Source organism: Vitis vinifera, chromosome 12, assembly GCF_030704535.1.
Source record: "Vitis vinifera cultivar Pinot Noir 40024 chromosome 12, ASM3070453v1".
NCBI lineage: Eukaryota > Viridiplantae > Streptophyta > Magnoliopsida > Vitales > Vitaceae > Vitis > Vitis vinifera.
The window spans coordinates 17,269,388-17,341,476 of NC_081816.1; the positions used below are offsets into that span (position 1 = coordinate 17,269,388).

A 72,089-nucleotide genomic window follows, 5' to 3' on the forward strand; every position below is an offset into this window, starting at 1 on the left:
AACTCGCCGATGCTCTTACCAAACCTCTTGCTCGTCCTCAGTTTGACTCACTCAAGGCCAAGATTGGACTTGCTCCACGGCCGTCCATCTTACGGGGACATGATAAGGATATACAATCAAGTTGAGAAAGTCAAGGGAGAAAATCAAGGGATTTCCACGTTTGAATATATGTAGTTATACCATTTATTTGTATAGTTACTCAATTTGTTTTGTTTCCTATTTCTTTGTAATCAGTTTCCTATTTTCATGCTCATACAATCTGTATATATGCTAACCACATCAATGAGAATCAGAATGCAATAATTCTTCAATCTCTCTTCCAAAAATCCTTTATTACCCGGAACTGAGTTAGCAAAACTCGGAACCTCCAACTCAGCACCCGAGTCCTTGAACTCATTGAAATCCAAGCCCTCATAATCATGGAGGAACTGAAGATGCAACAGGAAGCCAAGAAAAGCAGCGCTGGAAGAGAAGAAGAGATAGGAAGGCACCCCAAACACATCGGCCACATCAATCATGTGGGTGCAGAACATATCAATAACGAACCCAGCGAGCCGAACCGAGTTGGAGCGAGTGAGCTCGTGGACGGCGTCTCTAACGAGTGGTATGTGAGCATTGAGGAATTCAGAGAGGAAGAGACCAGATGGCGCCGTTCTGGAGCTGACCTCTAGACGAGGAAGTGTGACAAAACGTATGGAATCAGAGTCCGTGTCCATACCATCAATGGACTCAAACGGAAACTTCATGATGATGATCGTGATTGAGAATCGGGGGTCTCGCTGAGTAATTAGCTTTGCAATCTCCAGTGCAGACGCAAGGTGGCCGATGATAGGAAATGGGATGAAGACCAGTTCAGTTTGCTCCATCACTAACTAGCAGTTACTGCAAAGAGAGGAAAAATGGGATGTTTTGAGGGCTTTGCAGTGGTGTGACACTCTTATACTTGTGGCTGGATAGTATTGGAGGACAAAGGAAATGATGTCAGGGCTTTGCTGGTTCAATCAATTTTCCTTATCGTTTTTATATGATTGGTGGGTGGTCTTGGTTGAATATTGAGGCAAAAGTGGGTGGTTCTCGATGTATCCCATGTAATTTAATATAAAACCAGCAACGAAATTATGATTCATGTTCCCTGGACGAAGGGTTCGAATATGCTACACCTTTCAAATAAAGTTCTTGGGGATCTTTGGGCCAAAATTTGTAAAGCCATCTTCTATTGGTTTAAAGTTCTAAATAAAAATTATAAATGAATAAAAATATCTTAATATTTAAAAAAAAAAATTGATTTAACATAAATGAATGATATTTTTATTAATAAAAATTTTAAATGAATAAAAATATCTTAATATTTATTAAAAAAAAATGCTTTGACATAAATGAATGATATTTTTATTAATAAAAAATATAAATGAATAAAAATATCATTTTTTTAAAATTGCTTTAACATAAATGAATGATATTTTTATTAAAAAATATTATCATTTTCGATATATATTTTTTTTTAAAAAAAAGAGCATTGTTTGAATTAGAGACTATTTTAATCATTTTAATCAAATATCTATATATTTTTTTTCTAATGGTTTTTCATTAGCCAAAAAAAATGAGAAAGAAATGTTATGTTGATATTAGAAACATATTTCGGGGCAATACTCGCAATTTTTTGTACATAAATAGGATATATTAAATTAGTAACTTTTAAACCTATTTAAACTGATTCCGTTATCATATAGGTTGATTATTGGGATTTAATTATTGCTTTTGATTAGCCTTGTGAGAATATATAAGTCATAATCCAAAATATATTCAATCACATAAGAATATAAAAAATATTCAGAAAAACACTTATGAAGATTGTCTCAACCAATGTAGATACAAAAACTATGAGTCTATCGAGCACAATAAGAATCCACTAGATATAAAAGAATCATACACATTTTACCTAACCCAAATACTTCTTTCTATAAATGGTATATCAATCAATACCTACATGTATTCTTCAATCTACAATGCAATACTTTTCTATGCTCCTTAGTAGATCAGCTCAAAACCATATTATGGCTTAAGAGCTCAAATTTTCGACCTCTGCTTTTCATCGACTAGCAACATTTAATTTTCAGACTTGGTCTTGATTTTTTGAAGTATAGGAACTAAGAAACATAGTGGTTATCTTGTAGATTTTTTTAGTTTTTTATTTTAAACCCAAAATGAAATTTTCAAATCTTTTTCATACCTAAACCTTGGGCATTTTAGTTTTATCATATTTTGAAAACTTAATCTAGAAAATAAGAATTTTAAATCATTAATTTTCAAAAAAAATGCTAAACAAAAATACACCGAATACTTACGTTACTGCTAAAATATTCATTTTACAACACCATTGTACCATTTTTAATTTCAAACTCGAAACATAATTATATTTGAGCTTCAAATTTTGTGTCTTCAACTTGAATATTTTAGTATAATAAATTATAGTGAATTAGTCTTGATCTATTAATCTTAGTAAAATTTTCAATATTATAATACACTAACAAAGTTAACACCATATAAAAAGTAATTATAAAAACATAATTTATATCAAAAATAGTTAGAATTTTGGAAAAGTCTATTGCACTTAATCAATACGTCTTAAAATTCAAATTCAAATTTTCTTATTAAAGGAAGGTACAAATATATGAAACTAGATTACAAACAAAGGAGTATGAGGTATTAAATAATGGGACCAAAGTATAAAGCAATAAGATTAAGGTACAATGCAATGGGACCACATATGAGATACAAAGTAATGAGATCAAAGCTTAGGTTGAAGATTGACACAAAAGGTGGGTGATTATAGATTTCTCTCATTTTAACTTAAAACAAAGAATAAAAATATGATTTATGTTATGAAAGTTTAGATCTTGCTTATGATACCTAGAGGCAAATAGGCAATTCGTTCTTTTTAACTCAAATTTTTATTTCTAAATTTTTCTCTTATTAGTTCATTTAACTTAATTGTTGAATCATGTTCTTGAAAGATTTAGAATTAGTTTCTTGATAATTTAATAATTCTTGTCTTATTTCAAATATTTCTGTTGAATATAATGTATTTATAGTGTACAATCTTTCTTTCCTTTCTTAATATAGGTTACATATATGATAGTTAGTTCAACCTAACCTTCTATATATATATTTCTCTATTGTAAGAAGTTAATTATATGAATGAGAATTAAGGTTTTCTCTCTCTCTCTTTCAACATGGTATCAAAGCCAAGGGAGAAAACTTTATTCTTTTTTATTTACCCATGTAATTAATTATGGGAATCCGTCCAGTGACCGTGTTTCATTCCGGTCACCTTTTCCATCTCCTAAAGCTTTCTGGTCAGCCATATCGTGGTCAAAAAACCCTCATCACCGTCAACATTTTTTCGGCGATATTTTCCGGAGATTTTTTTTCGATGATATTTTCTGACACCGACCACATTATTAAGAGCGCAAAGAGATATCTGCAACTTTTCTCAAAGCACCGGAGCCAAAAACCGATCGACGAGTCATTTTTCTCCAACGGCCTGAATCCCACGGGCCAACTTGTGAGGGCGCGTGGCCCACTTTCTGGTGCCGAGCTTCTACCAACAAGCTCGTCCGGCACCGTCTTGCACTTCTAAGCCTCCATTAGTCCTCTCCAAACCTTGCTTCTCCATTTTTTTTGGCATTTTAGCCTCCGCGGGTCTTCTTTCAGCCTCCGACGGCAGCTCCCTTCCTTGGCCTAGACCTGTGTGTGCCTTGTGAAGGCCTTTTCTTCATCTCCAGTCACTTTTTCTCCTTTGTTTGGGTCCCGACATACCAAGTTCTTCTTCCACAGCTGTGATCCGACCTCCCTTTAGGGCTCTCTTCGATCCAAACGTGATTCAATCTCAGGTGAAGTGGATATGGCAACTAAAAATCCTATTTTTACATCCGTCATCTCTGGATCTCCTACTATCATATCGGAAAAATTGATTGGTAGTGAGAATTATCTCTCCTGGTCAACGTTCGTGGAACTCTGGTTTATGGGACAAGGTTATGAGGATCATCTTGTTACACCTGAGGATGTTATACCTGATGTTGACAAAGTGCAATGGAAGAAAATCGATGCACAATTATGCAGCGTATTATGGCAATCTGTTGATCCCAAAATTTTACATCATCTTCGTGCCTACAAAACTTGCTTTAAATTTTGGACTCAGGCTAAAGGATTATACACGAATGATATTCAACGATTTTATAAGGTGGTTTCTGATATTGTTCATGTGAGACAACAGGACATGGATCTGTCTGCTTATATTGGCTGGATTGCGTCTCTTAAGGAGGAGTTCTTAACTCTGATGCCCTTCATTAATGGTGTGAAGCTCAACAAATACAAACTGACAAGTTCTTTATGGTGTTAATCCTCATTGGCCTCCGTCCAGATCTTGAGTCTATTCGATATCAGATTCTTGCTAGTTCATCAGTACCATCATTGGATGATGTGTTCGCTCATCTCTTACGCCTCTCCTCTACTCAGATCTTGTCGACTAATGGTCCTTCATGTTCATCTGTGTTAGCCTCTTAGACTAACTCTCAAGGAGGACGTAGTGGCAATCAGGGTCGAGGACAACGTCCTCAGTGCACCTATTGTAATAAGCTTGGTCACACTCGAGATCTTTGCTATCAGTTACATGGACGGCCTTCTCGCACTGCCCACATTGCTCAATCATCTGATCCTCTGATATCTCGACCTGACTCCACTACGAGCTTCACATCTCAAAGTATCACCTTTACTAGTAGTGATTATGATGCCTATCTCCAATATTAGGCAGTCACATCAGCTTTTATTGCTTCTGTTGCCCAGACCGATAATGTCTCTATTTGCTTTACTCAGTCTCCTTCTCTTGGCCCGTGGATTCTAGATTCTGGAGCATCTGATCATATCTCTAGTAATAAACATCTTTTCTCCTCTATTACTACTACCTCTGCCTTACCTACTGTTGTTTTAGCTAATGGTTCCCAAACTATGGCTAAAGGTATTGGTTTGGCTCATCCTCTCCCTTTCCTACCTCTCCATTCTGTCATTTATGCCCCTAAGTGTCCTTTTAATCTTATTTCCATCAGCAAAATAACTCACACTCTTAACTGTTCTATCACTTTTTCTAATAAATTTATGATCTTGCAGGACCGGAGTACGGGGAAGACGATTGGCATAGGGCATAAGTCTCAAGGCCTCTATCACTTCACATCACCTTCATCTCCTACAGCTTGTATTTCGACCGATGCTCCTCTTCTCATTCATAATCGGCTGGGTCATCCTAGTCTCTCCAAGTTCCAGGAGATGGTCCCTCGTTTTTCCACTTTGTCGTCACTTGTGTGTGAGTCGTGTCAACTTAGGAAACATATTCTTGTCTCGTTCCCAAAGCGTTTGAATAATCGGGCAAAGTCTCCTTTTGAACTTGTCCACACTAATGTTTGGGGTCCGTGTCAAACTGCGTCTACTTTAGGATTTTAATATTTTGTCACTTTCATTGATGACTATTCAAGATGTACTTGGTTATTTTTAATGAAAAATCGAGCTGAGCTATTCTCTATTTTCCAGAAATTTTATGTTGAAATCCAAACACAATTCAATGTTTCTATTCGAGTGTTACGTAATGACAATGCTCAGGAATATTTTTCTACACCCTTTACTTCTTTTATGTCCTAACATGGGATCCTCCATCAGTCATCTTGTGCTCATACTCCTCAACAAAATGGGGTTGCTGAATGTAAAAATCGACATCTTGTTGAGACAGCTCGTACCCTCCTTCTCCATAGTCATGTTCCTTTTCATTTTTGGGGGGATGCTGTTCTTACAGCCCGTTACTTGATTAATCGTATGCCCTCATCTATATTACATGACCAAATCCCTCATTCCCTCCTTTTTCCTACCTAACCTCTTTATTTCCTTCCTCCTCATGTCTTTGGTTGTACTTGTTTTGTTCATACTCTCACACTTGGACAGGACAAGCTCTCCACTAAGGCTACAAAATGCATCTTCTTAGGATACTCTCGACTTTAGAAGGGCTATCGTTGTTATTCCCCTGACACTCATCGTTATTTTCTCTCCACTAATGTCACCTTCTTTGAGGACTCTCCATTCTTCTCATCTTCTGAATCTCTTCCCATTTCTGAAGTATTGCCACTTCCCTATATATCCCCCCATTTAGATGCGCTCTCTTATCCTTTTTAGGTTTATCATCGTCAACATTGTGTTGTTGCTTCTCCTCTCTCTTCCGTTGAGGTACTTGATGACTCACCTCCTGTCCCACCGATTTCTCCTACCCCAGCCTTGTCATCTATTGACTATTTACCTATTGCTCTTCGGAAAGGTAATCAATCTACTCGTAGTCCTCATCCTATTTATAATTTTTTGAGCTACCATCAATTATCTTCATCCTATTCTGCCTTTGTCTCTACTTTATCCTCTATTTCTCTTCCTAAGAGCACTAGTATGGCACTATCTCATCCTGGGTGGCGACAGGCAATGGTTGATGAAATGGCTGCTCTGCACTCCAATGGCACATGGGATCTTGTTTCTTTACCTCCTGGTAAATCTACAATTGGATGTTGTTGGGTCTACACTATTAAAGTTGGTCTTGATGGTCAAGTTGATCGCCTTAAGGCCCGCTTGGTTGTTAAAGGTTATACTCATATTTATGGTTGTGACTATGGTGACACCTTCTCTCCTGTTGCCAAGATTGATTCTGTTTGCTTATTTCTCTCCATGGCAGCTATGTGTCATTGGCTTCTTTATCAGTTGGATATTAAGAATGCTTTCCTTCATGGTGAACTTCTCGAGGAAGTGTATATGGAGCAACCACCTGGTTTTGTTGCTCAGAGGGAGTTTGGTTTAGTGTGCAAGTTACGCCGCTCTCTATATGGCTTGAAGCAGTCTCCTCGGGCATGGTTTGGGCGTTTTAGTTCAGTTGTTCAAGAGTTTGGAATGCTTCGGAGTGAAGCAAATCATTCAGTTTTCTATCATCATAACTCTCCGAGCCAGTGCATCTATTTGGTAGTTTATGTGGATGACATTGTCATTACAAGCAGTGATCAAGAGGGTATCCAAAGATTAAAGCAACACCTTTTCAACCACTTTTAAACCAAAGATTTGAGCAAACTCAAGTACTTTCTAGGACTTGAAATAGCTCAATCCAATTCAGGTGTGGTTATGTCACAAAGGAAGTATGCCTTAGACATCTTAGAAGAAATAGGTATGTTAGAATGTAAACCTGTTGACACTCCTATGGATCCAAATGTCAAACTTGTACTAAGACAAGGAGAGCCTCTAAGAAATCCTAGGATATATCGATGACTTGTAGGCAAACTGAACTACCTCACCATCACTCGGCCAGACATCTCTTTTCCTGTGAGTGTGGTCAGTCAATTTCTACAGTTACCATGTGACAACCATTGGGATGTTGTGATCCGCATTCTTCGATATATTAAAGGAACATCAGGGCAAGGTATGTTGTATGAAGACAAGGGTCATACCCAAATTGTTGGTTACACAGATGCAGACTGGGCTAGTTCACCCTCAGATAGGTGTTCCACCTCAGGGTATTGTGTTTTTATTGGAGGTAACTTAATATCCTGGAAGAGTAAGAAACAAATTGTAGTGGCCAGATCAAGCGCTGAAGTTGAGTATCGAGCTATGACTTTGGCAACATGTGAACTCATATGGTTGAGGCAACTCCTTCAGGAATTGAGATTTGGAAAATATGAACATATAAAGCTAGTCTGTGACAATCAGGTCGTTTTACATATTGCATCCAATCCAGTCTTTCATGAAAGGACCAAGCATATTGAAGTTGACTATCACTTCATTAAAGAGAAGATCGCATCAGGGTGTGTTGCTACAAGTTTTGTTAATTCAAATGATCAACTAGCAGACATCTTCACTAAATCTCTCAGAGATCCTAGGATTAAATACATTTGTAACAAGCTTGGTGCATATGACATATATGCTCCAGTTTGAGGGAGAGTGTTGAATATAATGTATTTATAGTATACAATCTTTCTTTCCTTTCTTAATATAGGTCACATATATGGTAGTTAGTTCAACCTAGCCTTGTATATATATTTCTCTATTGTAAGAAGTTAATTATATGAATGAGAATTAAAGTTTTTTCTCTCTCTCTTTCAACAATTTCGTTTAATTAGTTCATTTAATTTAATTATCGATTCATTCTTTTAAATAATTTACAATTAGTCTCTTAATGATTTAATAATTCTTGTCTTGTTTTAGATATTTTGTTTTAGGATTAGTCTCTTAATGATTTAATAATTCTTGTCTTGTTTTAGATATTTTGTTTTAGGATTAGTCTCTTAATGATTTAATAATTCTTGTCTTGTTTTAGATATTTTGTTTTAGGATTAGTCTCTTGATAATTTAATAATTCTTGTCTTGTTTTAGATATTTTGTTTGAGGATTAGTTTCTTGATGATTTAATAATTCTTGTCTTGTTTTACATATTTTTTTTTTAAGGATTAGTCTCTCAATGATTTAATATTTTTTGTCTTGTTTTAGATATTTTGTCTTATTAGTTCATTTAGCTTAATTGTTGATTCATGTTCTTGAAAGATTTAGGATTAGCTTCTTGATAATTTAATAATTCTTGTCTTGTTTTAAATAATTTTTTTATTAATTCATTTAACTTAGTTGTTGATTCATGCTCTTGAAAGATTTAGGACTAGTTTCTTGATAATTTAATAATTCTTATCTTGTTTTAAATAATTTTTTTTATTAATTCGTTTAACTTAGTTGTTGATTCATGCTCTTGAAAGATTTAGGATTAGTTTCTTGATAATTTAATAATTCTTATCTTGTTTTAAATAATTTTTTTATTAATTCATTTAACTTAGTTGTTGATTCATTCTCTTGAAAGATTTAGGATTAGTTTCTTGATAATTTAATAATTCTTGTCTTGTTTTAAATATTTTGTGTTATTAATTAATTCATTTAACTTAATTTTTGACTCGTGCTTTTGAAAGATTTAAATTAGCTTCTTGATAATTAATTATTCTTATCTTGTTTTAAAATTTTCGTTTTGTTATTTCATTTGATTTAATTACTAACTTATGTTCTTGAAAGTTTTAGGGTTATTTTTTTTATCCTTTGATAATTCTTGTTTTATCTTTAATACCTCATCTTGCTAGTTCTTCAATTTGAATGTTAGTTGGAGCTCTTGAAGGCTCTAGGATTGATTTATATTGGCTACAAGGTAACTCTTGTTTTATTTTCTCATTTTGTTGGTTTATCCATTTGATTGTTGGTTTACATCCTTAAAATCAATAAAGTTAACTTTCATTGATCTCTTGCTAATTCATGTCTTTAGAATCTCTTGGATATTGATTTGGTTTTTTGATTGGCTTGTTTTAATGGTAATGATCATAAGTTGGGATTTCTCTCAAAAGCATTTAGATGTCAATTATGTCAAACCCCAACTATTGGTCAAGATACTTTGCAAAAATAACTCATTTGCTATCAATTATGAATTAGATTTTACCAAAAAAATAATTTAGAAACTTAAGAATCTTAGAAGATTTGTAAAGATGTTACCAAAGGAAAAAAACATAATAATTTAGGAAATTTAACGATCTTGAAAGGATTTTAAAAGGATTTTTTTATGTTTTTTAATTAAAAAAGATTTAGAGATATTTTTTTTTTTGAATTCTCAATTTAAATTTCTTTTAATATTAGTTTTATTCCCAATTTCCATGCATATAAGTCCACTCTATGCCCTTTTTGTCACTATTCTCAATCAACTCAACCGTACCTACTTGTTTGATCTTGGGTTGATTTTGTAGCAAAATTAAATTTTCAAAATGAGCGTAAATCATATGAAGGTATGCCCTTTTGTCACTATTCCCAATCAACTCAACTGTACCTACTTGTTTGATCTTGGGTTGATTTTGTAGCAAACTTAAATTTTCAAAATGAGTGTAAATCATAGGAAGGTATGCAAGGTCCTAAAAAGTATGACGAATGAAATAAAATTATCAACTTAATCTAATAGATTAATTTACTAAAAATCTCCCCCCTCTGGCAATTTTATGACAAAATAATGATCACATAAATCCCCTAATATTCTCAAACAAAGTTTATAAATTATTCAATGTCATTTGTCTTAACCAAACATTCTATAAACTGATTTTCAATGTCTACAATTCATCTAAAAAATTCTTGAAATTTGGAACATGTGCTCTACATACACTATATCAATAAAACTCATGAAAAACAACGTGTGGGAAAAAACCAATAAAACAATATAATATGATCATAGTCCATCTTGTTTGAAAAAATAGATAGATCTAATTCATCTAGAAAAACTATTAAATATCTTCACAAATAAATATTAATCCCAAATTATCAATCAAATATAAAAACAATCATATGAAGTTCTCTTCCTTTTTGCTGTAAAAATGAAAAAGAGGTAAAAAACCATGGAGGATGTTAATTCACATACTTATAGCCTTTAAAATAACATTGAAATTTAATATATTAAAATAATAATAAATAATCCAAATAATCTAACAAAAAAGAATTCAAATCATGCAAATTTTGTTTTGAATACCTAGATTGCTCCATTCCCATCCTTGAACCATTAGGGTGCATGCATAGTTATCCTAAGAGCTCTCTAAATCTAATAGGCGAAAGCGTACTGGATTTTAACAATATAGATATAGAGAAAATGGTGTTTTACCTAAGATTTGAATGTTCTCAAATCGATTCTAGTCAATGAAGAGATATCGCAAATCTTGAAAACTAAGAGTCTCCTCCAAATGTCTATCTTTCTTAGATCTAAGAACTTGAGAAATGGAATCCTATAAGAGGGTTGGTGGCTATGGTTCTTTTCTTTGGAAAAGTGAATGGAAAGATTGCAAACCCTAAACCTTTAAGAAGGTTTACATAAGCTTACCTATAAGCTTAAGTGACTTAGACCATTTTGAGCTTAGGTCACTTAATCCATCCCACTTAGGTTTTAATTAATTAATTAGCACTATTATGCTCAAATTAATTAATTAGACTTAACATCCATCTGGTGTACCTCTAAATCCATATGAGCTACTATAACTAGAATGAGGCAAATTGAGGCAAACCTAACTACAATGCAAATATAAGAAAAAATATCATCAGTTACGGCATACAATTTGTAACCATGAAATGCATAAAAAAAAAAATATTGTCTATTGCATAAGGGTATACAATTCTTTCACATACCACATAGATATGAACATTCAAGAAAAATGATTAAATATGCTCTTACACTCTGGCCTTGTGACTTAATGCTTGCTCAATCTCTCCAAACCTAGCTTCCTTTATAATTATGTTAGCAAGTAAAAAATAAAATAATGTGACCCAAAGAGTTTGTTCAATGTTAATTTTCTACAAGATTAAACTGATATTTGACTACATTTTTTATTTTTGAAAATAAAAATAGTAAGCATTTGATAGATTTATTTTCAAAATAATCTCTAATTTGAAAGAGTGCCCTTCACTTTATAAAAATAAAATAAAATTACAATCTTTTTGAATAAAAATATTATTCATGAAACTTTTTATATTCATTCACATTAATACACATTTTTCAAAAATTAGGATATTTTTATTCATTTAAAATTTTGTTTACAACTTTAAACCAATAGAGATTAGCTTTACAAATTTTGGCCTAAACATGGGAAAAGTGTAACCTATTCTATCTCTTTTTGAAGGGAATATAAATAATATTTTTATTGCTTGTTGTATGTTAAAATTAAAGAATGTAGAGCCACTCACCTTTTGCATCAACCTTCAACCTAGACTTTGATATAATACTTTGTATCTTATGTGGTCCTATTGCATTATACCTTGATCTTATTGCTTTCTACTTTAGTGTTATTGTTTTATCTATTTATTTATAATCTGGTTTCATATATTTGTACCTTTATTCAATAATTTTATTAGACATTTTAAATGATCTAGATTTGAATTTTATTAGGCATTGATTCAGTAATATAGAAATTTCCAAAATTCTTACTATTTTCTAGTATAAATGATCTTTTTATATGGTATTAATTTTGTTAGTGTATTACAATGGGTTGACAATTTTGTTCCTAAGATTATTAATTCAAGACTACTTTATTGCAATAAGTCTTATACTAACATATTTGAGTTGAAAACACAAAAATTGAAGCTTTGGCATAAGAGTTTGAAATTAAAAACATTAAATTGGTGTTATAATATGAGTAATTTAATTGTAGCTTAAGTGCCTTGGTAATTTTGTCCATTTTTCTTTGAAAATTAATTATCTAACTTCTTATTTTTCTAAATTAAATTTTCATAATATGGTACAACTAAAATACCCAAGGTTTAGATATGAAAAGGATTTTAAAATTTCATTTTAGGGTGTGAAACAAAAAAACTGTAATAAAATCTACAAGACAATCATTGTTTTCCTCGTTTCGATACTCTAGAAAATCAACATCAAGTGTGAAAAAAATCTTAAAAGTCCTTTCAAAGATGAAAGGAAAATGTTGAAAATTTGAGTTTTTAAACCTTGAGATGGAAGGAAAAGTGCTTATTCATATAAGACTTGTAGAAAAAGGTAAATGGGCTAGGTAACTCTGTACAATTCTTTTATATATAGTGAATTTTTATAATAGTCCATAGACTTAGTTGTTTTTGCATCTACAGAAATTGAGACAATCTTTGTAATTGTTTTTCTTTTTAGATATATCTTGTATTTTTCTATGATTAAAAATATTTTTGAGTACTATGACTCACATAATTTCTCTCAGGGCTAATCCAAATCAATAACCTTAATAATTAACCAAGATAATAATTGAATCAATTTGAATGGACCTAAAAGTTATTACTTTACTATATGCATAAAAAATTGTGAGCACAACCCAGGAATATGTTTTTGTCATCAATATAACACTTCCTACATATTTAGTTTTGTAATTGAAAAGACATAAAAAAAAAAAAAAAAAAAAAAATAGACATATTTGATTAAAATAATCTCTATTTTCAATAATGCTTTTCATTTTTTTTAAATAATGAAAATGAAAAACTTTTGGAATAAAAGTATCATTCGTCAAAACCTTTTTTTCATCCATTTATGTTAAAACAAATTTTTAAGAAAAATTATGATATTTTTACTCTTGTAAGTTTTTTATTTACAACTTTAAACCAATAAAGGTTTACCTTCACAAAATTTGGCCCCAATATTAGGAATTAAGGACTTAGCCTTACCTATTTGGATCCTTCCTCAAGTCGGAATGAATCATACATTTAATTGTTTGTTTTACAATAAAGTGACGGAAATCCAGAACAACCGACAGTTGCCTTGAACTTCGATAATGGGCAACCACAAATCATACATTTAATTGTTTGTTTTACACTAAACTGACGGAAATCCAGAACCACCGACAGTTGCCTCGAACTTCGATAATGGGCAACCCCAAATCATAGAAAAACGAGAAGTAGAATAAAATAGACTGAACCAGCAAAGCCATGACATCGGTTCCTCGCCCGCCAAGACTATTGAAAGGTCGTTTATAACCCGTTCAGCAACAAGTATGTGTCACCGCACCACAAAGCCCTCAAAACATCCAATATTTTTCTCTCTTTGCAGTAATCGCCGGTTAGTGATGAAGCAAACTGAGCTTGTCTTCATCCCATCTCCTGGGATCGGCCACCTTGCGGCCACAGTGGAGATTGCAAAGCTGATGACTCACCGAGACCGCCGATTGTCAATCACAATCTTGATTATGAAGTTTCCGTTTGGGTCCAATGATAGTATGACCTCCGACTCTGATTCCATACGTTTCCTCACACTTCCTCCTGTAGAGGTCAGCCCTGGAACTACAGGGATCACTGAATTCCTCAAACCTCAGATACCACTCGTCAGAGACGCCGTCCACGAGATCACTCGCTCCAACTCCGTTCGGCTCGGTGGGTTCGTTATTGATATGTTCTGCACCTCCATGATTGATGTGGCCGATGAGTTTGAGGTGCCTTCATATCTCTTCTTCACTTCCAGCGCCGCTTTTCTTGGCTTCATGTTCCATCTTCAGTTCCTCCATGATAATGAGGGCTTGGATTTCAATGAGTTCAAGGACTCGGATGCTGAGCTGGAGGTTCCGAGTTATGCCAACCCGGTTCCAGGTAAGGTCTTTCCTTCTTTGATGTTTGGCAAGGAAGGCGGTGGGGCTGAGAAGTTTCTGTATCACACAAGGAGGTTCAGACAAGTCAAGGGTATTATGGTAAATACACTTGTTGAGCTCGAGTCACATGCTATTCAATCATTTTCTGGCAGTACAATACCCCCGGTCTACCCCGTTGGACCAGTACTTAAGACGCAAGGGGGATCTGTTGGGGGTCAACAAGATGCTAGTGCCGTCATGAGCTGGCTTGATGATCAGCCTCCATCATCAGTGGTATTCCTGTGCTTCGGGAGCATGGGAGGCTTTGGTGGGGATCAGGTCAAAGAGATAGCACATGGGCTAGAACGCAGCGGGCATCGCTTCCTGTGGTCCCTTCGTCAACCCTCGTCAAAGGGTAAAATAGAATCTCGAAGCAATTATGCAAATGAGGAGGAAGTTCTACCAGAAGGGTTCTTACACCGGACAGCCAGGATTGGAAAGGTGATCGGATGGGCTCCACAAGTAGCTATTTTGGCCCACTCAGCGGTTGGAGGATTTGTATCTCATTGCGGATGGAATTCTACGTTAGAAAGCATATATTATGGTGTTCCTGTAGCCACGTGGCCGATGTTTGCAGAACAACGAATCAATGCGTTTCAAATGGTGAAAGATTTGGGATTAGCCGTAAAGATTAAAATGAATTATAATAAGGATATTAGTTATGTTGTAAGTGCTCGGGAGATTGAAATTGGATTAAAGAATCTAATGAATATTGACAATGAAGTGAGGAAGAAGAGGGAAGAAATGAAAAAAATAAGTAGAAAAGTGACGATAGAGGGTGGATCGTCGCACTTTTCCTTGGGCCATTTTATTGAAGACATGATGGCCAACATTCCATGTAATTAACCAATAAGGTGATATTTAATGTACCAATTGTAGGCCCTAGATACTTCATCATATGTTGTATTTCAATTCTCAAATAACTTCTTTGATGAAACCAAAAAATTTGAGCTTTCAAAAATCACGAGGAAGTTTGTTCTCGATCTTTATATTATTTAATGAAAAAGTTTAAAAAGGCACAAATTTAATTACATACAAATCTCATTAGTCAATAAATACACAATTAAATATCTTTTTGAAAGGAGCTAAACTAACAAACAATATCAACCATGTAATTAACAATCCACAATTAAAACTATTGAATTTGTTTTACCAAAGTGAATAAAACTATTGAGAATTTGACCTTGAATCATTAAAACTCTATTTTCTTATACATAATGAATATGGGAATATGTTCAATTTGATTGTTATTAAAATTGGATAGAGAACTATTCATTTGAGATAGTCATTGATAGAAATTTATCCTATTTTTAAGTAATGTGTATCTTTTTTTTTCTACAAGTATGTTGTTATATTAGCAAATAATATTGTTTGTGAAAATATTTGAGGAGTTACACGTAGACTTAATTAAAGGTGGAAAAAAGTCATATCTAGTCAATTCAAATCAAGGCATGTAAGAGAATAGAGTCGAAAATTCTATTATAGTCTCTTAGAAATAGGAGGAAGTTGTCTTGAGTCCATTGGGAAAGAAAATAAAGATGAAGATGCTGAATGGAATGGATAGAGGATTTAAAATTACAAGTTTTTCTAACTTTGATTGTGGAAAAAGTTGAGATGATAGGAGTGAATTTTTATATCATTTTATAATTGAAAATATTTTTTTTAAAAAAAACATATTTTAAGTGAATATAATCAAGACTTTCAAAGGGAAAATGATTTTGTATTTAGGGGTGTTTGGTGAAGTTTAATACTTATTACTTATTGACTTAAGTTGACTTTAAATTAAATTATACTTAAATTATTGACTTAATATTTATTACTTAATTTTTACTTTAAGTATTAAGATTGTTTGATAAAAATTAACTTAAAACTTAATCTAAATCATCAAATTGACATATTTATCCTTATAAATTATAATTAGGGTAAAAGAGGTCAAGTAAATGTGGAGATCGTAGTGTAGCAAAGGAGTTTGTGGAGGTAATTAAGACAAATGAGGGTTATTACTTAAGCATATAGGTTTTTTGAATAGGATCATACCTATTTCGGCTCAATGCACTCACAAGTACAGTGACCCTTGTTGCCATAGTTGTAGCATTTCAACTTGCTCTTATCTCTCTTAGCACACTTGAACTTCTTACATGCCCCAATCTTTCCTTTCTTTAAAGCATCATCAGATTTCTTATTTTTCTTAAAGAATTTTCTATTATGTTTAAAGTCAAAAGTTTTGCAAGAATTAGATTCAACTACATAAGATTGTTCATTAGGCTTAGCAACCTTAAGTCACTCGGCTTCCAATTTAAGATGGCGAACTATATTGTCAAGGTATTGACTCTCTCATTATGTGTTATGTTCACCATCATGTGTTCCCAACTTTTTGGTAGAGATTTGATGACAGTCTTAACTTGTTGCTCATCAATGAAGACATGTCCAGATGTCTTAAGCTCTCTTATTATTCTTTTTATCTCCTTGAGATGTTGTTTCATTATATGGTTCGGTTGCATCTTGTAATTTCAAATTTTATTACAAATTCTCTCAACTTTGTAGCTGAAAGTCCATTATACTTTTCCTTTAAAGCTTCCCACATTTCATGAGTAGTTTGGTAGACCTCATACTCAATCAAGAGATCATCTTGCATATAGCTTAACAACGTAATGTGGGTGTAGACCCCCCGAGGAGCGGGATTTTTCTGCTGTTTTTCAGAGGGCCTCTCAAGTGGGCTGCTTTCAGGCGGCTGAGGACTGATGAGGGAGGCTTTTGGGCGACAGATGGGACAGGTTAGCAGGATGGCTTGCTAAGAAGGATTGAAAACAGAGGAAAAGAGAGGAAGAGACGGGGGGAACTAGGGCTGAGATTTTTTCTGGGGAGAGAATAGTGAGCGGCATCCCAAGACACCGAGTCGAGAGGAGGTTTTCAGGTGCGGTTATTGCGGTTTTCCTGTATGTTTTCATTTTTGACATCTCTTATATCTCATTCTCCGTGATTTCCGCTCTGTTTCATTTTTGATATCTCTTATATCCCATTCTCTGTGATTTTCTGCTCTGCTTGTTGGGTTGCCATACTTTAAGGTTTTTTTTAGTTTAATATTTGAAGAACTGGTTGTTTTTTTTTAATATCCTAGCCCAGCACACTCTTGCCAAATGTGCAGGGTATTCCCCCACATGCATGCATGTATGGCTATTTTAAACCTTCAAATCTCACCACCCTCTCAAGAATCTATGCAAACCCGTCACCATGCCATTAAACCCATTGCCTTCCATCATCTCCATGCGTTCATGGCTATCATGGACACTGCGGCCATGGCGGAGGACCTCACAACCACCATGCACACGACGGAAAGTGGCCTCATGGACGCAACATCTGTTATGGTGAGGGACGTCATGGACTTGGGGGAGCAGCTCTCGGCGGCGCCGGTGATGGCAGTTGTGGTCATCCAGGTCTTGGAGGGGCACGGCAAAGGACACACCGGCGGGGTAAAAGAAAATGCAAATGGGGGGGAAGGGCAGTGTATTCACGAAGATGGGTATTAGTTGGGCCTAAGTTGGATGGTGCAGCTCAAGCCCATGAGTAACCTTTAAGAGCCTCTTTTCATTTTAGGCCCAGCCCGATGGTGAATTCTCTTTGACTTTTGGGCTTGTTTATGCACCTGGGCTTGGCCACTTTGGCATGCAATGGTCAGCCTTTAAGAGCCCCTTTCCATTTTGGGCCCAACCCAATAGTGTAATCTCAATGCCCTTAGGCCTGTTTACGCACCTGTGCATGGCCCCTTATCCCACATGGCAAATTTAAAAGTCTCAAAATTTCAGTTTTCAGATAATTAATCATTGTTATTTTATTTACTTAATTATTTGTTTATTTAAAAATTCAACCTTTAAATAACTCTTTAAAATTCCGATTTTTAAATTTAAAATGCCAAATTCCTAAATTTTAATTCTCACATTAATTTATTTAATCATTGTTATTTATTCATTTGCTCATTTTTAAAAAAATTCAATCTTTAAAATAATCTTTCAAAATTCTAATTTCTAAATTTAAATTCCATTTTCCGAAATTTAAATTCTCACATCAATTTATTTAAATCATCATTATTTTATTTATTTATTTGAAATTCTATCATCAAGCAATTCCTCAAAATCCCGATTTCCAAACTCAATTTCCTAATTTCCGGAATTCTAATTTCCATATTTATTTATTCAATCATTATTCTTGTTATTTATTTATTTATTTAAAATTCTATCATCAAGCAATTCCTCAAAATCCCGATTTCCAAACTCAATTTCCTAATTTCCGGAATTCTAATTTCCATATTTATTTATTCAATCATTATTCTTGTTATTTATTTATTTATTTAAAATTCTATCATCAAGCAATTCCTCAAAATCCCGATTTCCAAACTCAATTTCCTAATTTCCGGAATTCTAATTTCCATATTTATTTATTCAATCATTATTCTTGTTATTTATTTATTTATTTATTTAAAATTCTATCATCAAGCAATTCCTCAAAATCCCGATTTCCAAACTCAATTTCCTAATTTCCGGAATTCTAGTTTCCATATGTATTTATTCAATCATTATTTTTGTTATTATTATTATTATTACTATTTATTTATTTATTTAAAATTCTATCATCAAGCAATTCCTCAAAATCCCGTTTTCCGAACTCAATTTCCTAATTTCTGGAATTCCAATTTCCATATTCATTTATTCAATCATTATTTTTGTTATTATTATTATTATTATTATTGTTTATTTATTTATTTAAAATTCCATCATTAAGTAATTCTTCAAAATCCCGATTTCTAAATTCAATTTCTAATTTTCGGAATTCCAATTTCCATATTTATTTATTTAATCCTTATTATTTTCATTATTATTATTATTTAATTTTTTTATTCTAAAATTCAATTTTAAACAATTCCTTAAAATTTCCAACTTCCGATTTTAATTTCTAATTCCGAAAATTCCGATATTCACATTAATCTATTTAATTATTATTATTTTAGTTATTTATTTTGAAATTCCATTTTAAACAATTCTTCAAAATTCCAATTTCTGAACTTAATTTCCGTTTTCCAAAATTCTAATTTCTTTCAAATTTAATATCCAAAATTCCAATTCTTAAATTTAATTCTCAAGACTCTAGTCTTCAAATAATTTTCGAGACTTCAATTTCCAAATAAATCTCAAAAATCCAATTTTCTCTCGAACAGTTTTAATTCCACTTCGTTTTTTAAATAATGTTCTATTTCTTTTAATTTTTACACAAGTAAGAATGATGAATCTTCATAATTCCGAAATAATGGGATTCGTGAGATTAATTCGTGCAATATAAATCGGGCTTTGGTGGGGGTCCAACATATGTAATTTCCTTATGATTGATTGATTGTTTGTTTGATTTAATTGCCATGCATGATCGATTTTATTTTACTATATGACATGCTCGAAATTATTCCTTAATTGTGCGCTAACCTCACTTCTTGATAGCGTTTTATGGATCACTGCCCAGGTACGCATCCACACCCGCTCGGGTCATTTTCTGTATGCATGTTTAGATTCCCACATGTGCATGATCACTCTGAGTATTCATTGATTCCCTCATTAATTGCCATTGATTGCTTCATTTTATTAGTAGAGACCCGACTTTAGGGACTTAGAGGGGTGCTACGGTCTTTACCGTACCTTCCCAATAAGTAACCTAACCCCCGAACCCGATCCGGTTTTTCATAGACCACCTTTTCCAAAGTAAGGAGTCACACTTAGGGTTTTTCTTTCTTATTTTGTTTACCCTTTTTAAAAATAAAACAAAAATAAGTGGCGACTCCAAGTCATTTTCAAATAATCAATATAAAATCATTTTTCGAAATCAAAATCGAGCTCGCCTTTGAATGGGAAACGCATGAGCCGAAATACGGGGTCCACAGTGGGCCAAAGAGTTCTTTTTCTTCCAGGCCACATAAGCCTCTTAGAAATTCTATTATAGCCCATTAGAAATAGGAGAACCTTGTCTTGAGTCCATAGGGAAAATAAAGATAATGAAATGGACATGAGGATTTAGAATTAAAAGTTTTTCTAGGTTTGATTGTGGAAAAAGTTGAGATGATAGGAGTGAATTTTTATATCATTTTATACTTGAAAATAATTAAAAAGATTTTAAAAAAATATATATTCCAAGGCTATGTTTGGTTCTCGAAAAATTTGAGAAAAAGTATGAGGGAAAGAAAAAAAAAAAAGGAGAAAGAAAAGAAAAATCGAAGAAAAATAAAAAATAAATTCAAAATTAATAAATTATTTTTATATATTTCTTCAAATTCATTTTACTTAATTTCCTCATTGATATAAAGATTATACAATTTTAAAATGTATAAATTTTCAACTAATTATTTTAATTTTATTTAATTTTCTTTTGTATTTTCCATTGTGAAATCAAACATAAGAAAATCATTTTCTTTAACGTTTTATTTTTCTTTTTTTAATACTTTTCAAGAACCAGACATAATTTAAAGGAATATTATAACTAAAACTTTGAAAGGGAAAATGATTGTGTATTTAGTGTTGAATTATTAACTTTTTTTTCCGGCTAATGAAAAAAAATGCAAATGGTTATAAATACTAAAAAATCTGCCTTTCCCATATTAATGGTTGAGATTGTTTCTCGATCATCTAAAAATTAGACTGGATGGGAGTATATTCCCTGGGATTAATTCAAATTGGAAGTGTAGAGGAAAAATGCATAGATGATAATATGTATTAATAGACTGCCTGGCTCTTGTTGCAAGGATATTTCTTCATATACAATATTTTTCATTTAATGAACCTTGAATAATTAATTTTGTTACTTATATAATTAATTAATAATTAAAAGAAAATAAATTTCTGCCTTAAAATTACTCATTCAATATAAATTAAATTAAAATAAAAAATAAACTTGCTAAAAACTTAAGTGGATAAATAAAATATAAAAACTTTTATAGAGAAAAAAATGAGGACTTACCTTATATGCTTTTGAATATGAAATTCGAGGTGATAAAAATATTTTAACTTCAATTTTTAAACTATTTTTAATAATTAAATAACTAAAATCCCTTTTTCTTTTTTCGTGTTTAATTTTTTTCATTAGTAGAAAGAACATGTAAGAAGGATTTTTCGGTTACCAAAAAAAAATGTGTAAGAAGTATCATGTTGATTATAAAAATACTTTATATGAAGGGAAATGTTTGTCTCCTTATAAAAATAAAATAAAATAAAATAAAATTCTTTAATTTTTTTTTAAGAGCACTCTTATATGGTGTTTGTTTGTTTGTCTTTATAAATTGTATTTAATAGTGTTAAGTGATAGGTTATTTTTTTTATAATATTTTATTTCTATTAAATATGAAATAAAAAAAACTAATATATTACTTTTTCTATTTAGAAAAAGTCAAATATTTTTACTTTTTCTATTCAACAAAAAATTTATAATAAGTTATGAAAAAGTATAAAAATAAATAACTTTGAAAACAAATTACTTTAAACAAAAAACTAAAAAACCAAACATTCTTTTACTCTTGTCAATTGTCATCTCTCCCTCTCTCTTTAATTTTGTTAATAATTTTATTTTCATAATTAATTTTATCTAAAAATTTAAGTTCTTACAATATATATAACCAATTGGGATCAAGCCATGACATCTTGTTCAGGGGTAACCCGGTTGGTTATTGAATTTTAATTATTGATTTAGATAAGCATGGTAAGAAATGGTATGAGCCATGATAATTTAAAAAATATTCAATCACGCAAAAATACCACATGTATTTGGAAAATAAGCTACAAAAATCCATAATCCACATGTATCAATAATAACAAAAATCCATTTATACATGACTTTACTTAGCCTATATGCTTCTTCTGTAAAGTTTTATACTGATCAACACATATACGTCTTCTTCATGACTACTCCATCATATTCCTTAGTACATCACCTCAAAACTATATTGACGCTTAACAACTTAATTTTTTTACCTTCTTTCTTGAAAGTACTTTTAAGATTTTTCAAATTTGATGTTGATTTTTTAGAATAGTGGAACTAAGATAAAAAAAATAGATCTTGCAAATTTTCTTTAAAGTTTTTTATGTTTCACTCTAAAATGAATATTTCAAATCTTTTTCATATCAAAGTCTTAGGTATTTTAGTTGAATTAAATTAATAAAACTGAATTTAGAAAAACTTGAATTTTAAATAATTTTAAAAAATTTTATGGACAAAAATGTGAGCACCTCAAGCAATGTCTCTTCTAGATAGGCATCCTGTTTTGAGCGAGGTTGGCTTGAGTGATCTTATTTGGCCAAGCTTATCCGAGCGGTAAGCAGTGAGCGGCCTTAAATAGCTAACTGTTAAATGTCATTAATGTGTTAACATTGCAAGATAAATGCTAAAATAAAGAGGGGTTACAAAGGCTAGGTGGAGGTTACAAAACTCAAGCCTATATAAACAACAAGACAAGGAATGAAGGTATGAAAATTCTTTTCTTTAGTCCTTTGAACTGACTTTAACATTGAAGGGATTTAGTCGGAACAAGTCTGAGCCCACCTTTTTGCAAGATTGTGAGACTGGAAGGCAGAAGAACCAACAAAAAAATACCAATGGTGTTTAAGTTATAACTAAATTATGAATTGTATAACATTATTGTATTGTTCTAATATCAAACTCAAAACATACTTACCTAGGCTTCAAATTTTGTGTCTTCAAGTTGAACATGTTAACATAAGACTCATGATAGTGAATTAATCTCGGACTATTAATTTTTGGAGTGAAATTGTCAACCTGTCGTAATACACTAACAAAGTTAATACAATATATAAATAACTATAAAAAGATAATGTATATAAGCAAATAGTAAGAATTTTGGAAAATCTAAGTACCAAAATTGTACCTACCAAAGATCAAATTTGGGTCATTGAATGAAAGTACAAACATATGGACCTGGTTATGAACATATGTGACCAAATTATAAATAAACAAGATCAAGGTCCAATGCAATAAGATGATATAAGAGGTATAAAGTAATAACACTTGGATACAAAGCAATGAGAATTGAATTGCACATGTGATATCAACTAATTGATGATACTTTTTTATAGGTACCAAATTAATGCTCTAGCTAGGTGTAGTAATTTTATATGGTTTAATTATATGTTCATATCTAGAAAAAGATGTTTTATAATTACATTGAAAAGAAATTCATAAAGCTAAAACATATAACATTGCAATTCAAAGAATCTCATAAGTTACCAACTATTTAAAAAGAAGTCATAATCTTTCTCCTTTTTTTTAGCTTTCTTGTTTCTTTCTCAACTCATTTTTTAACTTTAGTAATTTTCATCAAACCTTTACAAAGAGATCAAAATTTTTTACGGATATATTTTTTATTTTAATTATTTTAATAGAAACTAAATTCCATATTTCAAAATTTAGAAAAAGAGTATCACACAATAAATGGCGATCTATCTAAATTATCGATGTTGGTGGATTGAAGGAAGCTTAATTGGGCCTTGGGTTTGGGCTTGTACCCAGGTGGGTACCCATGTAACTTGTAGCAACGGTCCATGGTATGCCTTGTGAGCCCACAATGAGAACAAATCGGGTGATTACGTCAGGGGGTAATGGATGAAGCATCAAAATTTGCCCACGCATCCCGAAATAAGATTCGTTTAAGCCAATCAAAAATTGCATCACATATTCTTGTTTTTGATAATTCATCCATGCTTTCATGCCGCCACATTGACAAACAAGAACAAGTTGAAAATTCTTGAGTTCATCCCAAAGTATTTTCAAGCAGGTATAAAAAGTATTGATATCAAGGAAACCTTGAGACAAACCGTTCAACTATTGCTTGATCTAAAAAAATGTGTGGGGCATTGCTTTGATGAAACTAATCATGTAGATCTACCCAAACGGCTTGAGCATTGTCAAGGTAGAGTAGACTATCAACAATCTCTTTGGAAATGGTATTGAGAATCCAAGAAGTGACCATATTGTTACATCTTGAGCAAACCCCAACAAAAGGATCATTTGGAGGTGGTTGCAAAATTGATTAATCGACAAAACTGAGTTTATGCTTGGCGTTGAGAGTCATGAGCATGGCTCGACTCTAAGTGTTATAGCTGTGACCAATGAGGAGATGAGAAACAAGAATCAATCCGAGATGGTCACCACTGTGCAAGAAAAAATGGTTGCTAGTGTTATCTATGGAATAAAAAGAATCATGTTGAGCCATGGTTCTAGTGGAAGAAGGAGGTGTGAGTGGTTGGAATCAGTTCGTGTTATTACCACGAGCCATTTTAGCAAGAAGATGGAAGAGCAACAGAAGGAAGATGCTCTAATACCATATTACAAGGAGAGAATGCAAGGAGAAAAACACATTCTCATTTCATTGTGTTGAAAACCGATAGTGTGAAGGTATAAAAATATATCTAGCAGGGTGCTCTATCTTACATTTCCAAACAAGGTTGTACAACTTAGCACTTATTCTAACAAGCTATATCTAGAATATTCTATACTAATATAGTTGTTGTAACAAAAAAAATGCTAGTATGCTAAAATATTGGTACCGGAGTGGAAAAGATGGTTAACAGAGATGCTATGAGTGCCGCGACTTGGGGGCGCATGGACATTGGTAGATGACTGTGGAGGTGATGGAAAGGATGAATGGTGCGTGGAAGTGGGTGTTGGAGATGGTTTTAGAGCTAAAAGTTTACGAAATTGGATATATAAAGAGTTGTGATGGTAATGGTGGTATGGACCCGCATTTTTCACATGCGTCCCCACTCAATCGGTGAGACTTGCTTTTATAAGGTGAAAAATTAGTTTTTTAAAAGTTGGAGTTGCCACTTATTTTATTTTTATTTTAAAGGGAAAATAAAACAAGAAAGAAAACCCTAGAGAAATGACTCCATAGTTTTTGGACAAGCGTGTCTTTAAAAAACCCGAGTCTATGTCCAAGGATCAGGTTACCTATTGGGAAGGTACCTCTAAAAGGTAGCACCCCTCTAAACCCTAAAGAGGTCTCTACCAACCTAGTTGAGGGAAATGGGGCAATTAATTGGTTGATTATAGATACCTAGGTAGGCTAAGATGATTTTGAGATTCTATCAATACTAGCATGTCAAATAAGAAATCAAAGTACAATCATAAAGGAGAGTTAGGGTGTGTACCTGAACTACTTCTTTCTTGCTATCATAAGACAATCAAAGTTAATTTGAATAGTATATCGCTCAGCATGCGTTTTATTATGGATAATCAAACAAGTATCAACGCAATCAAGGATAGCATTCAAACATGGATATAGCTCATGATAACATGCATTTTCATAGAATTTTGGAATTAGATGATAAAGAGCGTAATTGGATAGCAAGTATATTTTATAAGATTCCTCCAAAAATGCTAGAGTGGTTAGGACAAGCATAAATTATATAACATATCCATTATGTCTAATATACAGTGTCAAAACCAAAAATTGAGCTAAGATAAATCAAATGACTCTAAAAATAATAACAATTTCAAGTAAAGTATAAAACCATCAGCATGCAGTTAGAAAAGGAAATATCATAAAATAATTTCTAAAAAAATGGCTTAGAGTAGAATTTAATTACAAAAAATTTCAGAAAACAACTCCTCCACATCTAGATCAACATATTGAAAGCCAAACACTCATTCAAAGGACAGATTATAGCAAAGACACCTAAAGGTTCTACAAAGTCCGGATTATATAAGAAAAAGTTATATGCATAAATGAATTTTTAAAAAATAATAAATTATCACATAAAATCATAAAAAAAAAAATCACACATAGTTTTAAGTCTCAATATAACATAAAAAATGAATACAGGGTCAGATAGTACTCAAAAATATTTTTAAAACACTCAAACTAGTCAGATGGCCAGAATCCAGCATGCACAGTAGGCATGACTTTGAAAAATCATATCTCCCTCAAAAGGGCATATGTTTGAATATTTTATATGTCTAAAATCAATTTCAAGAAGTCTAGAATTGAGAAAAAATATTGAATCAAATTTAAAAATTCATATGATATTTTATTTTTGAAAAAAGATCTCGGGTGTCCAGAACTGGGTAAAAACAGGACTCTCTAAAGACTCATTCATATCTTCTATTCCGGAATTGCATTATAATTCAAACGTAACTTTAAATTCAAGTTGAAAGAGCGAGGAAAGTCATAAAAGCTTTGGAAATTTTTGAAAAATATTCTAAAGTTGATGTAACGAATTTTAACTCTAAAAGGTCAATGGTTGCATGAAAACTAGCAGCAAGGAAAAAAAAAAGATTTTTGAAAATTTTTGCACCACTAGAATTATCCTCCCAAAATGGCTATGTTGCTCCCAAAACTCCTGTGGAGTGCGTGCTACTGGAGATCCATTTATACATGCAGGTTGTCTTCATTGTGGACTGTGCACCCCCTCAATGTAAACGTACTCATGAAGAGAATCCGTGGCATCCTTTTAGTTATAGCCATGTGATTGTTAATGGAAAGTGGAGATCCCTCCTTTTGGTGCGCTGGGTTTTTTTCTCTATGAAAGCAAAATACTCCTTCAACCCATGCATGCCTATTTTGCCTACCATGTGTCAATCTATTCTTTAGATTCACCAAGTTCAATATCCTTTACTGGTGTCTTCTTTATCCCATCCTTCAGAAGTCTAATTTCCTCTTCTGTCAAGTTGTTTTTAACATTAGACATTATCTTCACATTTGCCTGCTTTTCAATCTCCACAACCCAACTATAAATTATCATTCCAGCAACTGCAACAATCATTCCATTGGAATCATGCTCAGCTTTGAAATTTGATAGAATCCAACTGAGACTTCAATTCATCCCTGTGATAGACATATTGGCTACAATTGAGAACCAGAGAAACTCTCACAAAGGAACATACTTTGATGCAGAATAGCCAGTAGCATTTGACACCAGACCAATTAGTGCAGTAACAACATAGTAGAATGAAACCCAGTTAAAGTGGGGGCGAAGCTGAATGCATAATCACTGGCGGACATAAGCTGCTTGTTAGCCATGATAATTCTAATGTAGCCGATAACATTCATGGCCTAGGAACCCACATCAAATGCCTTGCAAGCATCCAAGAGAGCTTCGTCTCTCAGGTATGCTCCTTTCCTTTGTCTTCTCCTCTTTTCCCAATTTGAAGAACTGGGTGACATCAAAACTCGTCACTCCGGACTCCTCACTCATGCTATTCAACTCGCCATAGCGATGAACTAGTCTCGAGACAGACTCGGTCTCTTCCTGAACTATAGGCCCAAGTTCCGATGCCGACAATGAAGAAAAGATTAAAACATCTGTTCTAGCGAAGATGGAGGATCGATACAATGCCCTCAAGAACACACGAAACTGGTCCTAAGTAACATCCTCAGTCACATGACCGTCAACAAGATCATTCATCTCTCTAGTGCCTCTTCTATACAAACAGCCCATGCCTTGTAACACAAAAGAGGATGATTTCTGCGAATTGCTTCTCCACTCTTTTCGAAACCAGGTGGTGGAGAACAAGGAATTGCGGATGGGTTTGGAGGTCTTGGGTGTGGCACTGAGCTTGCTAGCCGTAGATTTCTGTGATAGCCATCTCCGAAAGGCAATGGAGTGGGGTGAGGAGGCTACAATGGTGGTGGGTGATAAAGACGATCAAGGCGCAGATGGAGATGGTGGATTGCACCCTGGTGAAGATGTTGAAGCTATGGGTTCTCATGGTGGATTTCAAGAAGGAAGAATAAGAACATAAGAGATTCTTCTTGTTGTTGATAATGGAGTCGTCTTCAGGGAAGAAGACCAGAAGAAAACCCATACCCCAGCCTTTGCTACTGCTCTTCCTTGGCGGAGACACCCATCTCTCTCTTTCTATCCATAAAAAATCTGGTGATGATCTCCTTTAACAATTAACCATCTCATCATGTTCTTCCAAAATTAAATCTTTAGCTTTACTAGTGAAATTACGAACAAATAACGTTCTGGAAAGGATGCCTCCTACATGGGTGTTCCATTTTCCACCAGAAACTTCAACCAAAACAATTTCCCATGCAAAGGAACGACCATCTTCGGCAACAATACTGCGCCCATGCAAAGAAACCACCATCTTGGGCAACAATACCATGCTCAAAGCTCTGAATAGCATAAACATCCTGCTCCTCCCTTGATATTACATGATTATCTGATCCATTGGAGACACAACATCCTGGAACGTAAGCCAAACCAGGCCTCTGCTATAGAATATCTTTCTTCCAACCTTTCTTCCCTTTCTTTCCTTCCAGAATTCTAAATCTCCATGGAACATGTCCAGAATGCCTGCTGGTTGTGTGCTTGCTTATGAAATTGATGATTTTGATTTCAAGCTTCGGTCACCGGAGTTTCTAAAACTAAACTTGCAGGTAAACACCGATTACCGAAGGTTTCCTTGAATCTGAAAAACCTGAGGGTTGCACTCTGGTTCCTGTCAATGGTGCGACTCACCTCTTTTCGACTCCACTCTCCCTCTTTTCACCTCTCTAGATCTCATTTTCAAGATGTGTTGAAATTTATTTTTTTCTCTGACCCGCGTGATTCCTTCTTTCCAAAAAAAAATTAGTCAACCCTCTTATCTTTCTTTTGCAATCTGTGCTCTCCTCCAAAACCCTCTATTGTAGACACGTACTTCTCTTTTTCTAGAATCGCAAGTCTAACCTCCCTTTCAAACTCTCTATGATATCTTCCTAAAGAGAGCCTTTTATCCAAAAACAATCTCAAAGGTTCCAAAGAGATTCTTAAACCTTCCAAAACCAAAAAAAATCTCTTTTGTGCATTCCCTAAAAATTGTTCTCCATCTGCAACTGTGGACTTTCACTTGTCTTCCTTTTTGGAGAAGATCCCTACACAAATATAAAATAAAATGAATCAAATAGGAATCATGCAAATAGTAAATAAGTAATAAAATTAGAAAACATGCAAATTTAAACAACGACAAAAAATAAGATCAACCACATCCAAGAAAATAAATAAATAAATAAGTGAATAAATAGATATCACATATGTAATTCAAAATGAAAAAATTAATCTTGTGAACTTAAAATCAAAATCAAAATCAAGCCAATACACACCTGAACTCAAAATCGAGCAATCAAAATCAAGAAATCAAACCTAAGTGAACTAAGCTTGGAAAACATCTAAGTGGAACCTATCATAAAAAAAAAAAAAATTCTAAGTGTCCTAAATGGGAAGGTGACTAGGTGACTGTGGACCCCGCATTTCATGCTCAATGCGTTTCCCACTCGATGACGAGCTCGATTTTTATTTGAAAAATTGATTTTATTTATTGTTTGAAAAATGACTTGGAGTCGCCACTTATTTTTATTTTATTTTTAAAGGGTAAACAAAATAAGAAAGAAAAACCCTAAGTGTGACTCCTTGTTTTGGAAAAAAGTTGGTCTGTGAAAAACCGGATCGGGTTCGGGGGTCAGGTTACTTATCGGGAAGGTACGATAAAGACCGTAGCACCCCTCTAAGTCCCTAAAGTCGGGTCTCTACTAATAAAATGAAGCTGACATGCCAATCAATAAGAAAATCAGCGGATACTCACATCAATCATGCGTATATGAGAATAATATGTACAGTGAATGATCAGGATGAGAATGAGTGCGCACCTGGACCTCCAGTGACAAATGCGCTATCATGAAGCAAGATCAGTGAACAATGAATATGTACATATACGAGTGCTAAGATTGGACAAGGGGCCTCATGCTTGCATTCCTAGTCAGCCACAGCCATTGCTGCTTGTGGTAGAACCATCCTCTAGCATGCAGTTCATGTGCTGCATATAGCAGTGCCTCTTCTCTCGGCATGCTGTAAAAGACATAAAATAATGTCTCCAGATGTAGTTTTGCAAAATAGGCTTGATTAAGCATGGGCGGTTGTTTATCATAATAGCATTCTGGGATACTGTATTGGGGCTTCCCCTTGTGAGGTTCTTCAACCCATGGAGAGGCAAACCTTTTGTGAAGATCGTCTGAAGCATTCAAATTCAAACCCCGTGTTGTAAGATCCATTCCCAAAGCAAGGGAGGTCAAGTCTGGATTATTCATCCTTATGACCTTCAACAAACCACGCAAACCAAACTCATCAATGCCAGGTTTTGGTGATGGTGACTTCAAGTCCTGGTCTCCATGTGGACCAACTGCCGACATTTACCCCATGCGAAATTGAGACTGACTCTGAAGCTGTTGATACTGCTGAATGAATTGATTATATGGTCCTACACCAGATATTGTATTAGATGAGTTCATAGGTCTCAAACCAATGGAAGGTGGTCCATCCAGAAACTGGTGACACTTCCAGTTTTCTTCCTACTAGAACTCTTCTCTGTTCCAATTCCTCACTTTGGGATAATCCGCGAAGTCAAAATCTCAACCTGAGTGCAGAGACTTAGCATTGCATGACGCCTCAATCAACAGAAACAATAATAGTTCAAGCAAAGATATAATGGTCAACACGTGGCCCTCAACAGTAATGACAATGGTGAATGTTTCCGATCACCATCCTGCCACGTTCCGGCGGGTCCACGTCGTGGCAGTGATGACTGTTGACTGTGTTTCTGGGTCGATGAAGCTTGACGAAGCAGGTGGAAAACTGATGTCTCAGATCATGTGGTGATGACTGCTTGATCAGCCAAATTTTGGTACAAGTGACACCTCCTGGTGAGTCACCCGAGCCACAACTCAACCCATTGTCGAGCGGAGCTGTACTCAAAGCTGCTGTGTTCGTCCCATAGATCACTTGTCCCATTAAATCTGTTATCCAAATGAATACCTTCCTTCCGTCAACCTGAATATACTCCGAGCTCTCCTCATAAAACCCAAGAAGCTTCAGAATACATCATGGTTCTCCTCTATCTAGGCATATGCTGCAGAGGTCATCAGAGGAGAAGGAAAGTGAAAGAGATTCAATGGTTGCTTGGCGTTCTGGTGATGGCGGAGGCGTTTCGCCGCCGGCGGCTTTCGTTTGAGGACAACTTTACTTGCTCTATTTCTTTCTCAAGTTCGTTTTCCTTCACTCTCAGCTCATCGTTTCCTCCAGCCGTCTGCAACTCTCAAATAATCACTAGCCCATAAATTTCTCCAAACATAATACTCTCTTCTCCTTCTCTAGCCTAAAACTTGCTTTCTGGAATATCCCTCCACTGAGAATCTCACGGTGCCTTACCTTTTCGTGCCAAGATAGGAAATCTGAAAGTTTTCCTCTCTGAAAAAGTCAACCAGAAATCAGCAAGCCCTCCTCCTTTTTCCCTCTGTTTCAGCTATTCCTTCTCTGGATAACTCTCTCTAGCCGCTTTCTCCTCAGCTCCCCTGGATCTCCTCCAAGCCTTCCCTCCGTAGCAGCCTAAACTCAAGGAATCCTCTCCCGAAAAATCTCCTCCTCGGTCTCTCCCCTCTCTTTGTTTTTCTCCCCCAGAAATCTCTCCAGGCCGCACGTCCCCAAAAAGCAACCTCACACCGCTGCCTCCCTAAAATCTCTCTCCTCTAAGCTCCAAAACCTCTTCCCTAGCAGCCTGCTCACTGCAAAATCAGCACCCACCCTCCAGAAACATGCTCCGTTTTTCTTATCTTCCCTCTCTCAACTCTCAAGCTCTCCTCTCCCTCAAAAATATCTCTAACGGCCAAGCCTTTGTCCCCACTACTCTGCCAGCCTCCACTATCCTCTCCTGCAGCTGGCAACCTTCCCATAACAGAAGATACGCTCCCCTGATTCCAGAATGTTCTTCACTTTCCAGGTGTCTTCCTCTGATTGGTCCATCAATTCCACCATAGTGATTCCACTATTTTAATCCCATATTGACTAATCCGGGAGTGACACGTGGCCATGCAAGATGGTGACACTTGGCCACAGCTAGCTGCAAGAAAGGAAACGTGAGAAGAATGGCAGCTCCCGAAAATGGGGGTCTACAGTGACATAAGTTGGTAGGTGCCTAGGTGACTTAGGTAGTGTTTAAGTTGGCTAGGGTGTGTTTGAAAGATCTAGATGTGCTTAAAGGACCAAGGTATTCGTAGGTGGGTCTAGGGTAGTGCCTAATGGGCCTAGGGTGTCTAAATGGGCCTAGGGTGTCTAAGTGATCCTAAGTCTAAATAGGGTTGCCAAGAGTCACAATAGGGTTAGATAAATCCCTCAACTAAAGTCTCCAAGGTGGCTTAGAAAAAATAGGCTACACAAGTAGTAATGGGCCACCAGGGAATTGCTGTAAAGTATCGAATAAATACCAAACAGGACATGTGCTAGGAGAACAAAATGAAGGTTCTACAAATATGTCCATCTTCGGCAAAGATCACAAGTGTAGGGAATGTGAGTAAAAATACGAATAATGAGCAAAACGAAGTGAACTATACCAAAGAACTAAAAGAAAAGGACCAGAGATTTTGTCCTAGCACATGACGAGAGTAAGCTTGGAACATCAGGTTGCAATCACAAAAATGGAACAACTCTCTGTCGCGAGCTTAAGGCTCTACGTGGAAAAGGATGACTTTGGGTCATAGATGAAAAAACAACTCTAGGGCTCTAAATGGAATAGAAATGACTCTGGACGCCAATGAAAATAATGGTGGCTCTAAATACCTATGGAAATGATAGCTCTGAATGCCTATGAAAAAGGTGGTTCTGAACGCCTATGAAAATGGTGGCTTTGAACACCTATGAAAATGGTGGCTCTAAACGCCTATGAAAATGATGGCTCTGAACGCCTATGAAAATGATGGTGGCTTTGAACGCCTATGAAAATTATGGTGGCTCTGAACGCCTATGAAAATGGTGGCTCTGAACACCTATGAAAATGGTGGCTCTGAACGCTTATGAAAATGGTGGCTCTAAACGCCTATGAAAATGGTAGCTCTGAATGCCTATGAAAATGGTCGTGGCTTTGAATGCCTCTGAAAATGGTGGCTTTGAATGCCTATGAAAATGATGCATCTGAACGAATGGTGGCTCTGAACGCCTATGAAAATGGTGGCTCTGAATGCTTATGAAAATGATGGCTCTAAACGCCTATGAAAATGATGACACTAAACGCCTATGAAAATGGTGGCTCTGAAAGCCTATGAAAATGGTGGCTTTGAACACCTATGAAAATGGTGGCTCTGAACGCCTATGAAAATGGTGGTGGCTCTGAACACCTCTAAAAATGGTGGTGGCTCTGAACGCCTCTAAAAATGGTGGTGGCTCTGAACGCCTCTGAAAATGGTGGCTTTGAATACCTATGAAAATGATATCTCTGAACGCCTATGAAAATGATGGTGGCTCTGAACACCTCTGAAAATGGTGGCTCTGAATGCCTATGAAAATGGTGGCTCTAAACGCCCATTAAAATGATGGGTCTAAACGCCTATTAAAATGATGTCTCTGAATGCCTATGAAAATGGTAGCTCTGAACGCCTATGAAAATGGTGGTTCTGAACTCCTATGAAAATGATGGCTCTGAACGCCTATGAAAATGATGGCTCTGAACGCCTATGAAAATGATGGCTTTGAATGTCTATGAAAATTATGTCTCTGAATGCTTATGAAAATGATGACATTGAACGCCTATGAAAATGGTGGCTCTTAACCCCTATGAAAATGATGGCTCTTAACGCCTATGAAAATGGTGGCTCTGAATGCCTATGAAAATGGTGGTGGCTCTGAATGCCTATGAAAATGGTGGTGGCTCTAAACGCTTCTGAAAATTGTAGCTTTGAACGCCTATGAAAATGATGGCTCTGAACGCCTATGAAAATGATGGCACTAAACACCTATGAAAATGGTGACTCTGAACGCCTATGAAAATGGTGGCTTTGAACGCTTATGAAAATGGTGGCTTTGAACGCCTATGAAAATGGTGGTGGCTCTGAATGCCTTTGAAAATGGTGGATCTTAATGCATTTGAAAATGATGGCTTTAAATGCCTATGAGAATGATGACTCTGAACGCCTATTAAATTTTTTTATAATATGGTACAACTAAAATACCCAAGGTTTAGATATGAAAAGGATTTTAAAATTTCATTTTAGGGTGTGAAACAAAAAACTGTAATAAAATCTACAAGACAATCATTGTTTTCCTCGTTTCGATACTCTAGAAAATCAACATCAAGGGTGAAAAAAAATCTTAAAAGTCCTTTCAAAGATGAAAGGAAAATGTTGAAATTTTGAGTTCTTAAACCTTGAGATGAAAGGAAAAGTGCTTATTCATATAAGACTTGTAGAAAAAGGTAAATGGGCTAGGTAACTCTGTACAATTCTTTTATATTTAGTGAATTTTTATAATAGTCCATAGACTTAGTTGTTTTTGCATCTACGGAAATTGAGACAATCTTTGTAATTGTTTTTCTTTTTAGATATATCTTGTATTTTTATATGATTAAAAATATTTTTGAGTACTGTGACTCACATAATTTCTCTCAGGGCTAATCCAAATCAATAATCTTAATAATTAACCAAGATAATAATTGAATCAATTTGAATGGAAATAAAAGTTATTACTTTACTATATGCATAAAAAATTGTGAGCACAACCCATGAATATGTTTTTGTCATGAATATAACACTTCCTACATATTTAGTTTTGTAATTGAAAAGACATCAAAAAAAAAAAAATTGACATATTTGATTAAAATAATCTCCATTTTCAATAATGCTTTTCATTTTTATTTAAATAATGAAAATGACAAACTTTTGGAATAAAAGTATCATTCGTTAAAACCTTTTTTCATCCATTTATGTTAAAACAAATTTTTAAGAAAAATTATGATATTTTTACTCTTGTAAGTTTTTTATTTACAACTTTAAACCAATAAAGGTTACCTTCACAAAATTTGGCCCCAATATTAGGAATTAAGGACTTAATGTGAAAAGTGTAGCCTTACCTATTTGGATCCTTCCTCAAGTCGGAATGAATCATACATTTAATTGTTTGTTTTACAATAAAGTGACGGAAATCCAGAACAACCGACAGTTGCCTCGAACTTCGATAATGGGGAACCACAAATCATACATTTAATTGTTTGTTTTACACTAAACTGACGGAAATCCAGAACCACCGACAGTTGCCTCGAACTTCGATAATGGGCAACCCCAAATCATAGAAAAACGAGAAGTAGAATAAAATAGACTGAACCAGCAAAGCCATGACATCGGTTCCTCGCCCGCCAAGACTATTGAAAGGTCGTTTATAACCCATTCAGCAACAAGTATGTGTCACCGCACCACAAAGCCCTCAAAACATCCAATATTTTTCTCTCTTTGCAGTAATCGCCGGTTAGTGATGAAGCAAACTGAGCTTGTCTTCATCCCATCTCCTGGGATCGGCCACCTTGTGGCCACAGTGGAGATTGCAAAGCTGATGACTCACCGAGACCGCCGATTGTCAATCACAATCTTGATTATGAAGTTTCCGTTTGGGTCCAATGATAGTATGACCTCCGACTCTGATTCCATACGTTTCCTCACACTTCCTCCTGTAGAGGTCAGCCCTGGAACTACAGGGATCACTGAATTCCTCAAACCTCAGATACCACTCGTCAGAGACGCAGTCCACGAGATCACTCGCTCCAACTCCGTTCGGCTCGGTGGGTTCGTTATTGATATGTTCTGCACCTCCATGATTGATGTGGCCGATGAGTTTGAGGTGCCTTCATATCTCTTCTTCACTTCCAGCGCCGCTTTTCTTGGCTTCATGTTCCATCTTCAGTTCCTCCATGATAATGAGGGCTTGGATTTCAATGAGTTCAAGGACTCGGATGCTGAGCTGGAGGTTCCGAGTTATGCCAACCCGGTTCCAGGTAAGGTCTTTCCTTCTTTGATGTTTGGCAAGGAAGGCGGTGGGGCTGAGAAGTTTCTGTATCACACAAGGAGGTTCAGACAAGTCAAGGGTATTATGGTAAATACACTTGTTGAGCTCGAGTCACATGCTATTCAATCATTTTCTGGCAGTACAATACCCCCGGTCTACCCCGTTGGACCAGTACTTAAGACGCAAGGGGGATCTGTTGGGGGTCAACAAGATGCTAGTGCCGTCATGAGCTGGCTTGATGATCAGCCTCCATCATCAGTGGTATTCCTGTGCTTCGGGAGCATGGGAGGCTTTGGTGGGGATCAGGTCAAAGAGATAGCACATGGGCTAGAACGCAGCGGGCATCGCTTCCTATGGTCCCTTCGTCAACCCTCGTCAAAGGGTAAAATAGAATCTCGAAGCAATTATGCAAATGTGGAGGAAGTTCTACCAGAAGGGTTCTTACACCGGACAGCCAGGATTGGAAAGGTGATCGGATGGGCTCCACAAGTAGCTATTTTGGCCCACTCAGCGGTTGGAGGATTTGTATCTCATTGCGGATGGAATTCTACGTTAGAAAGCATATTTTATGGTGTTCCTGTAGCCACGTGGCCGATGTTTGCAGAACAACGAATCAATGCGTTTCAAATGGTGAAAGATTTGGGATTAGCCGTAAAGATTAAAATGAATTATAATAAGGATATTAGTTATGTTGTAAGTGCTCGGGAGATTGAAATTGGATTAAAGAATCTAATGAATATTGACAATGAAGTGAGGAAGAAGAGGGAAGAAATGAAAAAAATAAGTAGAAAAGTGATGATAGAGGGTGGATCGTCGCACTTTTCCTTGGGCCATTTTATTGAAGACATGATGGCCAACATTCCATGTAATTAACCAATAAGGTGATATTTAATGTACCAATTGTAGGCCCTAGATACTTCATCATATGTTGTATTTCAATTCTCAAATAACTTCTTTGATGAAACCAAAAAATTTGAGCTTTCAAAAATCACGAGGAAGTTTGTTCTCGATCTTTATATTATTTAATGAAAAAGTTTAAAAGGGCACAAATTTAATTACATACAAATCTCATTAGTCAATAAATACACAATTAAATATCTTCTTGAAAGGAGCTAAACTAACAAACAATATCAACCATGTAATTAACAATCCACAATTAAAACTATTGAATTTGTTTTACCAAAGTGAATAAAACTATTGAGAATTTGACCTTGAATAATTAAAACTCTATTTTCTTATACTTAATGAATATGGGAATATGTTCAATTTGATTGTTATTAAAATTGGATGGAGAACTATTCATTTGAGATAGACATTGATAGAAATTTATCCTATTTTTAAGTAATGTGTATCTTTTTTTTTCTACAAGTATGTTGTTATATTAGCAAATAATATTGTTTGTGAAAATATTTGAGGAGTTACACGTAGACTTAATTAAAGGTGGAAAAAAGGGGCTTTTTTAACTTTTGCGGCAATTTTAAAAAATTATAATTAAAAAATGGTAGTTTTGAAAATATTGATAGATTTACGGCAGTTTTGGCCACGTGGAAGGTGTCTCTTAAAGAGACACTTTCTACAATTTCAGAAATTTTGATTTATATTAAAGGTGTCTCTTGAAAAAACACTTTCCACATGGCAAAAAATCCAATATGCATTAAAGGTGTCTCTTGCAGAGACACTTTCCACGTGACAAAAAATCCAATTTGTATTAAAGGTGTCTCTTGAAGAGACACTTTCCACAATTTGACAAATTTGAATGTCTTATGAATTTGATTTTAAAGTTAAAGATGTCTTTTGAAGAGACACCTTCTACAATTCCTAAAAATTTTAATTATACCAAATGTGTCAAAGGTGTTTCTTCAAGAAACACATTCTAGAATTCCAAAAAATTAGATTTATACTAAATGTGTCTCTTGGAAAAACACTTTACACAATTCCACAAAATCCAATATGTATTTTATTTGTGGAAATGATTTTAAAGCTAAAGATGTCTCTCTTTAATGTATGAAAATTGCGGAAAGTGTCTCTTCAAGAGACACTTTTAATATAAACCCAATTTTTTTAAAATAATAGAAGGTGTCTCTTGAAGAGACACCTTCAATATAATTCCATTTTTTGGGAATTGTGAAATGTGTCTCTTGATACCTTCCACAATTTTAAAAATATTGGGTTTATACTGAAAGTGCTTGTTCAAAAGACACTTTCTACAATTTCCATTCAAACAATGGAAAATTTTGAATTTATGCTGAAGGTGTCTCTTGAAGAGACACCTTCCATAATTACAAAAAAATGGAATTATATTCGGACGCCTTTCATAATTTTTAAAAAATTGGGTTTATACTGAAAATGTCTCTTGAAGAGACACTTTCAACAATTTTTCAGTGAAAATTTCGAATTTTGAAAAGGGACATTTTCAACAATAAAAATATTTCTTATTTGTTTTTAATTTTAACAAATAAAAAGATAGTATTTTTATTTTTTATTTTAACAAATAAAAAGTGAAAAATCTCCTTGAATTTAAATTTCAATTTCAATTTCAATTTCAATTTCAATTTCAATGCAGGTACTAATCTAATGAGGTTATTATTTTTTTATTTTGTTGCAATCCCCGTTTGATTCCCAAGTTTTTGCAATCCCCGTTTGATTCCCAAGAAAATCCATCCCCCATTTGCTTTCCGGGAAAATTCATCCTCCTTTGATTTCCGAGAAAGTCCATGCAAAACCCCCTAAAAAAACAAACAAAAAAATGTTTTTTTTTTTTTGCTTCGTGCTTTCTGGATCTGTTCTAGGGGTCTCTTTGCTTTTGTGCCATTGGATTTAAATTTCACAAACCCTAAATCCACGATTTTTGAGCCACACTAAAAAACACAACCTTTCCCCTTAAATCATGATCACCTTTCTCCTCAAATCATGATCAGATTACCAAATAGCTTATGTTTTTTTATAAAAAAAAATTGGACAGATTTTGTATCCTGTGCACGGGCTGGACTGGTAGGAAATATTGGGAATTTTTTTTTTTCAACTTTCCCACACTTTCTTGGCAACCAAACAGAATCACAACAAGCCGAACCACAAAAAAAATTAAAACTTTCTCCATTATTTTTAGTCTACTCAGTTTCATTGTAAAAAAAAAACAAAAACTTTATTTTTTTTACAACTTTCCCACACTTTCTCGGTGACCAAACACAACCACACCACCAAATATAACCACAAAACTTATAGAAAACACCGGGGGCAATGGTTCCTCAGATCTGCACTTCACTTCCTTCCTATTGGTGTTGAGGCAAGGATCTCCACCCCATGATCAGCGTGCGGGATAATGGGTTTTCGGGCAGAGGAGTTTTGATGCAGAGAAGAAAAGCAGGAAGGGCAATGGAAAGGGGGGAATGGGTTTTCATATCTCATCCTACGTGTTCAAAAGTGCAGTAGAATTGGAATTATTTTCCAAACTATGGTATTTTAAATATTATTTTTTTTAATAGCAGTATATTTATCAATAATCCGGAAAAAAGTCATATCTAGTCAATTCAAATCAAGGCATGTAAGAGAATAGAGTCGAAAATTCTATTATAGTCTCTTAGAAATAGGAGGAAGTTGTCTTGAGTCCATTGGGAAAGAAAATAAAGATGAAGATGTTGAATGGAATGGATAGAGGATTTAAAATTACAAGTTTTTCTAACTTTGATTGTGGAAAAAGTTGAGATGATAGGAGTGAATTTTTATATCATTTTATACTTGAAAATAATTTTTAAAAAAAAACATATTTTAAGTGAATATAATCAAGACTTTCAAAGGGAAAATGATTTTGTATTTAGGGGTGTTTGGTAAAGTTTAATACTTATTACTTATTGACTTAAGTTGACTTTAAATTAAATTATACTTAAATTATTGACTTAATATTTATTACTTAATTTTTACTTTAAGTATTAAGATTGTTTGATAAAAATTAACTTAAAACTTAATCTAAATCATCAAATTGACATATTTATCCTTATAAATTATAATTAGGGTAAAGGAGGTCAAGTAAATGTGGAGATCGTAGTGTAGCAAAGGAGATTGTGGAGGTAATTAAGACAAATGAGGGTTATTACTTAAGCATATAGGTTTTTTGAATAGGATCATACCTGTTTCGGCTCAATGCACTCACAAGTGAAGTGACCCTTGTTGCCATAGTTGTAGCATTTCAACTTGCTCTTATCTCTCTTAGCACACTTGAACTTCTTACATGCCCCAATCTTTCCTTTCTTTAAAGCATCATCAGATTTCTTATTTTTCTTAAAGAATTTTCTATTATGCTTAAAGTCAAAAGTTTTGCAAGAATTAGATTCAACTACATAAGATTGTTCATTAGGCTTAGCAACCTTAAGTCACTCGGCTTCCAATTCAAGATGGCGAACTATATCGTCAAGGTATTGACTCTCTCATTATGTGTTATGTTCACCATCATGTGTTCCCAACTTTTTGGTAGATATTTGATGACTGTCTTAACTTGTTGCTCATCAATGAAGACATGTCCAGATGTCTTAAGCTCTCTTATTATTCTTTTCATCTCCTTGAGATGTTGTTTCATTATATGGTTCGGTTGCATCTTGTAATTTCAAATTTCATTACAAATTCTCTCAACTTTGTAGCTGAAAGTCCATTATACTTTTCCTTTAAAGCTTCCCACATTTCATGAGCAGTTTGGTAGACCTCATACTCAATCAAGAGATCATCTTGCATATAGCTTAACAACGTAATGTGGGCCAAAGAGTTCTTTTTCTTCGAGGCCACATAAGCCTCTTAGAAATTCTATTATAGCCCATTAGAAATAGGAGAACCTTGTCTTGAGTCCATAGAGAAAATAAAGATAACAATGCTGAATGAAATGGACATGAGGATTTAGAATTAAAAGTTTTTCTAGGTTTGATTGTGGAAAAAGTTGAGATGATAGGAGTGAATTTTTATATCATTTTATACTTGAAAATAATTAAAAAGATTTTAAAAAAATATATATTCCAATGCTATGTTTGGTTCTCGAAAAATTTGAGAAAAAGTATGAGGGAAAGAAAAAAAAAAAAAAAGGAGAAAGAAAAGAAAAATCGAAGAAAAATAAAAAATAAATTCAAAATTAATAAATTATTTTTATATATTTCTTCAAATTCATTTTACTTAATTTCCTCATTGATATAAAGATTATACAATTTTAAAATGTATAAATTTTCAACTAATTATTTTAATTTTATTTAATTTTCTTTTGTATTTTCTATTGTAAAATCAAACATAAGAAAATCATTTTCTTTAACATTTTATTTTTCTTTTTTTAATACTTTTCAAGAACCAGACATAATTTAAAGGAATATTATAACTAAAACTTTGAAAGGGAAAATGATTGTGTATTTAGTGTTGAATTATTAACTTTTTTTTTTCCGGCTAATGAAAAAAAATGCAAATGGTTATAAATACTAAAAAATCTGCCTTTCCCATATTAATGGTTGAGATTGTTTCTCGATCATCTAAAAATTAGACTGGATGGGAGTATATTCCCTGGGATTAATTCAAATTGGAAGTGTAGAGGAAAAATGCATAGATGATAATATGTATTAATAGACTGCCTGGCTCTTGTTGCAAGGATATTTCTTCATATACAATATTTTTCATTTAATGAACCTTGAATAATTAATTTTGTTACTTATATAATTAATTAATAATTAAAAGAAAATAAATTTCTGCCTTAAAATTACTCATTCAATATAAATTAAATTAAAATAAAAAATAAACTTGCTAAAAACTTAAGTGGATAAATAAAATATAAAAACTTTTATAGAGAAAAAAATGAGGACTTACCTTATATGCTTTTGAATATGAAATTCGAGGTGATAAAAATATTTTAACTTCAATTTTTAAACTATTTTTAATAATTAAATAACTAAAATCCCTTTTTCTTTTTTCGTGTTTAATTTTTTTCATTAGTAGAAAGAACATGTAAGAAGGATTTTTCGGTTACCAAAAAAAAATGTGTAAGAAGTATCACGTTGATTATAAAAATACTTTATATGAAGGGAAATGTTTGTCTCCTTATAAAAATAAAATAAAATAAAATAAAATTCTTTAATTTTTTTTTAAGAGCACTCTTATATGGTGTTTGTTTGTTTGTCTTTATAAATAGTGTTTAATAGTGTTAAGTGATAGGTTATTTTTTTTATAATATTTTATTTCTATTAAATATGAAATAAAAAAAACTAATATATTACTTTTTCTATTTAGAAAAAGTCAAATATTTTTACTTTTTCTATTCAACAAAAAATTTATAATAAGTTATGAAAAAGTATAAAAATAAATAACCTAGAGTTTGAAAACAAATTACTTTAAACAAAAAATTAAAAAACCAAACATTCTTTTACTCTTGTCAATTGTCATCTCTCCCTCTCTCTTTAATTTTGTTAATAATTTTATTTTCATAATTAATTTTATCTAAAAAATTAAGTTCTTACAATATATATAACCAATTGGGATCAAGCCATGACATCTTGTTCAGGGGTAACCCGGTTGGTTATTGAATTTTAATTATTGATTTAGATAAGCATGGTAAGAAATGGTATGAGCCATGATAATTTAAAAAATATTCAATCACGCAAAAATACCACATGTATTTGGAAAATAAGCTACAAAAATCCATAATCCACATGTATCAATAATAACAAAAATCCATTTATACATGACTTTACTTAGCCTATATGCTTCTTCTGTAAAGTTTTATACTGATCAACACATATACGTCTTCTTCATGACTACTCCATCATATTCCTTAGTACATCACCTCAAAACTATATTGACGCTTAACAACTTAATTTTTTTACCTTCTTTCTTGAAAGTACTTTTAAGATTTTTCAAATTTGATGTTGATTTTTTAGAATAGTGGAACTAAGATAAAAAAAATAGATCTTGCAAATTTTCTTTAAAGTTTTTTATGTTTCACTCTAAAATGAATATTTCAAATCTTTTTCATATCAAAGTCTTAGGTATTTTAGTTGAATTAAATTAATAAAACTGAATTTAGAAAAACTTGAATTTTAAATAATTTTAAAAAATTTTATGGACAAAAATGTGAGCACCTCAAGCAATGTCTCTTCTAGATAGGCATCCTGTTTTGAGCGAGGTTGGCTTGAGTGATCTTATTTGGCCAAGCTTATCCGAGCGGTAAGCAGTGAGCGGCCTTAAATAGCTAACTGTTAAATGTCATTAATGTGTTAACATTGCAAGATAAATGCTAAAATAAAGAGGGGTTACAAAGGCTAGGTGGAGGTTACAAAACTCAAGCCTATATAAACAACAAGACAAGGAATGAAGGTATGAAAATTCTTTTCTTTAGTCCTTTGAACTGACTTTAACATTGAAGGGATTTAGTCGGAACAAGTCTGAGCCCACCTTTTTGCAAGATTGTGAGACTGGAAGGCAGAAGAACCAACAAAAAAATACCAATGGTGTTTAAGTTATAACTAAATTATGAATTGTATAACATTATTGTATTGTTCTAATATCAAACTCAAAACATACTTACCTAGGCTTCAAATTTTGTGTCTTCAAGTTGAACATGTTAACATAAGACTCATGATAGTGAATTAATCTCGGACTATTAATTTTTGGAGTGAAATTGTCAACCTGTCGTAATACACTAACAAAGTTAATACAATATATAAATAACTATAAAAAGATAATGTATATAAGCAAATAGTAAGAATTTTGGAAAATCTAAGTACCAAAATTGTACCTACCAAAGATCAAATTTGGGTCATTGAATGAAAGTACAAACATATGGACCTGGTTATGAACATATGTGACCAAATTATAAATAAACAAGATCAAGGTCCAATGCAATAAGATGATATAAGAGGTATAAAGTAATAACACTTGGATACAAAGCAATGAGAATTGAATTGCACATGTGATATCAACTAATTGATGATACTTTTTTATAGGTACCAAATTAATGCTCTAGCTAGGTGTAGTAATTTTATATGGTTTAATTATATGTTCATATCTAGAAAAAGATGTTTTATAATTACATTGAAAAGAAATTCATAAAGCTAAAACATATAACATTGCAATTCAAAGAATCTCATAAGTTACCAACTATTTAAAAAGAAGTCATAATCTTTCTCCTTTTTTTAGCTTTCTTGTTTCTTTCTCAACTCCTTTTTTCAACTTTAGTAATTTTGATCAAACCTGTACAAAGAGATCAAAATTTTTTTATGGATATACTTTTATTTTAATTCATTTTAATAGAAACTAAATTCCATATTTCAAAATTTAGAAAAAGAGTATCATACAATAAATGACAATCTATCTAAATTATCGATGTTGGTGGATTGAAGGGAGCTTAATTGGGCCTTGGGTTTGGGCTTGTACCCAGGTGGGTACCCATGTAACTTGTAGCAAAGGTCCACAGTATGCCTTTGTGAGCCTACAATGAGAACAGATCAGGAGATTACGTTTGGGCTTACTTTGAGAAGAGGAAGCTGCGACAGAGGGAGATGATGAGGGGGTGCTAAATGCCAGGGATTCAGATGAAGCAGGGGAACCAGATCCGATGGTGTGTTGTCGTTCTTCTTGAACAACAAGATTGAAAACCTTCACAACAAGGGGTAATGGATCAAGCATCAAAATCTACCTACGCATCCCAAAATAAGATTCGTTTAAGCCAATAAAAAATTGCATCACATATTCTTGTTGTTGATAATTCATACATGCTTTCATGCCACCACATTGACAAACGAGAACGGGTTGAAAATTTTTGAGTTCATCCCAAAGTATTTTCAAGCAAGTATAAAAAGTATTGATATCAAGGGAACCTTGAGATAAACAGTTCAACTGTTGCTTAATCTAAAAAATATGTGGGGCATTGCTCTGATGAAATCGATCATGTAGACCTGCCCAAACGGCTTGAGCATTGTCAAGGTAAAGTAGACTATCAACAATCTCTTTAGAAAGGGTATTGAGAATCCAAGAAGTGACCATATTGTTACATCTTGACCAAACCCCAACAAAAGGACAGTGCCCAAGTGCCAAAAAGCCCTCCCTTTTGCTGTTGAGGGATTCGAACCTTAAACCAAATAGGGTTCAACTCACTTATCATTAGGGCAAACTTGCCCGTTGTTAAATAATATGCACTAAACATATATATATATATATATATATTTAAACTCATTATATAAAGAAAATATTAAAAGAATATTTAAAAAGCAATTAATTATAATTAAATGCAAAAATTTATTTTAATTAATTACCAAAAATATAAAAATTATCATGATAATTTTTTTCATAGTGTTTTTAATATCATTAATAATTAATTAAATATTAAAAAATTGTACATATATTATAATTTATTTTATATTATTTAATATAATTGAATTAAATGGATCATAATTTTAATATTAATATATATTTTAAAATTAGACATATTATAATCAAATATCATAATATTATTATGAAATAATATATAATGTAATTTAATAATAAATGTACACTTATAAGATTCATATTTTTATTGAGGCATACGATATTATTATCCAATATGATAAATCATATTATACATATATCAAATTATTTAATAAAACAACTTAAAAATATCATTATACTTCTAATTATATTTTTATGCACTACTACAAAAATAGTTTATGGTGTCACTATTTACGGTGTCACTTTTAAAATAATGACACCATAGGGTTTATAATTAATAAAGGTGACACATCATATAAAAAATCTTCAATTGAGGTAGTTAGATGATATTAATTTTATATTTATAGTGTCATTTTTTGGGAAGTGACATCATATAAAATAAATTTTTTAAGTATTATACTATATAAAAATCCCATTGTTTCCATATCTCACCCACAATCCAAAAAATCTCAATATATAAATCCTATATATAAAATCATGATCTTCTTCAACCTTTTCTCTCACCCATCCATAGTCAACACGCTCAAAACCGACATTCTTCACTTTGTGGACTCCCAGGTAACCCAAAATCTCTTGGATCTATCATTTTTTTTTTCTTTTATTAATGCCATTATATTAATTGTTTCAACATCTTTGTATTATGGTTTTTGTGAATTGTGTTTTCTTGAGTTGTAGGGAAGAAAAATTTAGGTTTAATATTCTAGCATGGAAGAAAAAACTATAGATTAATTGATTTTTTTAATCTAAACCAAACACATGATCAAGTCCTTAAAAAAAAAGTGAAAAACAGGAAAAAATGAATGATTTTTAATATATATTTGTGTGAGAATGACAGGTATAGAATTTTTTTAAGATATACTATCACATAATCTTCATCCTTTCTAAAAAACGAGAGAGGAAAAAAAAAAGAATGATTTTTCTGTTTGTATCTAAGTGGGAATGAGATATAGAATTTCGTTGAGAGTATCCAACCCCAAAAGGACCAATCCGGGAAGGCATGTGTGGTATTGACGGGAGATGATAAGATGGAAATCATAACCATAGCCATGTTCTCTCTGTGTCTTTCTATCCTTTTCAATTAATTCATGGGCATAGATATTTTATTTAGTTTTTATATTTAGTTTATTTATAGTTTATTTAGTTTCTAAAATCCAATTAGTTAGATATTTTATTTGATTTTGTTTTTATATTTAAGTATTTGAGTTTTGGAAAGTTTTTATATTTTGTTAATAGGAATAGAAATTTTTATATTTTTTATTATTAGGAATTTCTATTTTGTTAAATTGTAAGTATCTATCTCAATAAGAGATTATTAATATTCAAATGAAAGTGATGAAAGAGAGTAAATATTTTAATGCTCAATTATATTTTAATGTTTTTTTTTTTTTTTACATAAGGGTTTATTTATGTTTTCAATTTTGAAGTTCCCTTTCCAAGTCCAGCAACAAAAGTAGTGTCCAACCTTAAAATGAGCATGTGTGGTATTAACGGGAGATGATAAGATGGAAATCATAACCATAGTCATGTTCTCTCTGTGTCTTTCTATCATCTTCAATTAATTCATGGGCATAGATATTTTATTTAGTTTTTATATTTAGTTTATTTATAGTTTATTTAGTTTCTAAAATCCAATTAGCTAGATATTTTATTTGATTTTATTTTTATATTTAAGTAGTTGAGTTTTGGAAAGTTTTTATATTTTGTTAATAGAAATAGAAATTTTATATTTTTTATTATTGGAATTTCTATTTTATTAAATTGTAAGTATCTATCTCAATAAGAGATTATTAATATTCAAATGAAAGTGATGAAAGAGAGTAAATATTTTAATGCTCAATTATATTTTAATGTTTTTTTTTTTACATAAGGGTTTATTTATGTTTTCAATTTTGAAGTTCCCTTTCCAAGTCCAACAACAAAAGTAGTGTCCAACCTTAAAATGGGCATGTGTGGTATTGACAGGAAATGATAAGATGGAAATCATAACCATAGTCATGTTCTATCTGTGTCTTTCTATCCTCTTCAATTAATTCATGGGCATAGATATTTTATTTAGTTTTTATATTTAGTTTATTTATAGTTTATTTAGTTTCTAAAATCCAATTAGCTAGATATTTTATTTGATTTTGTTTTTATATTTAAGTAGTTGAGTTTTGGAAAGTTTTTATATTTTGTTAATAGAAATATATATGAGGACTTAAAGGGTTTATATTTAGGTAGTGCTTGAGCCAAGGAAAATGATAGTCCACTATCTTGACCCTATGCATCACAAACCATGTGAGGACTTAAAGGATATCGTAAACATGTAAGTTCTTCCTATTATTTTTCATAGTATTATTTTTAAATAAAAAAAAATACATTCACCTCAAACACATTTTTTTTATTATTTATATATATTAAAACATATAACATTTACCTATTTTAAAAATGTACCCATTGAACTTATTTACATAGGGCTCTTCGAATATCTACAAAGAAAACATCTAAGAGGGAGCCATCTTAGCAACTAGTGCAGGTGACATCCAAAAATTTTTCTTTACACATTAGCTTATGCATTTGCACCATTTATATATGTGAGTACTAATGTTATTTTATAATTGATCGATTAGTGTCCAAGACAAGAAAGAGGGTTCGAATGTAGCTACTTTGTTATGAGATTCATTAAAGATATAATTTTTGATCCTACAATTATTGCTTCAAAGGTATTACTTATTTAATGAATTGTACATAGTTTTAGGCTTCCAAATGTTATGCATTTTAATGTTATTTTCTTATTCGATTTCAGTTTGGTAATAAAAAAAACATATTCTCAAGTAGAATTCGATGAAATTAGAGGAGAATGGGCTACTTTTGTGCTACAACTAATCATGAATCATGTTGATGCATCATGATCACCATGCATGGTGAGTCCCTTAGCTACTACATGAATTTTTCCATAGGTATTGTATAGTAATGCTTATTCTTTGAATAATGTTTCTATTTGAAAAAAAAAATTAATTCTTAGATTTGTTCATTTATGATAACATAGATCCATGTTTATTTTCTTCAATAAAAATCTCTAAAACTCATTAAATTTTGAAATGCAGGTATACACTCTTGGGAGGGTGAAATGGAGAATAAAAAGAAAGAAGAAGGCAACAAGATTTTGGGTTTTTAAATGCAACTCTTATGTCATACGTTGTAGGACATAAACATTACTTTAATTGCAACTGAGAAATTTAGATTTTTAGATGGGACTTCTATGTCATTTTATGGTTAGCCGGTTTTATGCTTATGAAATGGAGGTATACATGAATCTTGGGATCTTTAACATTTCTAAATCATGTTTTGGTATGTATTCACTCTTCTTTCTTAGTTTTGATGGGTTTGATATGTTGGACGTACTATCCTTTTGTGAACATTTGATATACAAATATTATTAGATGATCAATGTATTATGAGTTATTCTAGAAACATTACAGAAAAATGAGTTAAATATAATATGATTGTTATATTTATGGACAAAATATAAACAGGTTAATCTTATTAATTCATAAGCATTACAAAAATCAACAACTAAAACCAATCATATATTCCACAATAATTTACAATGATGGGATACCATAACTCAAAGGTGATGCATTTAATGTGACATCATAACTCAAAGATGATGTATTTGATGTGACATCCTATCATCACTAGAAATATATGGTGTCACTTCTGAATGGGTCACCATTTATCTACTTTGGTGTCACTTCCAAATACGTCACCAATTGGTACCCTCTATGGTGTCAGTGGAGAAGGTGACGCTATGTTGTAGTGACACCTTATGTTTATGGTGACTCGTTATAAATGTCACCATATACCTTTTTCCTTGTAGTGATGAAGTTTTTCTTATATTTTTTTTTTATAAATTTTGATCAATTTTAGGTTTATCGATATTTTTTTTCCAAAATATCTGTCGATATATCTCCGATTTATCCAATATATCCATAAAATAGAAGTACCAATATATTCATAATTACCGATATTTTCATCCTTGTTCACCACTATGCAAGAAAAAAGGGTTGCTAGTGTTATCCATGGAATAAAAAGAATCATTTTGAGCCATGGTTCTAGTGGAAGAATGAGGTGTGAGTGGTTGGAATCGGTTTGTGTTGTTACCACGAGTCATTTTGACAAAAAGATGAAAGAGCAACAGAAGGAAGATGCTCTAATACCATATTACAAGGAGAAAATGGAAAGAGAAAAACACATTCTCATTTCATTGTGTTGAAAAACAATAGTGTGAAGGTATAAAAATATATATAATAGAGTGCTCTACCTTACATTTCCAAACAAGGTTGTACAACTCAGCACTTATTTTAACAAGCTATATCTAGAATATTCTATACTAATATAGTTGTTGTAACAAAAAAATGCTAGTATGCTAAAATAGTGGTACCAGAGTGGAGAAGATGGTTAACAGAGATGCTATGGTTAGCTATGAGTGCCACGACTTGGGGGCGCAGGGACATTGGCAGATGACTGTGGAGGTGATGGAAAGGATGAATGGTGCGTGGCAGTGGGTGTTAGAGATGGTTTTAGAGTTGAAAGTTGTCGAAATTGGATATATAAAGAAGTTGCAATGGTAAAGGTGGATTGTGTCCATGATTGAGGGGAAGATGGTGGTGATTAACACTACCCCTCCAATGATTAGTAGGTCGCTCCCCTTCCACTCTTTCTTTTTCTCTTTTATTTTGCTAGAAATTCCATTTCCTTTTCAAAATCTCAAATTCCTTTTTTTTTCCTCAAAAATAAATAATGTGAAGACAAAATAAAATACAATAATAATAATAATACAAATAAAAGTATATGAACCAAGAGTAAGAGGGCGTAAAATTTCTAATTTAATTTACTTAAAATTTTATGAATAAGAGGGTATTTGGTAAAACTTATTACTTATTATTTAATGACTTAAGTTGAGAACTTAAATTGTTGACTTAAAACATATTATTTAATTATTATTTTAAGTATTAAGGTTATTTGATAAAATTAACTTAAAAAATATTTTAAATTATCAAATTTACATATTTATTCTCATAAATTATAATTAGGGCAAAAAAAGTCAAGTAATAATGGAGGTCATGGAGTAGCAAAGGAGATCGCGGAGGTAATTTAGGTAAATGGAGATTAAAAAAAAGGTAAAATAAATATTTGAACTTAAGAATAAGTTAGTTGTTATTTACTTTAAGTCATATCATTAAGTTATTTTACCAAACATACTTAATTTTCTTAATGACTTAAATTAAGTTATTAAATCACTTTTAAGTTATTAAGTTAATTTACCAAACACCCACTAAAAATGGGCCTAAAATTTTTGGATAAAAAGATCCTAAGACCAATTTTGGAGTTTATAGACTTTACAATTTCTTTGTAACATTACATTAATTTGTTATAAATTTAAAACCTTCTGTAACTTTATAATCCATTGTTACTTATAATATTTTAACTTATAAAGTAAATATCTATGATTAATTCACTTATTTATTTGTTGTCAAGGTTTGAAATGTCAATAAATACAGATATATCGAATACTTAGATTTTACGAATATATCGAAAATATTAGTAAAATAATGATGGATATTTTGAAAAAAATATTGATGGAGCAAAAATTATTAAAAATTCATTAAAATGCTTAGAAAATCTTTTAAAAAATAATAAAATAAGCAAAAACACACGTATTAAAGTTATTTTATAAGTGTAATTGACGTATATAAAATCAAAGATAATGTTTATCAATTCTGTAAGAAAATATTAACTTAAATTCCTTTAAAAATATTTGTATTCATTTATTTTAAAAATTAAAAACTACTTTTATTAAAACATGTTTTATTACATTTTAAATAAAAAATTAAATCAATTTACATAAAATATTTTATTTGAGATTTAATTTCTAAAATTTTGTTACAAATTTGTGGTGACAATTTCTTTGCTATTAACATTAATTTATTTAAATAACTAAAATAATTAAAAATGATATTAGTAATTTATTTTATTAAATTTATTTTAATTTATCAAATTTTAGAACTTCATTAGTTTTTTTATATTTTAGCAATTTTTGAATAAATTTATATTTTTAATATTTTGAAATAAAAACATTTAAAATTAAATAAAATTAGAAGGATAAAAACAAAAAAATTAAAGTGAAGTGATAATAATTTTTTAAAATAGGATTAATGAGACAAATACGAAATATAATTAAAAATAAAAGGATAATATAAAATAAAAGGCTGATATAAATTTAAAATTAAAGATAAATTGGAAAAAATAATTGAAAAAACATCAATACATTGTTTTTTTTAAAATAAATAAATAAATAAATAGGCCTTTGAAAAATTTGGCAATTTTTTTTTAAAAACACCGATTTTTTGGTGATTTTTTGCTGTGTTGTTCCCCACTTACATGTGCTCTCCAGTTGTGATATTTTTGGTCAAAATTTGGGAATTCATTGAAATATGCCAAAATCGCCCATTATTGGGTGACTTTTTGTCCGACCAATTATCGGTGGCCAATTTCGTTTGGGCCAACATTGATAACTGGTTTTTTTTCGAAATTTTTAAACCCTGTTTGTTATGAAATCTTCATATTTTAAAGCTAATTGTCTCTTCTCAATAATCCAGGTGAGGACATGTCATATGAGACCTTTGTGGGATCTTTTTATCCCTAGTATACAGTCCAAATAACTTTGTTAATTGCAATTATATTTAAACAAATTATAATTTCACCAATGAATAATAGATATATTAGTGAGTTCCCTAATTACATGTTAATCATTCTATTAACAAATATTCCTTATAACTTTATTGGGTTGGACCAAGATGATTATCATTACCAAACCTTGCAAGCATGTCACCTCTTATAATTAGACCTTCGAGAAACAATTTAGAAATTCCTAATACACAACATATTATATAAATATATAAACCTTGTAAAAATTCTTTCTAAATTGACTGGTTAGTATTTCAATCCAATTTATAAGTGACACAATCTTGAATATGCCCTCCCACTAATACACACACACACATATATATATATATATATAATATGTCTAAAACTTCAAAATGAAAGCCCAAAATGTCTATATTTAGTTTGCTATTAAACATTAATAATTGAAAATATGAAAGTTATATAAATTCAAATATAAAACTCAATAACATTGACCCTTAATTCAAAGAATTTTATGTAATATTAAAAAAAAAAAATCAATCCTAACATGACTAGAAGAGATCCGAGAGTTGTTCAGCAATTGTCTAGTTCTGTGATTATTATCATACAATCACCTGTGAAGTTTATTAAAAGTCTCCACTTTAGTGATTGAGATTCATTACTCTATTAGATACATTAGTACAAGTCATGACAACTTTTAATAAATATATTGTCTATGAGAAGTTTATAGGTTGTGAACATATTTTAAGATTATAAGGAAATCAAAAATCATATCTTATAATTAGTAATCTTATTTTTATACAATATAAATATAAGGGAAAATATCATCAATTGTGACATATATACTTTGTAATCATGAAATGCATAAAAAAATTATTGTCTATTGCATAAGGGTATACAATTCTTTCACATAAATAAGAACATTCAAGAAAAATGATTTAATATGCCCTTACACTCCGGCCTTGCAACTTACATAATGCTTGCTCAATCTCTCCGAACCTAGCTTCCTTTATAATTATGTTAGCAAATAAATGACAAAATAATGTGACCCAAAGAGTTTGCTCAAGGTTAATTTTCTACAAAATTAAACTAGTAGTTGACTACATTTTTTATTTTTGAAAAAAAAAATAGCAAGAATTTAATCAATTTATTTTCAAAATAATCTCTAATTTGGAAAAGTGCCCTTCACTTTTTAAAATAAAAAAAATACAATCTTTTTTAATAGAAGTATTATTCATGGAACTTTTTACATTCATTCACATTAATACACATTTTTCAAAAATTAGGACATTTTTATTCATTTAAAATTTTAATTACAACTTTAAACCAATAGAGATTAGTTTTACAAAGTTTGGCCTAAACATGGGAAAAGTGTAACCTATTCTATCTCTTTCTCGAGGGAATATAAATAATATTTTTAGTGCTTGTTGTATGTTAAAATTAAAGAATGTAGAACCACTCACCTTTTGCATAAACCTTCAACCTAGACTTTGATATGATACTTGGTATCTCTTATGTGGTCCTATTGCATTATACTTTAATCTTATTGCTTTCTACTTTGGTTTTATTATCTTATGTCTTGGTCCCATTTATTTATAATATGATTTCATATATCTGTACCTTTATCCAACAATTTTATTAAACACTTTAAATGATCTAGATTTGAATTTTACTAGGCATTGATTTAGTAATATAGAATTTTCTAAAATTCTTACTTTTTTCTAGTATGAATTATCTTTTTATATGGTATTAACTTTATTAGTGTATTACAATGGGTTGACAATTTTGTTCCTAAGATTAATAATTTGAGGCTACTTTTCTACAATGAGTCTTATACTAACATAGTCAAGTTGAAAACACAAAATTTGAAGCTTAGGCATAAACACATTTTGAGTTTGAAATTAAAAACGATAAAATGGTGTTATGATATGAGTAATTTAGTTGTAACTTAAATGGCTAGGTAGTTTCTCAAAAAAATTTTCCCAATGATCAATACTTGTATTAATTTAATGAAATAACAAATATAGGTAATTTAGAATTGTACCTTGCGATTAGGCTGATAAATTTGAACTCCACCAAAAGGATCTTAGAATTCCAAATCCTCTAAAGCACCATGAATCTTTCTCTAACGTTCTCCAAAAAATGATGAACTCAAAACGAGTGGGCGTTTATCATTTTTTTTTTTTGGGTTTTTTTTTATCACACAACTTAATATATTGAAAACTTGTATTCTCATCCCATCATGCGAAAAACATTGAGAAAAAAAAACTTTTTAATACTACGAAGAAAAAAAATAACTGACTTATTTTGAATTTTGAAAAACATGGGAGAGAATATCTCTCCCCATGATCCCCACTTAAAAAGTGTTTCTTAGGGAATACAAGTAAGTGTGTTCTTCACCACATTGTATCAAAAAATATTTTAAATAATCAAATTATAAAATAAATTAATCAAATCAAGATTGTGTGAAATTAATTTAGAATTCAAAATTCCAAACTAATAAAATCAACCCAACATAAAAAAATGTTCATATAATTTTAATGGAGCCGTTGAGAGGAACTATAGACATTATAATTTTAAGCTCCAATAATTTTGACAATTAATTAACAACTTAATTAAAAAATCAAAATTATTAATTCCAAAATTACTCCACTAAAAATTTGGAAATGCACTCTTTAAATTATAAAATTAAATATATTCAAAGGATTTGAATTGCCCATTGATATAGTCACTACATATGAGTCAATCCTCCATAAACGGTTCATAATTAAAGCTAGGTTTTTCCGTTAACCTCTTTAATTATATCTTTTTCCTTAAGTGCCATTGGTTCTCTAATGAATAATATATTTATGGTCTAATCATAAATAGAGCGCTCTTATCATTCAAGGCCCGAACCAATACTTATGGGAACCGTCCATCTGACTTCTTAACGAAGGAATGGATTTCATCTTGTATATTAATATTCCCGGCTATTTATTTTATTATACTTCCAATACACCAAGAATTTGACACTATGTATTTGTGTCATTACCCAATATGTCAAAAAATACAATACAATAAATAGGAGTCTATTAATCACTCAGAATTAAGATCAATGCATATATGACCATCATTGATTAATATTGAATGCTCTATATTATAACGGAATTTATTAGAGATTCCGTGTTCCAGTCCTATATAATCAAATTATATAAAACGCTTTCATTCTAATAATCTCATTATTAATAATCCGGATAAGATCATTTCATTCAGAATGTAATGAACTGTGCTAGTAATTTTAAATTAAAGATCCCAACTTTAATTTTTAATTACGAACATATTAGATTATTTTACTTTAAATATTATCCTCTTGTATATAACACTTATATACAATATTTAAAGTTACAATTAAATAATCTAGGGTTTTCGATATTTATAAAGCATCTATAACATGCCTGCAACAATAATATTGAAATAATTCCTTAAAAAAATATTAATAATAAGCAAAATACAAAACATCTCATTTGTTTATGGGCACATATTCCAACATTAATGTGAAAAGTGTAGCCTACCTATTTGGACCCTTCCTCGAGGGGAAATGAATCATATATTTAATTGTTTGTTTTATACTAAAATGACAGAAATCTTGAAACCATCAATTGTTGCCTCGAGCTTCAATAAAGGCCAACCACAAATCATACAAAAACGACAGGTAGAAGAAAATAGACTGAACCAGCAAAGCTATGACGTCAGTTCCTCGCCCGCCAAGACTATTGAAAGGTCGTTTATAACACGTTCAGCCTCATCCCACCACAAAGCCCTCAACACATCCAATATTTTTCTCTCTTTGCAGTAATCGCTGGTTGGTGATGAAGCAAACAGAGCTTGTCTTCATCCCATCTCCTGGGATCGGCCACCTTGCGGCCACCGTGGAGATTGCGAAGCTGCTTACTCAGCGAGACCCCCGATTCTCAATCACAATCTTCATCATCAAGTTTCCGTTTTGGTCCGATGATATTTCTATGACCTCCGACTCTGATTCCATACGTTACCTCACACTTCCTCCTGTAGAGGTGAGCCCCAGAGCGACAGAGCCAGCTCTCTTGATGTCTGAATTCCTCGAAGCTCAGATACCACTCCTCAGAGACGCCGTCCAGGAGCTCACACTCTCCAACTCGGTTCGGCTCGCTGGGTTTGTGGTTGATATGTTCAGCACCTCCATGATTGATGTGGCCGATGAGTTCGGGGTGCCTTCCTATCTCTTCTACACTTCCAGCGCCGCTTTTCTTGGCTTCAAATTCCATCTTCAGTTCCTCCATGATTACGAGGACTTGGATTTCAATGAGTTCAAGGACTCGGATGCTGAGTTGGAGGTTCCGAGTTTTGCTAACTCGGTTCCAGTTAAGGTCTTCCCTTCTGTGATGTTTGACAAGGAAGGCGGTGGGACAGAGATGTTTCTGTATAACACGAGGAGATTCAGACAAGTCAAGGGTATTATGGTAAATACATTTGTTGAGCTCGAATCCCATGCTATTCAGTCATTTTCTGGCAGTACAATACCGCCGGTGTACCCCGTTGGACCAGTACTCAACACGCAAGGGGGGTCTGTTGGGGGTCGTCAAGATGCTACTGCCGTCATGAGCTGGCTTGATGATCAGCCTCCATCGTCAGTGGTATTCCTGTGCTTTGGGAGCATGGGAGGCTTTGGTGGGGATCAGGTCAAAGAGATAGCACATGGGCTAGAACGAAGCGGGCATCGCTTCCTGTGGTCCCTTCGCCAACCCCCACCGAAGGGTAAAATAGAATCTCCAAGCAATTATGCAAATGTGGAGGAAGTTCTACCAGAAGGGTTCTTACACCGGACAGCCAGGATTGGAAAGGTGATTGGATGGGCTCCACAAGTAGCTATTTTGGCCCACTCAGCGGTTGGAGGATTTGTATCTCATTGTGGATGGAATTCTACCCTAGAAAGTATATATTATGGTGTTCCTGTAGCCACATGGCCGATGTTTGCCGAACAACAAATCAATGCGTTTCAAATGGTGAAAGATTTGGGATTAGCTGTAGAAATTAAAATGGATTATAATAAGGATAGTAGCTATATTGTAAGTGCTCAGGAGATTGAAATTGGATTAAAGAATCTAATGAATATTGACAATGAAGTGAGGAAGAAGAGGGAAGAAATGAAAAAGATAAGTAAAAAAGTGATGATAGAGGGTGGATCCTCACACTTTTCCTTGGGCCATTTTATTGAAGACATGATGGTCAACATTCCATGTAAGCAACAAAGTGATATATAATGTACTGTTATTATCGAGGTGAATAAAACTATCGAGAATTGAACCTTGAATCGCTAAAACTCTATTTCTTTTATACATAATGAGTATGAGAATATGTTCAATTTGTCTGTTATTAATGTTGGATAGAGAACTATTCATTTGAGGTGGTCATTTAACCTATTTTGAAATTATGTTTACCTTCTTTTCCACAAGTATGATATTGTACTAGCAAATATTATTGTTTTTGAAAATATTTTGCGGAGTTACACGTAGACTTAATGTGGAAAAGAGTAACTAGTCAATTCATATCAAGACATGTAAGAGAATAGAGTCTGGAAATTCTATTATAGCCCATCAGAAATAGGAGAAACTTGTCTTGAGTCCATAGGGAAAATAAAGATGATGATGCTGAATGAAATGGACATGAGGATTTAGAATTAAAAGTTTTTCTAGGTTTGCTTGTGAAAAAAGTTGAGATGATAGGAGTGAATTTTTATATCATTTTATACTTGAAAATAATTAAAAAGATTTAAAAAAAATATATATTTCAAGGCTATGTTTGGTTTTCAAAAAATTTGAGGAAAAGTATGAGGGAAAGAAAATAAAAAAAAAAAGTGAAAGAAAAAAAAAGTCGAAAGAAAATAAAAAATAAATTCAAAATTAATAAATTATTTTTATATATTTCTTCAAATTCATTTTACTTATTTTCCTCCTTCGTGTAAAGATTATATAATTTTAAAATGTATAAATTTTCAACTAATTATTTTAATTATATTTAATGTTCTTTCGTATTTTCCTCGGTGAAATGAAACATAAGAAAATCATTTTCTTTAATGTTTTTTTTTTCTTTTCTTAATATTTTCCATGAACCAAACATAGCTTAAAGGAATATTACAATTAAAACTTTGAAAGGGAAAATGATTGTGTATTTAGTGTTGAATTATTAACATAATTTTCTTTTCTTTTTTTGGGCTAATGAAAAAAAAATGCAAATGGTTATAAATACTAAAAAAATCTGCCTTTCCCATATTAATGGTTGAGATTGTTTCTCGATCATCTAAAAATTAGACTGGATGGGGGTATATTCCCTGGGATTAATTCCAATTGGAAGTGTAGAGGAAAAATGCATAGATGATAATATGTATTAATAGACTGCCTGTCTCTTGTTGCAAGGATATTTATTCATATATAATATTTTTCATTTAATGAACCTTGTATAATTAATTTTGTTACTTATATAATTAATTAATAATTAAAAGAAAATCATTTTCAGCCTTAAAATTACTCATTCAAGATAAATTAAATTAAAATAAAAAATAAACTTGCTAAAAACTTAAGTGGATAAATAAAATATAAAAACTTTTATAGAGAAAAAATGAGGACTTACCTTATGTGATTTTGAATATGAAATTCGAAGTGATAAAAAAATTTTAACTTCAATTTTTAAACTAATTTTAATAATTATATAACTAAAATCCTTTTTTATTTTTTAATGATTAATTTTTTTCATTAGTAGAAAGAACATGTAAGAAGGTTTTTTCGGTTTCAAAAAGAATATTGTGTAAAAAGTATTATGTTGATTATAAGGGAAATGTTTGTCTCCTTACAAAAAAAAAAAAAAAAATTGCTTTAAATTTTAGGTGTTTGTTTGTTGTTGTTACTGTTGTTTTTTTTATTTTTTTTTTATTTTATATATTTTTAACTTAACTTTAAATAGAACTTTAAACTAAATAGTGCTTAATAGTATTAAGTGTTAGATTATTTTTTTATAATATTTTATTTCTATTAAATATGAAATAATAAAGAAAAACTAATATATTATTTTTTCTATTTAGAAAAAGTCAAATATTTTTACTTTTTCTATTCAACCAAAAATTTATAATAAGTCATGAAAAAGTAGAAAATAAATAACATAAAATTTGAAAGCAAATTACTTTAAACAAAAAAGTAAAAAATCAAACATTCTTTTACTCTTGTTAATTGTCATCTCTCTCTTTCTTTAATTTTGTTAATAATTTTTATTTTCATAATTAATTTTGATGCAAACCTCAATCGACACACTTTGAGACCCAACAAATAGTATTGAAATAATTGCCTAAGAAAGCTAAAATATAGATTTTTTATAGAACCCTGACCCAACGTTCATAAGTGAAACGTGAACCAAAAGTATAAGTAACAGACCTTGACCCAATGATTACAATGGAATCACGAATTGAAGATATTAAGTTTGAATGCCACAAGGAAAAATCCCTGATAAGTTCATAGTTCTTGAAGAACCAAAAGAAGAGCAAAGCCTCACCTTTTCTGATTGTTTTATTCAATAAAAAATTATCCCCTATTACAATGAATGCATGCTATTTATATGTCATGAAAAAACTCACTAAATATTAAAACCCTAAATAAAAGTTGATTTGGTCTGAAATTGGCAGATCCAAAATAGGAAAATAGCTAAAAAAAATGTACTAAATATTAAAACCCTAAATAAAGGTTGATTTGGTCTGAAATTAGTAGATCCAAAATAGGAAAATAGCTAAAAAAACGTTTTAAATAATAAAAGCTTAAAATTAAGGTAGATTTGGTTTGAATTTAGAAGCTCTAGAATAGGACATAATTGATATGAAGCTGGAAAGTCAATCAGTCATTAATCCACACCATAAATCACGCCCAATCAAGCCAGATTAGCCCTCAATAGCTTGGATTAAATTTATTACACCTTCATTTTCCTTTGGGCCAAGCTTGGAATATTCCGCTTCAGAATTAGCCCAAATATCTTGAATTAGCCCATTAAGTGATTCTTTGATCTTCTTAGATCTTGCTTTAGTAATAGGCCCAACTAGAACATGCAATGGATCCTTGAATGCTTGTTGATTCTCATCATTCCCCCTCTCTTCAAAAGGATTTGTCCTCGAATCGTCACCTACATCAAAAGGAGAAAGATCAGAAACATTAAATGTAGCACTAATGTTATACTCACTTGGAAGATCCAACTTGTATGCATTATCATTGATTCTCTCAAGGACTTGAAATGGACCATCCCCTCTAGGATGTACCTTGGACCATCTACGGGTTGGAAATCTTTCTTTTCTCATATGCACCTGTAGACCCCCATTCTGGGCTTGCTTTTATGTAGCCATTTTTGACAGGTGTGGCCATCTAGGGTGGCCACGTGTCAATCTCTGGTTGGATGTTGGGGCACCAGAGTGGTGTTTTTTATGGCCAACCAGAGGTCAACACGTGTCCAAAGAATCTGCAAAAAGCTGCAGACGGTTAGAGGAGCGGGGGCTAGCTGCTTGGTCTCTTTCCTGGCCGTTGGAGATATTTTCAAGGGAAGATACCTAGGCTGTGGAGTGGAGTGCGTTTCTGTTGAGGGGTAGCAGGCCAGCTGCAGGTGAGCAGGGGCGTATCTGTAGGCTGCAGAGAGAGGTGGTGCTTTTTAGGGGGATATTTTGCGGGGGGTTTTTGATTAGAGCTTCAAGGAGAGTATTCGGGGGAGGAGGAGCAGCAAGCTGTGAGAGGTAGTGGTGCTTTTGGTTGCTGTTTTCTGGCAGAGAGGGCGAGAACGAGAGAAAAAGAACAGGGAAGTTTGAGGTCGGAGCAGAGAGGTGAGTTTTTGGAGAGCTTAGAGAGAGACATTAGAGCTTTAAGGGAGGAGAGTTTAGCTTGAGAGAAGAAGGAACTCAGGCATTTGGAATATGAGTCTAGGGTAACAAGGAAGAAAAGGAAATCTGAGAGGGCAGTTCCAGGTACGTTTGATGTAGTTTTTTTTATCATTTCCACTCATGACTCTGTTTTCTTTGATCTTCTATCTTTTTTTTCTATGGTTATCTCTATTTTTCTGGGCATTGGGTGATTGTTCGAGCATGTGATGACGTATTACTTTTCTCTTACATTGTTTATCTGAATATGGCTCACTCCTATGATGGAATTTTGTTGATGCTTTCATCTTGATATTTGTTATGACTTGTCTTGTTGCACCATTGGTTGGGGAACCCTTGACTTCAACATGAAAGGGGATCCCACTATGTCTCTGCTCACATTTTCTATTGGGTTTTAAGTAAGTTGTGTTTTGTCTTGCTCTCTCACCTCTATTTCCGATGCCTCAACCCATATCTCTGCTCTCTGGTTCATATTTCTGGATCTGCTCTGGATGATCGTTTGCCTGTTCTGACCTGTGCTTGAGAATGAGAGGGCTGTGCGTTAGCTTACTACCCAAAACCTGTGACCTTAGTGGACAAGACATATGCCTGGTTTACATTAGCCACTACTCTAGCTGTTGGGTTTGCCATTGATACAGCAAGCTATATTCTCCTTTGGTGGCAGCAAGAGTAAAACGGGGTGGGGCTCCATTAGGACATGCCATGTGTGGATGTTCTCACATGTTTATATTATGCTCCTCACAATTCCCAGGTGTTGCTTGAAGCCTGTTTTATTCCTTTTCATAATAGCAAGTCAAAGAGATCATAATGAAAGAGATTTGACCATGGAATAATCCAAAGAACCAGAATTCAAGAGTTAGAGATGCCATGAGAGGTATTAATGGTTTATGGAACTCAAAAGCTATTCTGTGACCTCTCATCCTCTCACTCTGTTCCTCGGGTCCAAGCCATGACCAGCAGAGAGAGAGATACACAGACAATAGAAGTGTGGCAATTCTTTTCTACTGCATCGACTAAAGAAGGGTCCTCATGCACTGGTGAGGCAGAGATTAAAGCTGCCCTGGGCATGGTTTCAACTCTGTTTGTATTATAAGGATTTTCCTAACTCGGTCACACATGGTTAAAGCTCAGGATGGTATGAAGGCTGCATTGGGATGCATGACTGAAGAGGACTGTAGATAGTACATGCATGATACTGTCAAGAGAAGTGACTGGTTAGGTTCCAGGATGCTATTCAGTAAGTGTGTGGGGAGGCACCAGAAGCAGTGATAAGGCTTGAGAACTACACCTCCAGTTTGGGTGCATGGAAGCCTTATCCACCGCCACCAATGTATTCCAGACCCGGGAAGTCGTCACATGACTTGCTTAGTGACAACCAAAGCAATTCCATCTCAAGAGACACAGTTGGCCCTGAGGATGCGTTTAGGGGGTTTCCATCTAATTCGAGCCCATCCTGAAGTCTTCCATCCGCTGACCTGGTGCCTCCATCAGTCCCAGATGGTGATATTCATGAGCTTCCTAGGCTCCCCTTCCAAATTGACTTTGAAACCTTCAAGACCTTCAGGTTTGATAGGTCATTCTGCCCCCTTGGCTGCCAGTGATCCCCAACCTTTCTGATACAAATAAATTGGAGGTGTCAAATACAGCATCTCGGTTGCCATTCCCTCAGCAAGCTGTTCCTCGCAGTTTCTTCACCCCCCTCTAGTGGTCAGAGACTGAAGATGCCACGTGTTTCTGGACCATCAGAAGTTCCTCAAAATTGGGACTCTGAGCATTCATGTCAGAAGGGAATGATGTGACTAGTGAGGCACCAAAGGAGTTGGGAAATCTGGCAAATCTGACCACCCTGTGTTCGGAAAATAATAGATTGATGGACATTTGAGATTGGTTTGAGATTGGCATGTTTCATAGAAGTTTGAGACCACTAAATGTTACTGCACTGTCATTGATGCTCCTGGACATCATGACTTCTTCAAGAACATGCTGGACTCGAACGAATGCAAAGCCGCACCAAGTAACACCATAACACTCCCGGAATTAATCCATGAAAAGCTTGACTCTCTCTTCGAGTTCCTCTACAGTGGAGCCATGCCTGCAGGGCAAGCTTATGAAGCAATTATGGAGATCGAGCAGCAGATTCCAACTGGGGCTGATGAAGTAGGATTAGATGATATTGTTGTCGCATGTGGCAGTGGGGTTACACTTGGTGGTCTCGGTATCAATGATTGGGATATTCCAATTACTGCTGTCCAGTGAGGCATTAATATGCCTACAGTGGCTCCCATTCTTTCAATTCCGAAAAGCAATCAAGATGCAGTTCAAATGGCCTATCATTTTCATGACCATCCAGAAACCCATCGAGGAAACAAACTCCAAGTGCCCAGCACACTCTTTCCCACCAAATATTGCCCATTGCTTGACATAGGCCCGATCCGAGTTTGAAGGTTTTTCTTGAGAAAACACCAGCAGAAATGAAGCATCAAATGAAGATGCACACTAGATACCCCTCATCTTCCGTGTCAACAAATTGAAATATGATCCAGTTTCTGCAAGCCCCAATGGCCCTCACCCCGCGTGCTCCCTCAAGGGCGCATGACACTCTATGAGAAGCGAACCGCTCTTCAAGTCATTGATCCACTTTTCTGTATGGGGCGACCTAATCTATTTGAAGGGTTTCAAAAAGGATTCATCATGTGGCGAAGCTGATTATTCTGATGCTATTGCTGCCCAGGTCCGACGGCTAGCAATGGGGGGGGGGGGGGGGGGGCTAAACAACTTGCCTTAGCTCGACAGATAACAGTCCTGAATGGGATTTCTGGCCAGCTTTGCAACATAGCATCACTTGCAATCTTAGCTATCACCTTGGGGCACGGGGATATGGTCACATATGGCAGAAGGTATCAGATCTTATGTGCATAACGAAGAAGAATATGGGTACCATTGACCGGAATTATTCAATACAAATGAAAGTTTCTGAGATGATTTTGGTAGTGATGGCGCTGACAAATGCCTGAGGCACAAGATACATAGCATCCATGACTTTGTTGAAAAGTGCAGTAGATGAGGAGCATCATCATGATGTTTTAAAGTTGCGTAGACAAGCAGGAAGTGGACTATTGGGTACGTTGCAGGTGAGCCTCAGCCTGGCAGAATGTATTTTGATGTGACATATGGCGTCCATGCCGTGAAGTTTGGCAATAAGGCTCCTCATTCATATGACCACCCCGGGGTACCTCTGATCAGTCCTCGCCCATCATCAGTTTCAGTATACTGATGATTTCGCAGTGTTCATCACTCCGGCTCCGTTGGGATTTTAGAGAAGGCATGCAACTGGTGTTCAAGGTGCACCAAGTTCAGAATCCCACTCTGCATGGCCTACATGGCCGTCTTTGGGCCTTATGTTCTTCTGTCATTACTTCATCTTTGTTTTCAAAATAACTTCTTAAGCTCCATCTTGCCTATGATCTTCCAAATTTAATTCTCCCAAATAATTTCCATTCCTCCTTTTTCATCCTTAGCATTTTTCTTAGGCTTCAAAAACCCGATTTTCAATAAAACTTGGCCACCATTTCCTTTCCGGCGAGCCACATTTGAATTTTCTGTAATTTTTTAAAATGTTTTAAAATAAGTGTGAATTTATTTTCGCAATTCTAAGTGATAGAATTTGCGAAATTAATTCACTCAAAATAAATTGGGCTTTGGTGGGGGCCCTACATCAAATAATCTTCTTTAAAATAAAAATGAATTTGAATGAGATGTCATGCATGCAATGTTTCTTTATCTGGTTTGATGATATGAGTGATATACTTTATGCTCATTACTATGCACTAATCCCATTTTGTGATAGCGCGTTGCCGTTTGCTGATCAGGTACGCATCCACTTTCACTTCGGTTATCCTCTATTGCATATTCTGATACTCATATGTGCATGATTGATTCGAGTATTCATTGATTTTCTCATTGATTGTCATGTCAGCTTCATCTCATTAGTAGAGACCCGACTTTAGGGACTTAGAGGGGTGCTACGGTTTTTACCGTACCTTCCCGATAAGTAACCTGACCCCCGAACCCGATCCGGTTTTTCACAGACCGCCTTTTCCAAAATAAGGAGTCACACTTAGGGTTTTTCTTTCTTATTTTGTTTACCCTTTAAAAATAAAACAAAAATAAGTGGCGACTCCAAGTCATTTACAAATAATCAATAAAAATCAAATTTTCAAATAAAAATCGAGCTTGCCATCGAGTGGAAAACGCATTGAGCCGAAAATGCGTGGTCCACAAAATGGCGACTCCGCTGGGGATCTATAGAGGGTCAAACTTGAACTTAAGATGAAGCAAACATGGCATTTGATGAGTCGATCAGCGAGTACCTGTCTCTTGATTGCACATTGGGAGTTTTTGATGTATGCTTGGATATTGTGTTGTGACATTGATATGATTGATCATCTTGATTTGGGGCTTCGGATGTCGCTTTTTCTGTACTTCATTGCTATATTAGTTTGGTACATTGACATGCCGATTATCATAGGTTGCTCACCTTGTTTTGCTTGGTATAGCGATTCTGTTTCTTCTTGATTATTCTGCTCACTTCACATGCATAGACTCACTATTGTACATCGTTTGACTTGCTGTGTTGTTTTCTCTAACTTGCATATTATCTTGATCGTCTTTTGAGCATGATGTTCATATCGCTATTCATCCTGATAGTTGTAGCTTTTGTGTGGACATGAGTGATATATCCTGTACTCTGCTTGACTGTATGATGCATGACTGCCCTCCTTCTGCATGATTGCATGTTGTTTGTCTATTTGGGTCTCACTTCTATCCCCCTACTTCCTACTCTCTTGGTGTCGGTCCTTCCTTTCATCTCGGTTCTCACTATTGCAAGTGTGAGACCTTCTGTGTGCTTGCTCTTTGACTGAGCCGGAGATTAAGAGTAGGGTCTAGCGATGGGCTATATCGATGTACAGGAGCTTCCTGGAGGAGAGCGACACACTGATGTCAATTGGAGTCCGATCATTGAAGACCTGTATAGCCCGGAGCTAGGTTTCATGGATATTTGTGTGGCCAGTGTGTTTTCTCTCCTGTTTTAGCTTCTTAGGGTTTTCGGATGCACCCACACCATTCACTGTGCACTCTAGTCGACCATTGAGCGTTGAGAGTTTGAGAGATTTCACCATAGGAAGCCCCCTGGGATGCAAGGTAGTGCATGTGTGGAGGTGATGACCACCTTGCATGGAAGCGCCCCGTCTCTTCGGAGGCGTGCAGAGGGTTGCGTACCGCTGGAGGGTATGATCGCTTCTACTAGGGATCTTTAAAATCCACCCATATCCATTTAGAGCCACCATGACCTCGTAGGTTGAGCCGTAGATCCTTCGATTAGGACTCCCTCCCTACACGTGGGTGTATCTGAGGGCTTTCAGAGCCTCTATGGTTACAGTTCGGATCCAGTATTCCCTCTTTTTAGTCTCCAGTTGAGAGTGCTCGGAGATCGGTATGAGTTTGAGTATCGGTTGGATCACCTTTCGTCTTGTCACCTTAGTTTGTGTTTTTCACTCGATGAGTTTAACATGTTTTCTCCCTATGGCTTTTGTTCTCATTTCTTGGCTCGACACACCCCTTCACTTTGTTGTCACTCACTCGATATTTTGGGATATGTTCATTGATCATCTTTTTACACTGTACACCTATCACGGGCTCAGTACCTCATCATTTGTTTGATCATTGGTTCGATTTTCAACTCGATGCTCATATTTTCATTACAGAAAGGTGAAATGCACATTTTCATATTCACACATTTTTCGGGAGATTCGCCTTGATCACCTTATCATTTTGTCTTTTATAGAGCTCGAGTTAAAGGTTGAATCAAGGACATTTTGTTATAGATTGAGTATCGATCTTGTGATAGTGTTGTTCTTCACACCCCATTTACTTTCTTCACACCTCGATCATTTTTTGGATCATCGATAGAAATTCTTTAGTCATATTTGTAGTTGTCTCACACTGGACACTCATGTGACTTTAGAGATTCTATCGTTTATCCAAATTTTGATTGTCACCATATGATTTTGTGTCGCACCCTGTCATGTATTGGGTTGTAGTGTATCATGCATTGGTCATTGTTCGTTGCATCCTGTGTCGTTGCATGAGTCGTGTTTGAGTCGTTGTGTTTAGGTTCTTTTGTAGGGGTCTGTTTGCAGTCCCAGTCTTGGTTTAGTGCCCTGGGTTGAGTGGGATAGATGTTGATTCGTATCTCTGAGCTGCTATAGACGGATTCATAGTCAGTTTCGATTGGTTAGCTTATCGCTTCTGTGGTTTCGATTCAAGAGGCATTGACCAGTTTGAGCTAGAGGATGGATACTCAGCAGGGTAGGCATGTAGTGCTCGAGGACACGTCATCTGATTTAGTGGCACCACCTGTTATACCTGTTCAGATGCTAGCTACACAGACTTTGCATACTATTTCACATGATCGAGCTGCTGTCGTTCCACCTATTGTCACACCAGTTACCATTGTTGAGGATCCTCGTTCTCGTATGGACAGACTCGAGCGGAGGATTGGATAGATGAGAGACCCTGATGAGATGATTCTGTGGGATGACCTTGACGATGTGCCAGTAGCCACTTTGCCAGTTGGTTTCAGGATGCCTGATATAGAGAGATATACGGGTGTTGGATGTCCTCGTATTCATCTCAGACTTTATAGCACAGTTATGAGAGCTCTTGGTCTAGATGAGGCACAGTTGCTCACTTTGTTCCCATTGTCATTGAGCGGCGTGACACAGAGATGGTACACTTCATTAGAGTCATCTCGTCGGAGAACTTGGGAGGACTTAGCACAGGAGTTTCTGAGATAGTATTCCTTTAGTGGTGATACGAGTGTTACACGTAGAGAGCTTGAGTTTCTTAGACAGGGATCAGATGAGTCTGTTTCTTCTTTTATCTCTCGCTGGAGGGAGAGGGCTACAGAGATGATTGAGCGACCTACCGAGAGAGATCAGATGAGCATGTTTTTGAGGAGTTTGCATCCTAGGTTTGCTCAACATTTGACAGGAGTCTCATTCCAGGATTTCGGATCATTGGTTCAGGCTTTGTTTGATGTAGATGATGGCATATCTAGAGGATTATGGTCAGATATTATTCCTTCTCCGGATATTGAGGAGAAAGGGGTTGGTGGATCATTTGAGAGTTATGGAGGCGTATGTTCTGCGGACTTTCAACATCGACCGCCTAGTTATCATCCCTATGCGAGATCATTGCAGATACCCAGGAGTGATTTCCCGCCTTTACAGCATCATCATCCTCATTCAGTCCAGCAGTACCCTTTTGTGCATCCTCATACTGTCACGGTGCGACCTTCATTTCAGTTTCAGCGTCCACAGACTAGTATCCCACGGCATGAGCAGTCTCGTCCCCATCGACGGCATCAGAGGACTTATTCTGATTTGGGGATGCCTTTGGATAGAGCTTTTGAGCGACTCAGAGCTGCTGGTTTTTTAGTACCATTGGCCCCTAGGCCACCCTTGAGTACCTTACCTTCGCGTTTTCGTGCTCATGAGTTTTGTGCATTTCACCATACGGCAGGCCACCGTACTGATTATTGTGCTTCTCTACGTCACACCATACAGGATCTTATTGATAGTGGTACGGTTAGTTTTCCCGTATCGACCACAGATACTGATCTCGGTTCAGATATGACTACTGATTCCTTTCCAGCTTAGTCCACACATGCAGTTCCTCCTCCTTCGGGCTTATACCACCACGTTTTGGACACCCAGGGCATTGATATTCACAGGACACTTTGATACCTTGTTGGTGTATTTTGGGACTACATTGTTAGTTGGTCGTTTGAGTTTTTGTTCTCCTTTACTTTGTATTTGAGTCTTGTTTTATAGTTAGTGATTCGTGTTCGTACCTTGTGTTTCGAGAGTAGACCTTATTGTCTTATTATTTTGCATGATGTACTCTCATTTCACTTAGTGATATTGTTGTTTTCTTGGGTATGTGGTTCTGTCTTCTTTTTATTATCATTGTTTTGTATCATGCATTTTACGTGTTGTTATCTTGGGTGTCATCGCGTGTTGCTTTGTTTTGTCCCTTGCATGTGTTTGTTTTAGAGTCTTGGACAATTTTAGTGTCGTGACTGGTCCCCGAGCAGATATTGATGGTATGATGGTTATGATACAGAGCATTGAGATTGGACTTCTTCAGTTGAGGTTCACCATGTCGGACGAGATCGCACCCATTACTCTTACTACTCTTTATGAGATGATGGTAGATTTGACATGGAGGGTTGAGAGGATTGAGTTTATTTTGTCGGAGTATCCATCGTCATCGAGAGGAGCTCCAGGAGTAGCGAGGCCTTCATTGCTACATTTGACTTCACCGACATCTATTACTTTAGGTGCTTCATATCCGCGACCTCGCCCACATTCAGTGCTCCAGCGGCATTCCTCGTCCATTTCATTGGCTACGTCGACACGACCTCCATCCCAGCTTCGGGGCCCTCCAGTTATTACAGTTCCTCAAGAGCGACTTCACCCTCGTCGATGATGTCAGAGACATTTTTCAGATTTGAGCGCACTCTTGAGCAGAGTTTTTGAGACGTTCCAAGCCATGGGACTTTTGGCTCCTCTGGCTCCTAGGGTACTTCCAGATCCTATGCCTCCACAGTTTCGACTTGATTTATATTGTATGTACCATCAGTCAATAGGACATCACACTGATCGTTGCACTACTCTACGACATGCCATACAGGACATTGTTGATTCTGGGACGTTTGGGCATCCTTAGTCCGATATGTTTCCTATTCCTACCTCAGCTCAGGCCATGCATGCAGATTTTCCTTCACCGACAGTCCCTGATCTTATTGATTTGGGCGATTGACTCGTGATTGGCTTACCTTGGCACGGTGGCACTTAGTTTTTGTTCCTTCTATGTCCAGAGATGTGATGACAGGACCAGTCACTGTTTTTTTTTTTTTTTTTTTTGTTTAGTCTTGTTTTGTTTTTGACATTTAGAGACTATAACTCGATTCTTGAGTATTGTCTTTGTTGTCTTTCTTTTACATGATGTACTCATCGGATTATCCCATTGGATGCATTTTCCTTTATGGACATGTGTTTGTGTTTTGTGATATGATGTGTTGTACTTTTGACTTAGGGCATCTCTTCACTTGCATATTGTGGTCTTGAGGCTTGACCTATCATGGAGGATATTGAGCCTATTAGCCTAGGATCAGAGATTTGACCTAGAGAGTTCGAGACTGTGACACATCTTCTTATGATCAGAGTCGTACCTTGCTCACTTCCTACACCTTGACTTTGTTTTGACCTACATCCATCCATTGCGAGCTTTGCACAGCATCACCTTTGAGACCATTATATGACCTTTCCGTCCTCGGCTTTTCTAGCTTTTCACATCCCTTCTCTGATCCGACCAGGTAGAGTGTGAGGAGTTTGAGCCCAGGGTTGATCTTGCATGGCGAGGGATATCTTATGATCTTTGGGTGGCTTACAATGAGTGGATTGGTTGATTGCTTGATGAGACTGTCACTTATTTTGTCGTGAGTATAGAGATTGATCTTGTATGATGAGAGTTGGCTTGTGATGGGCAGTCGTGCCTGATGAGATCACCGTTTACTTTGCCTTGAGATGATCATCTTTGAGATTATCATAGAGCATTCGAACTACGGTTTGATGCATGATTCGAGAGGGTTGATGTGGTTATATCAGATGGACATCGATCTTTAGTATTGATCATTTGAGGGCTTGATAGCACGATGCTTGAGACCGTGGTCGCAGGATAGGTGGCCTTCATTTCGGTTAGCTCACACCCTATTACCTTTATTGACATCTAGACCATTGCTAGCCCTTTGAGCCTCGCATGAGCATCATAACCTTTTATTTCTTATAGCCTTGCTCACCTTCTATACCGGGATAGGGGCCCTTCAGTGTATGCATGCATTGTTTAGGAGTTTCATGAGCCTTGGACCGAGGGGCACATCTTTCTCATTATCTTTTCCTATCATTGCGTCATTGCATTTCATCACATCTCGTTGGTTCTTCATCCTCTTCTTTATTATATCTATCATTTGTTCCGCTTCATCTTCTTCCACCCCGAGTGGTGATCATCCTCAGTTCATTACATGGAGGGTAGTCATGTCATTTCCACTATCTATCATACGGACATTGATCCAGGGATCCTTAGCCCGAGAGGGTCACTTTGTCAGAGAGAGTTTATGCTACATTGGCATTTGAGAGTATGTTTATCCATTTTTACTTCATCTTTAGATCTTCCTTTGTTTGCGTTCAGAGCATGTACATTTTGTATATATATGTAAAAAAAAAAAAAAAAAAAAAAAGGAAAAAGAAATAAAAACATGTGTGTATTGTTATCTATCACTGAGTATGTATATTGACGTTTGAGGGTCGCTTGATTGAGTATGTCTGATGATGAGAGTTCGTATGTGAGCTTTCCGAGACCCTTCTATTCTTTGTATTCGCTTTGTCGTACATTTTGGGAGTGAGATGAGTGGCCTTCTCTTAGGAGCTCTGAGTCATTGTCCATTCCATCACTGTGTTCGTTATTGACGTGACCTCCTTTCATATTTGATTTGGGCGGATTATCACTCGTTCTCGTATTCTATGCTTCATCATCATCCTCATTTTCATTTTTGATTCATCATTTTTATTTCACCTCTTATTCCATTCTTATAGTGACCCCATCTCGGGTTTGATACTCTCTTCGCATCATCATTACACATATCACTATCAGTTCATTTTGCTTCATTCGTCTCCTTATCGACATCATATTCACGTTGGGCATCCTCAGGTTCATGGCTCACGATATTTTCTATATATATTGCATTTTATACATGAGGGCATGGGTTTTGATCATTGGGTATTTGGGCCTAGTTTCCCTTCATTTCTATCACCTTATCACCCTAGCCTACGTTACGTCCCGTGTCTTAAGACCACCCTGAGGCCATGACATCAC

At 34.1% G+C, this 72,089-nt stretch overlaps 5 protein-coding genes and 1 long non-coding RNA gene across 6 annotated transcripts in view; 4 read left to right on the forward strand and 2 right to left on the reverse strand.

Moving 5' to 3' along the window:
- The window catches only part of LOC100267535 (anthocyanidin 3-O-glucosyltransferase 2), a 6,378-nt gene extending 5,419 nt beyond the window's left edge, over positions 1 to 959 (reverse strand). Inside the window, exon 1 of the mRNA XM_002264512.4 lies at positions 338 to 959. Coding sequence (XP_002264548.1) covers positions 338 to 866 — 529 coding nt within the window. The 5' untranslated portion in view covers positions 867 to 959. The remainder of the gene's footprint in view (positions 1 to 337) is intronic.
- A 12,416-nt stretch (positions 960 to 13,375) lies between these two features.
- Positions 13,376 to 15,238, forward strand: LOC100250353 (anthocyanidin 3-O-glucosyltransferase 2-like). Its single transcript, XM_002264427.5, has one exon. It carries the CDS (start codon positions 13,587 to 13,589, stop codon positions 15,057 to 15,059), a length of 1,473 nt encoding a protein of 490 aa, XP_002264463.4. The 5' UTR covers positions 13,376 to 13,586; the 3' UTR covers positions 15,060 to 15,238.
- Positions 15,239 to 29,958: 14,720 nt separating this feature from the next.
- On the reverse strand, positions 29,959 to 30,426 carry LOC109123481 (probable NOT transcription complex subunit VIP2). Its single transcript, XM_019223393.1, has one exon. It carries the CDS (start codon positions 30,424 to 30,426, stop codon positions 29,959 to 29,961), a length of 468 nt encoding a protein of 155 aa, XP_019078938.1.
- Positions 30,427 to 35,022: 4,596 nt separating this feature from the next.
- Positions 35,023 to 37,034, forward strand: LOC100265817 (anthocyanidin 3-O-glucosyltransferase 2). Its single transcript, XM_002264293.5, has one exon. It carries the CDS (start codon positions 35,453 to 35,455, stop codon positions 36,923 to 36,925), a length of 1,473 nt encoding a protein of 490 aa, XP_002264329.2. The 5' UTR covers positions 35,023 to 35,452; the 3' UTR covers positions 36,926 to 37,034.
- Positions 37,035 to 47,550: 10,516 nt separating this feature from the next.
- Positions 47,551 to 48,823, forward strand: LOC132254776 (uncharacterized). The gene is made up of 3 exons (XR_009467148.1): positions 47,551 to 47,795; positions 48,100 to 48,393; positions 48,577 to 48,823. It is a non-coding gene; the product is annotated as an uncharacterized LOC132254776 (long non-coding RNA).
- A 7,117-nt stretch (positions 48,824 to 55,940) lies between these two features.
- Positions 55,941 to 57,506, forward strand: LOC100253734 (anthocyanidin 3-O-glucosyltransferase 2). The gene has a single exon (XM_002264177.5). It carries the CDS (start codon positions 56,026 to 56,028, stop codon positions 57,454 to 57,456), a length of 1,431 nt encoding a protein of 476 aa, XP_002264213.2. The 5' UTR covers positions 55,941 to 56,025; the 3' UTR covers positions 57,457 to 57,506.
- Positions 57,507 to 72,089: the final 14,583 nt, after the last annotated feature.

Excerpts from the sequence above, each read along its gene's own strand:
- LOC109123481 (XM_019223393.1), bottom strand. The coding sequence starts at position 30,426 with ATGTCGGCAGTTGGTCCACATGGAGACCAGGACTTGAAGTCACCATCA.
- LOC100250353 (XM_002264427.5), top strand. The coding sequence starts at position 13,587 with ATGTGTCACCGCACCACAAAGCCCTCAAAACATCCAATATTTTTCTCT.
- LOC100253734 (XM_002264177.5), top strand. The coding sequence starts at position 56,026 with ATGAAGCAAACAGAGCTTGTCTTCATCCCATCTCCTGGGATCGGCCAC.
- LOC100265817 (XM_002264293.5), top strand. The coding sequence starts at position 35,453 with ATGTGTCACCGCACCACAAAGCCCTCAAAACATCCAATATTTTTCTCT.